The 72,089-nt window shown below is 35.9% G+C and overlaps 1 protein-coding gene across 1 annotated transcript; it reads right to left on the reverse strand.

Moving 5' to 3' along the window:
* Nucleotides 1–17,294: 17,294 nt before the first annotated feature.
* On the reverse strand, nt 17,295–50,295 carry LOC132301567 (B3 domain-containing protein At4g34400-like). The gene is made up of 9 exons (XM_059798809.1): nt 50,227–50,295; nt 49,137–49,335; nt 48,653–48,816; nt 46,562–46,702; nt 41,666–41,716; nt 41,484–41,550; nt 41,213–41,376; nt 39,797–40,096; nt 17,295–17,396 (listed from the first exon to the last, which is right to left on the reverse strand). The coding sequence occupies exons 1-9, from the start codon at nt 50,293–50,295 to the stop codon at nt 17,295–17,297; spliced, it is 1,257 nt and encodes a 418-aa protein (XP_059654792.1).
* Between the last annotated feature and the right edge of the window lie 21,794 nt (nt 50,296–72,089).

The following is a 72,089-nucleotide window of genomic DNA, read 5'->3' on the forward strand; positions in this document are numbered from 1 at the left end:
TGGCATAGCGGAGATTCGCAATCTGGGAAAAACGGTTAAACATCTCCAAACCCCCATCCTTACAGGTTTGAATAAGAGAGTTTGCCTTCCCAAGCTGTTGGTTAAGCTCAGCCACTTTGTGCTCAAGTTCCTTAACTCTTTTATCAATGTACTCAATTAACTTAAGCTGCTGAGCCTTCTCTCTCTTTTCCTCGGCGAGGGAAGCCTCCAAAACACTTACCCTCTTCTGAAGGGCAATAGACTGGTTCGCCTGAAGGGAGTCAGCTGATAGCTTCTTCATAAGAGCGAACATCAAGAAAGAGCTCTGTGCGAAGACAACAGAGAATTGTTAAAAAAAAAAATTAAAAGGGAAGTAGAGGAATGAGGAAAAGTTACCTCCATTATGGACTTGGGAACAAGAGACAACAAATCGTCAACACTCATTTGCTGTTGTAAAATTTCATCTCTGGGAGGCCACATCCCTCTGGCTAAACCCATCAACGTCTCTGGGTCTTCAACTCCAGAGTCACTAATGGTGATAGGGGACCCATCAGACTTTATCATTTCGGGGAACCACTTCTTGATAGACCCCACAAAATTACCCCAAGTAACATCAACAGCGCTAGGAATTAAGGCACTTTTTCCTTTAAAGGCCCCAGCCATAAGCTTGAGGCGCTTTGAAAGAGAATCATCCTTCGTTAAGGGATGCTTAGTCCCTGACTGGACCCCTTTTTGCTTTTGAGAAGAAGAAAGCTTACTCACCTCAACAAGGAGGTTATTCCTTTCTTGCAACAACTTAGCAGCTGCCTCTCTCTCCTTTTTCGTCGTACGAGGTTTTGGAGGAGGAAGTTCCATCGCTGATTGAGAAAGGAAAAGAGGGGCAAACGATAAAATGATAGCCTCAGAATCGAACATGTCAAGATCAATGGGCTCCTCAGGATTTTGAGCAATTACCGGAGAATCCTTCGAGATCACCTCAAGAAGAGAAGAAGTCAGAAGGACCTTGGCAGAAGGAATGTCGCTCCAAACTCTTTCTTCTAAATAAGCAAGACGACTATCTGTAAATTTCGAAGAGAAAAAGTCAGTTTTGTGGCCCGGGGAAGTCATATATATAACAAAAATACTTTACGACACAGACGAAGCAAGAAGACTCGCCCGAATCATCGAATGTGGGAACGGATGGGGTATGAAAGCTCGATCAAACGAATAAATCCTGAGAAGACGAAGATCGCCACGCCCTCTGACCTTAACATTTTTGTCTTTCCACTATTTGTCAGAGGTATTGAGGTGAGAGAAAAGAGTTCTACCTGGTCTAGAATGAAGGTGGAATCTACCCTCTCCTCCTTTCAATTTATCAAGTGAATCGTAAAACAGAAGATCGGCAAGATTCATGGTCAAACCTCGAACCCTGTTCAAAGCAAGAAGATAGGAGAGAGTACAAAAGAAATTAGGGTTAACTTGAAGAAGAGCCAGATTCAACACTGACAAAACCCGAAGGTAAAAAGGATTTTGGGGGAATCGAAAGGTGGGAAAATGCAAAGCTGAGAAAAGCATCTTACACTTTTCCAAACCCTCACCTGTACCAAAATTCAAATCATGATCGTACTCCTTAAGGGTAACGTCAGAAGGAATGTGATTCTTCTTCTCAACTGAGAAATTGAAAAAGACTTCCTTCCTACAACATTTGTAGGGAGGATTATAGGACCCTCGGCATAATCGTTCAAACTCGCCGCTATAGATCCCGACTCGAAATTAGTCATACGAACACTATGAGTTTCTTCACTACTTTCTTGACTCATAATGTAAGAAAGATGGAATGAAAATAAGACTAACCTTAGCAGATGGAAGGAGATGTCAAAGCAGCAATTGGACAATCGCCAAAACTCGGAACAAATCCACAGATACAGATGTTTAAAACACAAAAACCCAATATAAAAGCCAAAGGGGGCAGATAATGGAAGGGCAAACACGAGGCCCTAAAATCAGCAGCACGAATTGTAATGATCAGCAGTAACAGCCGCGGAAACTTCTCCACTTCTCGAAAGCAGTTACAATTTTTTATATGAATCAAATTCATAAAAGGAATCGGGGGCAAAGTGTGGAGGGAAAAAACCCCACCAGTTACAACACACCACGTGGCAACGAAAAGCAGCCAACAACTAAATTAAAAGAACTAGAAGCCTACAATCGTTGGAGGCCCAACAGAAGAAGCCTTACGCATGTACCAGTTCAGCCTAATTAAAGTGAAGGAAGTTTTACTTAATATAAAGGCTAAATGGGTGGCCCAATCTTAACAAGGCCCGAATTCCATAACATTTGCCATAATGATGAATGCACGATCAGTAGGTGTAATTACCCACGTTTGGGAATAAAAGCCAAGAAACGGCTCCATGTAAATCTCTAAGGAAAAACTTATAAATAGAGCCTGAATGGGAATGAAGAGGCATTGGATTCCCAATATTGCTACTCTCTCAAAGATTTATTTGTTCTCTTCTTTTGTTCTGTGTGTTTTCCATAATTTATCTCTTCAGGTGTTCAGGTGTGAGAAATTGCACCTACACCATCACTGTATAAATCGGAAGAAACAAACTCTCAGCTGTCATCAATCGCCTCGCAATATCGTTCTTAAAACCTCCAGCAGATAATGTAATACCCCTAATTTTAAAAGGATAGTTCTGAAATTTATTTAAATGTTTAATTGTGGTTTTAGTTTATGTAGTTGGTTATTGGTAGTTGTTGTGTTTGTTTGTTTATTTAAATTGTTATTTAGTTAAATTTTTGTTTTGCTTTAATTGCTTAAATTGATTATTTGTTTTATTTTAAATTGTTTTATTTTAAATTGGTTGTTTATGTTAGTTAGTATTTATTTGAATTAAGTTAAATGTTTTATTTATTAAATTAGGGTTTTATCAGTTTAGGGAAGCCACGTATTTAGCCGACTTAATTTTTTTCTGTCTAGTAATAGGATTAGGGTTTAATTGCACCTAGGTTTAGTTGGCCTATATATATATCTGTATAAGACTGCCAAGGGTTTAGAACCCTAACCACACGTATTGGAGGCAGAAGTATCAGGGGAGTTAGGAGAAGGTAGTTCGCCGAAAAACTTAGAAGAAAGACGTTGAGATTTTTGAACCGAATCTCACAGGCAAGTTTTATTACTAACTCTATCTCTTTGGCTTGTGTTCTTTGCATCTCTAATTCAGTTCCAGGAAGAAATAAAGCTAAATTAATTTGGTTGTAATTATTTGTTTTAAACAGTATGGGTTCTTGTATGTATTTTTCCGTTCGTGATGAAACTGTTTGTGCTTGTTCTTGTTTTAATTGAATTTGATTAACAAGTAATGAACTTAAATAACTTTGGAGCACTTTGGGACTTAGTTTTGATCCGTAGGAAACTTGGGTTGGAGGAACAAAGTTACCGGAATTGGAGAAGAAGTTGAACAGCATGTTTCCTTGTAGGTGCATGTAAACCGTTTTTAAAGTATTTTGTTTAATTCTTGTTCCCACTGAATGTGATTATTAGTCAAGGAAGTTAATTAACTTTTGAACACCCAAGGACTTAATTTTAATCAGCAAGAAATTTGGTTTGCAGGATCAACACAACCGGACACCGCCGGAATTGGAAAAACGACGCACAGGGGAAGGAGCCTGCTCTATTTCAAGTAGAGTAGGCTCAATTAAAAAGTGGAGCAGGCTCTACTTTGTAGTAGAGCCGGCTCTACTTGGTAGTGGAGGCGGCTCCACTTTGTGTGGAGCCGGCTCCTTCAACAGGTTTCAGTTTTTCGCCTTTTCAGTGATGGTTTTGGCTACGGGTTTCAGAATTTGGGCATTTTCAGATGCTATTAGGAGCTATGCAGGGATGTTTCAGTAGCATCTAAGTCCTATTAGAAATTTTGAAGGTGTGATGATACATAATAAATTACAAAGAAATCGGTAGATTTAAACCGTTATAGTTTCGGGTGAACTTGTGGACTGTTCTTGGAGGCAGAGGATTTTAAGTGCATAACCTTATGAGTTGCAATTTATCTGAGAATGGTAATATTGTTAAATCATCTTTCTGTAATTTAAGTTAAGTTTATTAGATTACAGAATGATTATATATATTCATAAGTGACAGTAAGACACTTTTAAGGAAGTTTACATGGTTGAAATTTTGTAAATGATTCAAGTTGATTAATTTTAAATTAGCAACTAAATTAGGAGTTCGATATGTAAATCATATATCAGTGGTATGGGGATTCAGCCTATTAACTAATATAAAGTCAGTTGATACTTAATAAGGAACCAGTTGATGTTACCAAGAATTTATTTATGTTAACTTGTGGAATGTTGTGGAATAGTTACAAGTAAGCATGTATATACTATTGTTATTATTATAATGCTTATTGTGAGTTACAGGATGGTTATATTTCTTCTCTGTATTTAAAAATTTGTCAAAGAATCAGGTACTAGATGTATGGAACAAGAATGCTAATTAACCATTCTTGTTATGCTTACGATTGGATATGTATATATTGATATGTTATGCTATCATATATATATTATCAATACTGGATGGATGGTTTGTATGCACCGATATGGGACGGTGTCATACTAGGGGGATTAGCTCAAAAAATGCTAAGTCCTACCTACTCTGGATTAAGGGATGGATTAACTACAAAAGTTAAGTCCTACCCGTCTTCTGTGTCAGATCAATAAATAATTGAGTGACACTTTGGTTTGGAATGGAATTTAAATATATTTTTATGATGCCATGATATGAGCCTGAGACTCAGAGTTGTTGGTTAGGGAGCGTATATGCATTGGGATGCATAGCTGGCTATGATGGTTGGATGTGTACCCTGCTAGGGCTAGGTAGTCATGCCCACCTTTGGGTGCATTTTCACATGGTGCCTACTAGTCAGGTTGAGACAGGCCTGTAGTCCAATGAGAGTCCTGTAGAGTGATTATATATATATATTTATTTACGGACTATTAGCTATTGTTGGATTGGTTAGGATGTACATGCGTATCGGGTCTCTACTTGGGTAGTAGTAGTATAGAACTTGCATGTGGGCCTGACCCACTCATCATTTTTCAGGTATCGGACATTTCCAGTCTAGAGCTTGTTCGTGCTGAGCAGAGACGATCTTCCATTCTACCGACGACGTAGGACTTCTTTTCAAATATTAGATTTGGATTTTATTTTCAGTTTTTACTCTCATTTAGTTTGGGATTTTTTATTAGGGGTCCACTAGAGTTGGATTCCCGAGTTGTTAAACTGATGGAGTTTTGGATTATCAGATTCTACGTATTTAATTATAAAGGATTTTACTTTTAGTTTCTTCCTGCTTAAACTTTATTTATTAAATTCATTTTGTCATCTGTGTTCGATTAAATATTAATTGTTTGATATCCTTCGGATCTGTGCTTGGACTTGATCACCCGTGGCTCTAGAATCGAGGGGTATCACAGTTGGTATCAGAGCACTACAGGTTCAAGTGTCTCTAGGATGTTTCGTATTAAGTCTTCTGCGTAGCGTTTCCTCTTGATTAGAGCTTAAGTTTAGGATTCGTCGTATTCCTTCACGGTTCGTTTAAAAGTTACTGATGTCAAGTTTATTCTGTAATTGCAGAATGTTTGGCACTAGGAGGACGATGAGGGCCGCGATGAAAGCAAAGAAGGGCCCAAGGCTGAGGAAAGTTACTCCGGTAATTCCCCTACGAAAGCCAACCAAGAAGGCGGAATTGGTGACCAGGGAGTTGATGTCAATAGGCGTTGCATCGGAGTATAAGTCAAGGATAGTTTCTTGCATGCGGGACTAGCCACCATACTGTGGACCTAACACAACTTCGGTGGTGCTCGAAGCTGAGCCAAGCAGAGAAGAAGACCCCGAAGAAGATCAGGTTGGAGGAGATACCGTTGCATCCAAAATGGAGGGCAACGGAGTTCAAGGATGACTACTCTTTTAAGAGTACTTTTAATTACTAGTAAAAGAGGAGGTATTAGTAAAAGTGTAGTACGGATATAATCACGTACATTAGGATTATGTTAAAATGCCTTACGGTTTTTGGTTTGACAGTTTTGGTTTGGAAAAGTTCTTAATAAAGTGAAATCACGGTTTTTGGTTATTTGTTTTTATGATGGCATGCGTGTGATGTGTACATAAATGGTTTTATTAAACTATACTGGAATGTGTACATTGCGATCAGGAAGGAAAGTCACAGTAGAAGTGATTTGTATCTGAGTAAACACACAAAGCTTTGCTTATAGGTTTATGGTGTTAAAACGGAATGATTACCAAGGAGTTTATAAAAGAACTTGTAAATCTATATAGTAGGATTCGTTTAGAAGGAGGAATTCCCAGGATAGAATAAAAATCTAAAAGGGAAGATTGCAGAGTATTTTTGTCTTCTTAGTGTCTTCTGCTATACGGAGTATTTTGGTTACTTTAAGTGTTTTGCATTACGGAGTATTCAGAACAGGGATTTAGGATGGTGACACATGTATGTAATAAACCTCTTTTTCTATATTTTTGGCAATACAGCCATTTTACATGGGAATAATAGGCCTGTGACACTAGATATTGGCAGACTTAGATTTCTAGCCAGTCTTTTGGTCTTGGACATGCACACTTATGATGTGATACATGGGATATATTGGTTATTTTATTACCATGCCCAAGTTAACTGTTAGGGTAGGTCTATTGTATTCACCATGCCTGGTTAGGATATGTATGTCGTCGCTATACCGCATTCTAGCGGGGTCAATAACACTTATTTGTTCCATGTGGAGGAGGAAACGGAAGGGGGAAACTACTGTATCATTGGATAACATACCAATTGTACAGGATTTCCTGGATGTATTTCAGGGGATTCCAGGGTTGTCGAGTAGTCGCGAGATCGACTTTGTGATAGACTTAGCTCCAGGCACTGCGCCTTTTTGCTAGGGCACCCTATAGGATGGCACCGGTGGAGATGAGAGAGCTGAGGGATCAGATTCAGTAGTTACTCAGCCATGGTTTTATTCGTAGGAGTACTTCACCCTGGGGAGCACTGGTTTTGTTTGTGAAGAAGAAAGATGGTTCGCTTCGTCTGTGTATAAGATTATAGGGAGTTGAACAAGGTTACGATTCGTAACAAGTATCCTTTGCCCAAGATTGATGACTTGTTTGATCAGTTAAGGGGAGCCACATACTTCTCCAAGATTGATCTGCGTTCTGGGTATCATCAACTGAGGGTTAGGGAGCAGGATGTTCCTAAGACAGCATTTCTCACGAGATATGGTTCTTATGAGTTTCGTGTTATGCCATTTGGGACGACTAATGCGCCAGCGGTTTTTATGGATTCAATAAATCGAGTTTTCAGGGCATACTTGGATCAATTTGTCATTGTCTTCATTGATGACATATTGATTTACTCGAGGTCAGAGGACGATCATGCTAGACATCTTCGGATAGTCTTACAGACGCTTCGTGAGCACCAGTTATATGCAAAGTTCGAGTAGTGTGAATTTTGGCAGCGGGAGGTGAAATTTCTGGGTCACGTGGTGTCAGAAAAGGGGATAGCGGTGGATCCGACCAAGGTTTCAGCGGTGGTTGAGTGGGGACAACTTACATCGCCTACTGAGATTCGGAGTTTTCTCGGTCTGGCAGGATATTACAGGAGATTCATCTAGGGGTTTTCCAAGATAGCAGGACCACTCCCTCATCTGACCAAGAAGGGTGTACAGTTTGTGTGGGATGAACACTGTCAGCGAGTTTTTGATGAGCTGGAAATGAAGTTGACTTCTGCACCGGTTCTGGCTACTCCGCAGAGCGGGATAGAGTATCTTGTTTACACGGATGCTTCGTTGCAGGGTCTTGGATGTGTAATGAGGCAGGAGGAGTGACCAATTTCTTATGGATCTTAGAAACTTAAGCCTCATGAGCTTAATTATCCAACACATGATTTGGAATTGGCAGTAGTGGTCTTTGCCTTACGTATTTGGAGGCATTATCTGTTGGGTGAGTCCTTTAGATTGTTTAGTGACCACAAGAGTCTGCAGTATTTGTTCACTCAGCGGGAGCTGAATATAAGACAGCGCAGGTGGTTGGAGTTTGTAAAAGACTATCATTTTTCTATACAATACCATCCAGGGAAAGCGAATGTGGTGGCGGATGCGCTCAGTCACCGACCTGTTGGTAGTCTTTCTGCCTTATTCACCACTGAGTGGAATGCTTTAAAGAATAAAGATGAGTTGTCGGATGCTTTTATGGCGTGCATGGTGGTCACACCTTCCATCATTCGCAAGGTTTATAAGCACAACTCACTGATCAGTAGTGTATCGACAATGTTGCAGAGATAGCTTCTGGGGAGGTTCCATTTTATCATGTTGAGGCTGATGGAGGTTTAAGGTACAAGGGACGGTTAGTGGTACCTTCTGCTGATAATTTGAGGAAGGATGTGATGACTGAGACTCATCACTCTGAGTTCTCTGTTCATCCAGGAGGCGATAAGATGTATCAAGATATGAAGTGGCAGTTTTGGTGGGCAGGTATGAAGAGGGACATTGCTCTTTTTGTTTCTCAGTGTAGTACTTGTCAGATGGTTAAGATTGATCATCAGAGGCCGCCAGGAGCTCTACAGCCACTACTAATTCCCGAGTGGAAATGGGAGAGCATTTCTACGAATTTTATGGAAGGGTTGCCAAATTCTTTCAAGGGGTATAATTCCATATGGGTCATTGTGGATAGGTTGACCAAGTCAGCTCATTTCTTGCCTATTTGCACTGACTACACTTCGGAGCAGTTGGCGAGGCTTTACATTTCAGAGATTGTGAAGCTGCATGGCATTCCATTGTCTATTATTTCGGACAGGGATTCGAGTTTTGTATCTGGATTTTGGAAGAGTTTTCAGCAGACTTTAGGTACGGAGTTACACCTTAGTACTGCTTATCATCCTCAGACTGACGGACAGACTGAGAGGGTTAATCAGATTATGGAAGATATGCTTCGGTCGTGTGTTCCGAATTTCAAGGGCCACTGGGAGGAATATTTTCCACTTGTGGAGTTTGCTTATAACAATAGTTTCCAGAAGACTATTGGGATGGCATTTTTTTTTTTTTGAGGCGTTATACGGTCGACCGTGTCGATCACCTGTTTATTGGATAGAGGTTGGAGAGAATTGATTCTTAGGTCCTGAGTTCATCAAGGATAACTCTGAAAAGATTGCTCTTATTTGAGATCGCATGCGTACTGCCCAAAGTAGGCAAAAGAGCTATGCTGATCGTCGCACTCGTGCTTTGGAGTTTCGGGTTGGGGATCAGGTTTTTCTCAAAGTATCTCCTATGAAGGGTGTTATGCGCTTTGGGAAGAAAGGGAGTTGTCTCCACGATTTGTCGGTCTATTCATGATTACGGCTCGACTTGGCACTGTATTTTATAGGTTGGCATTGCCGGATAATTTGGATCGCATAAACAATGTGTTCCATGTTTTCATGTTGCGGAACTTTCTGCAAGATGAGAATCGGTATCAGCATATCGATGTTGGGGAGATTGAGTTGCAGCCGGATGCAACTTATTTGGAGCCACTGTGTCGTATTGTAGCTCGTCGGGATCAAATCCTTCGTAACAAGGTTATCCCTTTAGTGTGTGTCCAGTGGAGTCATCACAATGAGGCTGAGTCCACTTGGGAACAGGAAGAAGTCATTCGCTCGCAGTTTCCTAGATTATGGGAAGAAGGTAAGAGTGAATTCCGAGGACGGAATTCCTTTTGTTAGGGGGGAAGAATGTAATACCCCTAATTTTAAAAGGATAGTTCTGAAATTTATTTAAATGTTTAATTGTGTTTTTAGTTTATTTAGTTAGTTATTGGTAGTTGTTGTGTTTGTTTGTTTATTTAAATTGTTATTTAGTTAAATTTTTGTTTTGCTTTAATTGCTTAAATTGATTATTTGTTTTATTTTAAATTGTTTTATTTTAAATTGGTTGTTTATGTTAGTTAGTATTTATTTGAATTAAGTTAAATGTTTTATTTATTAAATTAGGGTTTTATCAGTTTAGAGAAGCCACGTATTTAGCCGACTTATTTTTTTTCTGTCTAGTAATAGGATTAGGGTTTAATTGCACCTAGGTTTAGTTGGCCTATATATATATCTGTATAAGACTGCCAAGGGTTTAGAACCCTAACCACACGTATTGGAGGCAGAAGTATCAGGGGAGTTAGGAGAAGGTAGTTCGCCGGAAAACTTAGCAGAAAGACGTTGAGATTTTTGAACCGAATCTCACAGGCAAGTTTTATTACTAACTCTATCTCTTTGGCCTGTGTTCTTTGCATCTCTAATTCAGTTCCAGGAAGAAATAAAGCTAAATTAATTTGGTTGTAATTATTTGTTTTAAACAGTATGGGTTCTTGTATGTATTTTTCCGTTCGTGATGAAACTGTTTGTGCTTGTTCTTGTTTTAATTGAATTTGATTAACAAGTAATGAACTTAAATAACTTTGGAGCACTTTGGGACTTAGTTTTAATTCGTAGGAAACTTGGGGTTGGAGGAACAAAGTTGCCGGAGTTGGAGAAGAAGTTGAACAGCATGTTTCCTTGTAGGTGCATGTAAACCGTTTTTAAATTATTTTGTTTAATTCTTGTTCCCACTAAATGTGATTATTAATCAAGGAAGTTAATTAACTTTTGAACACCCAAGGACTTAATTTTAATCAGCATGAAATTTGGTTTGGAGGATCAACACAGCCGGACACCGCCGGAATTGGAAAAACGACGCACAGGGGAAGGAGCCTGCTCTATTTCAAGTAGAGTAGGCTCAATTAAAAAGTGGAGCAGGCTCTACTTGGTAGTGGAGGTGGCTCCACTTTGTGTGGAGCCGGCTCCTTCAACAGGTTTCAGTTTTCCGCCTTTTCAGTGATGGTTTTGGCTACGGGTTTCAGAATTTGGTGTTTTCAGATGCTATTAAGAGCTATGCAGGGATGTTTCAGTAGCATCTAAGTCCTATTAGAAATTCTGAAGGTGTGATGATACATAATAAATTACAAAGAAATCGGTAGATTTAAACCGTTATAGTTTCAGGTGAACTTGTGGACTGTTCTTGGAGGCAGAGGATTTTAAGTGCATAACCCTATGAGTTGCAATTTATCTGGGAATGGTAATATTGTTAAATCATCTTTCTGTAATATAAGTTAAGTTTATTAGATTACAGAATGATTATATATATTCATAAGTGACAGTAAAACACTTTTAAGGAAGTTTACATAGTTGAAATTTTGTAGATGATTCAAGTTGATTAATTTTAAATTAGCAACTGAATTAGGAGTTTGATATATAAATCATATATCAGTGGTATGGGGATTAAGCCTATTAACTAATATAAAGTCAGTTAATACTTAATAAGGAACCAGTTGATGTTACCAAGAATTTATTTATGTCAACTTGTGGAATGTTGTGGAATAATTACAAGTAAGCATGTATATACTATTGTTATTATTATTATGCTTATTGTGAGTTACAGGATGGTTATATTTTTTCTCTGTATTTAAAAATTTGTCAGAGAATCAGGTACTAGATGTATGGAACAAGCATGCTAATTAACCATTCTTGTTATGTTTATGATTGGATATGTTGATATTGATATGTTATGCTATCATATATATATTATCAATACTGGATGGATGGTGTGTATGCACCGGTATGGGACGGTGTCATACTAGGGGGATTAGCTCAAAAAATGCTAAGTCCTACCTACTTTGGATTAAGGGATGGATTAACTACAAAAGTTAAGTCCTACCTGTCTTCTGTGTCAGATCAATAAATAATTGAGTGACACTTTGGTTTGGAATGGAATTTAAATATATTTTTATGATGCCACGATATGAGCCTGAGACTCAGAGTCGTTGGTTAGGGAGCGTATATGCATTGGGATGCATAGCTGGCTATGATGGTTGGATGTGTACCCTGCTAGGGCTAGGTAGTCATGCCCACCTTTGGGTGCGTTTTCGCATGGTGCCTACTAGTCAGGTTGAGACAGGCCTGTAGTCCAATGAGAGTCCTGTAGTGTGATTATATATATATATATATTTATCTACGGACTATTAGCTTTTGTTGGATTGGTTATGTGGGCCTGACCCACTCATCATTTTTCAGGTATCGGACATTTCCAGTCTAGAGCTTACTCGTGCTGAGCAGAGACGATCTTCCATTCTACCGATGAGGTAGGACTTCTTTCCAAATATTAGATTTGGATTTTATTTTTAGTTTTTACTCTCATTTAGTTTGGGATTTTTTATTAGGGGTCCACTAGAGATGGATTCCCGAGTTGTTAAACTGATGGAGTTTTGGATTATCAGATTCTAAGTATTTAATTATAAAGGATTTTACTTTTAGTTTCTTCCAGGTTAAACTTTATTTATTAAATTCATTTTGTCATCTATGTTCGATTAAATATTAATTGTTTGATATCCTTCGGATCTGTGGTCGGACTTGATCACCCGTGGCTCTAGAATCGAGGGGTATCACAGATAACGCAACTGTAATATCTCCACTAAACTTTTCTCTCGAGCTCGATACATCCTCTGCCTCAGACTCCATCACATTTTCAACAATGGGAGGACTATCATCACTTAATTCTACCACCTCTTCTGACGACTCCTTTGATTCCTCATCCTTCGATATGCTTATCACCAAGGCCTTCCGCTTTCGTTGCCTCAAATTGGCAATAGGCTTCTCACTTCATCTGACTCTTGTACACTTCTCCCCTTGGGCTCAGGTGGAGCCTCCCTTGCTACCCCTCTATCAACTCCCAAATAGAATGATGTTGCAGGCACAAAGGCCTCCGGCACTGCGTCATATGTCACGTCGCCCATCTTCGAAGCTAGAAGCTCCATGATGGACCTCTGACCTCGCACTCTTGGCCTAGGCATGCAAAGCGAGACATCATCCTGATACACAGCCACTGGAGTGTATAGATGAAGGATCTGAAAATAGAACATCCTAAACGCTCCCAAGCAGTTTGCCCAATATCGCCTGTAACCTCCCGTGATATCGCCCCTGTGATTTCGTGAAGGTATCACGATGCTACCAACATTTTCCCCGGCCAGGTCATACAATACACTGAATCGAAAGAGAGCCTCATCCAACTCCTCATACTTCTCCCCCAACTCACAATATCTTAGGACACCCTGATCATACCCAAATTGTATAGGCACACATATGGGATTGTAAACTTTCAACACATCACCAAGCTCAAATCACCCAGGCAAATAGCCTAGTAGTACTATCAACGCAAACGTCTGCTCATCTGCGTCCCATGACTTTCTCTCTAGAATAAACACCCTTACCTCTTCCCAATAAATTCTAATATCGGCCACTCCCGCCACGTCCTCCTTATACGGCCTAAACACAAATTCTTGCTCAGAGTCGATGATCTCCACCAGCGATGCCCTGTACATGCGCCTGACCCAGCGCCAATGGAAATGGTTCATACGCTGGTAATCATTCATATAAAAACATTTGTAGGAAGCCAGTCTCCATGTAGGATACCATGGGGTATCGACCAACTGAGCGCGCGCTATCTTCTGCAATCATATCCAATCGCTAGTATAAAGTGCCCAAAAACAAAGGGCCCAAGGGGATCGCAATTCCACTTGCTATCTTTACTACAATCTGGCACCATCGACTTAATTGAGCATCATCTGGAGTACCCAGAAACACATACTTGGATAACCAACACAACACATAAGTTGTGAGCTCTGCAGGGTGCCCAATCTTGTCCCCATCGACAGATAGACGATCTTCCTTGTCTCCTTTGAACCCAGGTTACAGATCCTTGAACCAATACTGAATCCTGACCCCTGTTGTGCTCTTCCTTGCCCCCTCCATCCTTTCACTGCGCATGGCTCCCTTCACCCCAAAGAAGGACCCATAATTTTTGGTTTTTTCAAGCCCTTCATCCAATGCGCTTAGTATGGTCTTCTCTACAACATCCATCTTTAGGGCAAAGTAAAACCTCTACCCATGACATGTAGGCCAAGAAATTGGGATGTATCTTCCAGTGTAGGTATGAACTCTCCTCACTTCGCGATAAAAGTGTTTGTTGCACTTCACCATCTTGACAGTAACAGCTCTAGTCCCGGACTATCCTGGGGCACTCTCAATTTGCGAGAAAGACGCATGGCTCGCGTAACTCGTGCTTGACGCAGTCACTGCACATATATCTTATGACCAAATATATGCTCCGACCATTCCTCTCACCCCGCACAAGGGCCCACTGGTGCCTTAAACTCCATAAAGCAATAAGGGTACATCCCTTGTTCAAAGGTAAGCCGGTGCACACAGTCCGCCGGAGGTCGAGCACCTTCTTCCACGTCAACTTCCTCCTCCATCAATTGGGCCATATCACTGTCAATGTCATCCTTGGTGATATCCCCAGTGATCCAGAACCTATCCACCGGTCTAAAGAATGGAGCTCTCTTCTATTCTTCCTTCGGCGGCATCTCCGGTACTGGTTCGCCGGCTTTGCTCAACTCCTTCCTCTTGGTCATATCATCGAGCACCTTCACTGCTGTTGATGGTTGCTCCCGGTATCACCTTCGCTCTCACCCAGCACTGCTTTCTCAGAATCTCTGTTGCTTGTTTCTCCATTTGTCCACCATTTTCAAATCCTTATATAGGCACGGTTTGGGGCATTAGAGAAGACAAAGACACTGAAGGGTCACATCCAAACCATCACTAATTAATTATGAAACTACCGGAATGCGAAAAAGGCATCGGTTTCCAATGGCATCAATCAACACTCCTTTATGCACATGCCGTTTTTGTACCTTTTCAAAATTCAAAACCGCCATGTGCAGGGGGACTAAATGTGGATGTGGTTCAGCCACGTCACCTAGGGTCAAGTCAAGATGACCCCACCTTAGTACTACCCTCGAGAAAGACGACAAATGAGCAACACTTGGACAAAATCCACCTCAGCAAAGGAAGTAATAAACCAATAGGTCTTGAAACCTGACCTGCCTTAGCAATCGATCGATGGGCTTTGAACCTCAATTCGACTTAATGACAAACTGTCGATCGACGGGCCTTGAACCTCGATCCGACCTAGCCACAAACTGTCGATCGACGGGCCTTGAACCTCGATCCTACCCAGCCACAAACTGTCGATCGACGGGCCTTGAAGCTCGACCTGACCCGGCTATAAACTGTCGATTGACGGGCCTTAAACCTCGATCCGACCTAGCTACAAACTATCAATCGACGGGCTTTGAACTTCGATCCGACCCAGCCACAAACTATCGATCGACGGGCCTTGAACCTCGATCCGATATCGCCACACTGTCGATCAACGGGCCTTGATCCTCGATCCGACCCAGCCACAAACTGTCGATCGACGGGCCTTGAACCTCGATCCGACCTAGCCACAAATTGTCGATTGATGGGCTTTGAACCTTGATCTGACCTAGCCCCAAATTGTTAACCTGATGATCGATAGACTTTGGACCTTGATCTGATCTAACCTTGTGCCAAAGTAAGGAAGAGTTATTGTAGGACTCTTCAAGGTCGATAGGATGCAGAAGGGATTTTGGAATGGAGGATGGAAAATTAGTAATGTCTTGCTCACTAAGGCAAAGACCCAATTTGAGGATAAGAGCAAGAGACAGCTAGAATAGTACAACTGCCTTTACAGCTTGCCACTTTTAGATTATTTAATAGGAAGGGTACACTTGGTAACAGCCCCAGAAATGTAGGGATTAGGGTAACATGATCTGAGAAAGGCATAGCCCTGACCCGTTTTCAAGTTAAAGGCCCAACAATGTACCACCTGAAGTGACCTAGAGCTATAAAAGGAAATAGTGACACAAAAGCAAGGACAAGAGAATTGACGGCAGCTTCTTCCTTACCATTGCTCAAATTCTCTCACTGGATTGATTTTCTCTCCCTTCTTCCACCCTTTTACATTCTTCATATTGTTTAGTGGTATATTCCCAGACCTCTTTGACTATTTCAGGACTGACGGGAAACAGATATCTACAATAGCTCAGCCATAACTCGTAGCAATAGCATTAGTTCTAGCCTTAGCCATAACTTAGTTATTCTTAGCCTTATCAACTTAATCCTATTAAAATGTTGTATTCAACTTAAATCTTATTGTACAGATTCCCCAAATTTGTAATGTAGAATATATATATATATATATATATATATATATATATATATATATATATATATATATATTTCACGTCTTTCGAAAGCTCGAGCATACCTCCACAATATTACCTGTTGGGATTTATATTCCCTGGCATAGCGAATTCCTATTGGGATTAAAGTGACATATGTTCCTGACGCATCTGAAATATTTATGCTTTATATAATTGGTGAATTCAATGTATTATGTTTCGATTCATTATAGAATTGATAGTGTCCACTTGACTACAAGAGATATTTATATATGTTTGTGATGACGATCAATACATGAATATAAATAGTATTCAATTTATTAATTGAATGTTACATCATATTTTTATTTTTGCATAAAACTTGTCTCTATGTGATGAATCAAGATCTATGTATGAAAATCTCTCAAAAAGTTTTTAAAACTTGCACGTTTCCTAACATTATCTCTATTCAAACACTCAACCTTCCCTTTGCAGATATACCATTTGGGCTAATGCCCATTGGTGAGATGGTTGTTAATGATATGAGTTTCGTGTTATTCTCATTTCAATTTGCTGTTGTTACCCATTTCATTATCAAACTTGTTTGTTTTCAAAGTCGTCGTTCTAGAGGCCTAGAAAATATTAGGGGAAGGGTCATTCCTTATTTCCCAGCATTTTTTTGCTAACCAGACTGATTGTGTCTATTTAGACCAATCACGTTAATATAAGGATAGTTTGGTTCTTCTGAGAATGTGACTCTAGCACGCCCATGTAAAAATGAATGGAACAATTTTGGAACACGTTAGGCCACTATGTCTATTGAAGATTTAATGGAGGAAAAATCTCAGGAAACAACAACAGTTACCGGTTAATAAAATCTTTCAATAGTGTCAAATACTTCAATCTCATGTCAATCACCAGATCAAGATCCCAAAATCTACCATAATAAGACCCCCGGCGTGAAGGTGAGTCTAGCAATCATAAGCCAATTTGACCTGGCACTAAAAATGGATTTACAGAGTCCAACGAAAGATACAACGCATAAGAGGCTCATGGTGCCTTTGAGCCTCACCATAAGTCTGCCATACACTTAAACAACTCCCCCAACTTTGTCATCGAGGTTCGAACAACATCAGAATAGACCAGTTAGCTGTTTAGGCTGAACCAACACCTATTATGCAGCAACCTGTGGCATCACCTAATTGGTCGCCAATAGTTTACACTTGGACTCGAGAGCCAGCATAGATGCAGCCGCAACAACAAATGTAGGCTCAGCATCAGCCTCAGGTAGTTCCTCAGCCTGCTCAGGTGCTGAATGATAAGAACTTCAATTAATCAACCACTACTAAATAAACAACATATTGGAATGGGTATGAGCAATTTCATTGGAGACCCCAAATCCCATCTTTCAGCCTCACCTACTGTTGGAAACGGGGGCATTAAAAACATAAATTTTGAATGAGATTTGGAATAGATTCCGCTAAGAATTTTTTGCGGATCTCTAGACGAGCGTGTTTCTCTCCGCAAGAAGATGAACGTGGTATATTTACTTTCTTAAATCCGTTTCCGGGTGAATGAGAAATTAGCTCCAAAGTATGGTGTTTTGATAAGCCTAAACGGGTATGCAAAATGTGGGAAGTGTTTGTCCCACATGGAAAAAATGTTGAAACAAATTGAAATTTAAATAAGCTGAGTTTAGGATTTGGGCTTGGGCTTGGGCTTGGGCCTAATTGTAAAGTCCAGATTATTCTTTTTTAGAATTTTGGATTGGGCCTAATTTTGGGCTGGGCTTATTTAAATGGGTTTCACAAATGGGTGGGTTTTTTGGGTGGTTGGTTTTTTTAATTAAAAAATTACTTTTTAGTTTTTGTAAAAGGTTACACCTTTTAAATTAAAAAACCATATTTTAGTTTTTATAAAAGGTTACACCTTTTAAATTAAAAAACCATATTTTAGTTTTTCTAAAGGGTTATACCTTTTAAATTAAAAAATCACTTTCTAGTTTTTTTTTCGAAGGGTTACACCTTTTTTTTTTAACCATCATAACCCATGGTTGCACCCACTCGAAAAGGCACAATGCAACCTATTGGAATAGATGTGTCTATTGGTGAACAGACACCATGTGAACCATTGCAACCTATTTGAATAGATGTGTCTAGTGGTGAACAGGCACTATGTGAACCATTGCAACCTATTGCAATGGTTGTGTCTAATAATAAAGAGATACACCCAATCCGGAAAGACATTTCTGTTTCTATAAATACCCCCTTTGGATCATTTGCAAGTGATTCATTTTCATTTTCTTCTATCTCTCTCTCTAGACTTGAACCCAACCTAAGTGAGTTCAAACCATAGGTTAAGTGGTCTGAACCACTTAGAACTTAATTCAATTTCATCGAGCCATATTAAGATTGGTCCGAGCCATTTGGTTTGGATTACACACAATTCAGCATTTATATAGTATAGATGCATTTTTGAGTCAGAGAGAGTATTACACGGAGGAGGTTCGCCGTATCCACGAGTTTGTAGTGCTGCTACTGGTGGATGTAGACCGTTGTACTCTGGGAGATAGACGTCACTGAGTCCGTAAGCACCATAGCGGGGTGAATCTGTTTTAAGGACATAGTATCCAATACTAGCCTCGATCCAGGTTCTTTATTTATTATTATTTTTTTTCATGCTTTATATACACACATATGATCCAAATAAGAGAGAAAAAAAAATGGTTAATTTTGTCTAATATGTTAAGTTTTCGATACTTCACAAAATTAGCAGAAACTACAACTAATGATCTAAGTTTATTTATTTTTTTAATTAATGAACTTCGTAGTCCGTACAATTTTACATATCTGTGGCGGTAAAAACCCCTCCAGTCAGGATATATAATCATTGATCAGGCCCTCAGGGTCCTCCAAGATATGAGTCCACGTCCTTACAGATCAAAAAACAAAACATTTCTGCCCTTGGATAATCGAAACTACACAAACCCACCACAAAAGACAAACAAAACTGGACTGTCCGCAAATAATGAATTATATGCCCTCGCATAGCAAATTCCTGTTTGGATTAAAGTGACATATGTTCCTGAAGTTTCTGAAATATTTATGTTTTATACAATTGGGAATTCAATGTATTATATTTCGATTCATTATAGAATTGATAGTGTCCATTTGATTACAAGAGATATTTATATATATGTATGTGATGGCAATCAATACATGATATATAAATAGTAATCATAAATGGTTCATAGTCGGTAATTATGGATAGACTCATAATTAATTAAGATTTGAACTGGATCGCGTTAGGTTGAGATATATTGCGAGAGCCGTCGTATGCAATTACTCCCTATCACCGTCATGGCATTTGACTCTTAAGCATGAGAAAATTATAGACTCTTTTATTAATTAATAATTACTTTGATTTGTTCGGAGGATTCTTCGGGATCCTTAGACCGACACTTTGGGTAGTTATGTAATTAATAATTAGAGAGTTATATTTTCAATATTTGCATCATTGCTACCTGTATTTATTTTGTATTGATTATGGTTGATCACAAAGTAAATTCGAAGGCATTCGTGTGTTTTTAGACAAAATGATTTATTATATATTTATTTATTTAAATTATTATTTTTGTCAAACAAATGTTTTATTGTGATCGAGTCAGAAATAATCAAAGGTACCAAAATAAATATATTAATTAAGTAGTCGGATTGATAGCTTTATTTATCCGATAACTAATTATGCATAGAGGGGTCAAAGTGCAATATTGACTTAGAGGTTATTTATTATTTAATTGGAGTTCAATTAATTTCTTTTAGTGGAGTAGAAATTAATTTATGAATTAATTGAATTGGGTCAACGAACCGGGTCAATTATTAATTCATTGTAGCCAATAAAATAATAGGCCCAATGGATTCTCACTCATAGCCCAACTTGATATTGGAATCATATTAGATTTGAGACATGTGAATTAGAGATTGAGCAGGATTAGTTCTTTCCTTTTCTTTACCTTTATGTTGCCTATAAATATACATGGTCTATGTAGATTTTAGGGGTTATTTTTAGGAGAAGGAAAAAGGAATTTATTTTCTCTCTCTAGAAAATTAGGATTTATGTTCTCATCTAATGGAGGCTCCCACAAGCCTAGTTTTTCAAGGTCATTCATGGAGGCTTATGAGCGATTCCTAAAGGCAAAACAATTACCAAGAAGATGGAGATCCAAGGAGAAGGTGTAATACCCCTAATTTTAAAAAGGATATTCCTGATATTTAATGGTATTTAATTTATTATTTAAGTGCATTTTATTTGATTATGTGTCATTATTTTTTTTTATTAGGTGCTTAATTGTTTTCTTTTGTGATGATTTAATTTATTTAAATGATATTTATTTTTAGTTATTTGATTGGAATTACTTGTTAGTGTTTTAATTATTTAATTGGCATTAATGGTTTAAGTGTAATTGGTTTAGTTATTTGATTGGAATTACTTGTTAGTGTTTTAATTATTTAATTGGCATTAATGGTTTAAGTGTAATTGGTTTAATTATTCTATGTGTGTTTTATTTTATGTGTGTCTTATTTGGTTTAATTGGGTTTACTAATTATTATTTTGTTCAATTAGATTATTTGTTAAGTATTTAATGGTGAATAGGGTAATTAGGTAAATACATCTAACTAGGGTTTTAATTACAGTTTAAATTAGGGTTTTATATTATAGCCGTCGTAGGTTTCTACGTTAATTGGATGGGCCGGTTAGGATTGTGAGTTGGACTTAAATGAACCTAGGGTTTAGGAAAACTCTATAAGTATAAGGTAGATGTCTGTGTAGGGTTTTTTTAAAACAAAGCACACGTTTTGTGGAAGTGGAGAAGGAAAAACGCAATTTTTCACATTCTGCCAAGGTTTGATCAAAGTTCGATCCCACTTCGTCCGTGGTCCGATCGAGCTGAATTTTCGAGGAGAGGTTCATGACTCAATGACGCACAATCTGAACGGTGGAGATCAGAGTTTGACCTCGGGAACAGTGATTTGTACTCGTGAACAGTAACCGGGTCGCACAGGTTTTTTCCATTCTGCCCAGATTTCATCAAACATCCGATCCCACTTCGTCCGCGGTCCGATCGAGCTGAATTTTGGAAGAGAGGTTCATGACTCAGTTACGCACAATCTGAATGGTGGAGATCAGAGTTTGACCTTTGGAACAGTGATTCGTACTCGTAAACAGTAACCGGGTCGCACAGGTTTTTTCCATTCTGCCCAGATTTCATCAAACATCCGATCCCGCTTCGTCCATAGTCCGATCGAGGTGAAATTTAGAGGATAGGTTCATGACTCAATGCCGCACAATCTGAATGGTGGAGATCAGATTTTGAGTTCGAGAATAGTGTTTCGTACCCGTGAACAGTAACCGAGTTTTGGAACTCGCCGGGATTTTTTTTAAGAAGACGACGTTGAAACTTTGAACAAAAGTTTCTGAGGCAAGATTCTATCCTTACTCTTTCCCTTAGGCTTCATACTCTTTGCACTCTTAAATGATTCCAGGATTAATGAAGATTAAACCAAACAAAAATGATATCTGTTTTGTTATGAAACTGGTAGTTACAGTAGTGTTGTATTCCTTATGGTTCGTATAGAAAGGGTACTGACGTCTGTCTTTTCGTGTTAACAGATGGTTAACGCTAGAAATGGACAGAACATGCAAGGAACTAGGAAGGAAAGGAAAACGGCACGTAGGCAACAATATCTCCTACGGCGTCAGCAAATGGAGGAAGAGCAGCAAAGGCTTGGGTTTCAAGATGACATGGATCAGTTTCAGGAGGAACAGGAGAATGTTCAACAGACTCTGGACCAGGTCAGAGATCCAGAGATTCCTCCTCACCTCAATGACCTCGTTGCTCGGGCTATAGAGGCTGGGGTAATAGCTGCACTTCGGAATCAGCCTCTGGTACAGCCGGCACCTGTACCAGCACCAGTGGTTCAGACGGATTCTTGGGGAAAAGCTAGGAGCTCTTTCACAAAGGGGAGTCCACCTGTGTTCTCAGGATCAACCGATGCAAGAGCAGCTCACCAGTGGAAATAGGACATTGAGCGTCATCTTCGTTTGGTTCAGTGCACGGAGGTTCAGAAGCAGATGTTTGCTACTTTCAAGCTAGTTGGGGATGTACTACAGTGGTGGGAGTCAGTTACTACCTCAGAGGAGAGGATGACATTGTCTTATGATGAGTTCAGTGCTCGCTTTGATGAGAAATATTTTCCCTATACAGTCAGGGCAGCTATGAAGACTGAGTTTCTAAGTCTGCAACAGGGAAACATGACAGTGGCGGAGTATGAGCAGCAGTTCACACGCTTGTCTCTCTTTGCACCGGAGGAAGTGGATACAGAGGAGAAGAAGCGCAACAGTTTTGTCAAGGGACTGATGTGGTCTATCAAGAAAGCTATTACAGGTAGTCTAGCCTATACTACCTATGCTCAGGTGGTAGACGTCGTTCTACAACAGTATCAGTTGACTGTGGACATCAGACAGGCTCATTGTGAGAAGCGGGGAGATAAAGACTCTACTAATCAGTCAGCTGAAAAGGGGAATGGCAATGGTCACCGACAGAATGACAAAGGCAAGTTCCAAGGACAACAGCCTTGGAAGAAGCACAAAGGTGGTTCAGATGCTCACCGGAATGGGGCACCTATTCAGAGGCAACAGAATGGGGGACCACAGATAGGACAGGGTCAGCCACAGGCTAACCGACAGAGGAGGCCATTTGGTACTTTCCAGGGTAGTTGTTACACTTGTAGAGAGTATGGTCATACCACCAGGCAGTGTCCTAAAGCAGGACAAGGACAGGGACAGAGACAGTATGTGCAGCAGGGACAGAGGGCGCCAGTGCCTCTACCAGCTCCACAGGTTCCACGGATTCAGGGACAGACACATTTGGCTTTATCGGCACCGCCGCAGACTCAGGGACAGGCACCACAGCAGTTGCACTATGGCAGGGTGTATAACCCCATGCCACAGGATGTTCAGGCACCTCAGACTATTGAGGGTAAGTTTCTTATTCATGGTTTGCATGGACGTGTTTTATTTGATACGGGTGCTACACACTCATTTGTAGCTAGGACTTTTGTTGCTTTGTCTGGGATGAGGACGAGGGTATGCACTAGACCTCAGGGTATTTCTACACCATTGGGTGATACAGCTATTATACATGAGAGTGATGGGTCTGTGACACTAGATATTGGCAGACTCAGATTTTTAGCCAATCTATTGGTCCTGGACATGCACACTTATGATGTGATATTTGGGATGGATTGGTTGTTTCACTACCATGCCCAAGTTATTTGTTTTGATAGATCTATTATTTTTACCATACCTGGTCAGGATATGTGTGTAGTAGCTATGCCACGTTCTAAAGGGGGCGATAGCACCTATTTGTTCCATGTGGAGGAGGAAAATAAGGAGGGGATTACTGTGTCATTGGATAACATACCGATTGTACAGGATTTTTCGGATGTATTTCAGGAGATTTCAGGGTTGCCACCTAGTCGCGAGATCGATTTTGTGATAGACTTAGCTCCAGGCACTGCGCCTATTGCTAGGGCACCCTATAGAATGGCACCGGTAGAGATGAGAGAGCTGAGGGATCAGATTCAGCAGTTACTCAGCCAGGGTTTTATTCGTAGGAGTACATCACCTTGGGGAGCACCGGTTCTGTTTGTGAAGAAGAATGATGGTTCGCTTCGTCTGTGTATAGATTACAGGGAGTTGAACAAGGTTACGATTCGTAACAAGTATCCTTTGCCCAGGATTGATGACTTGTTTGATCAGTTAAGGGGAGCTACATATTTCTCCAAGATTGATCTGCGTTCTGGGTATCATCAGCTGAGGGTCAGGGAGCAGGATGTTCCTAAGACAGCATTTCTCACGCGATATGGTTCTTATGAGTTTTGAGTTATGCCATTTGGGACGACTAATGCCCTTGCAGTATTCATGGACTTAATGAATAGAGTCTTCCGAGCTTATTTGGATCAGTTTGTTATTGTCTTTATTGATGACATCTTGATCTATTCTCTATCGGAGGACGATCATGCTAGACATCTTCGCATAATCTTGCAGACGCTTCGTGAGCACCAGTTATATGCCAAGTTCGAGAAGTGTGAATTTTGGCAGCGGGAGGTGAAATTTCTTGGTCACGTGGTGTCAGAAAAGGGGATAGCAGTGGATCCGGCCAAGGTTTCAGCGGTGGTTGAGTGGGGACAGCCTACATCACCTTCTGAGATTCGGAGTTTTCTCGGTCTGGCAGGATATTACAGGAGATTCATCCAGGGGTTCTCCAAGATAGCAGGACCACTCACTCATCTGACCAAGAAGGGTGTACAGTTCGTGTGGGATGAACACTGTCAGCGAGCTTTTGATGAGCTGAAAAGGAAGCTGACTTCTGCACCGGTTCTAGCTACTCCGCAGAGCGGGATAGAGTATATTGTTTACACGGATGCTTCGTTGCAGGGTCTTGGATGTGTATTGATGCAGGAGGAGCGACCAATTTCTTATGGATCTCGGAAACTTAAGCCTCATGAGCTTAATTATCCAACACATGATTTGGAGTTAGCAGCAGTGGTCTTTGCCTTGCATATTTGGAGGCATTATCTGTTGGGTGAGTCCTTCAGATTATTCAGTGATCACAAGAGTTTGCAATACTTGTTCACTCAGCGGGAGCTAAATATGAGACAGCGCAGGTGGTTGGAGTTTGTAAAAGACTATCATTTTTCTATACAGTACCATCCAGGGAAAGCGAATGTAGTGGCGGATACACTCAGCCGCCGACCTGTTGGTAGTCTTTCTGCTCTATTCACTACTGAGTGGAATGCTTTAAAGAGTGTGGATGAGTTATCGGATGCTTTTATGGCTTGCATGGTGGTTACACCTTCCATCATTCGCAAGGTTTTACAAGCACAACTCACCGATCAGCAGTGTGTCGTCAAGGTCGCAGAGATAGCTTCCAGAGAAGTTCCATTCTACTATGTTGGGGCTGAAGGAGGTTTAAGGTACAAGGGACGGTTAGTGGTACACCTTAGTACTGCTTATCATCCTCAGACTGACGGACAGACTGAGAGAGTGAATCAGATTATGGAAGATATGCTTCGGTCGTGTGTTCTGGATTTCAAGGGCCACTGGGAGGAATATTTGCCACTTGTGGAGTTTGCTTATAACAATAGTTTTCAGAAGACTATTGGTATGGCACCATTTGAGGCATTATACAGTCGACCGTGTCGGTCACCTGTTTGTTGGATGGAGGTTGGAGAGAATCGATTCTTGAGTCCTGAGTTCATCAAGGATACCTCTAAAAAGATTGCTCTTATTCGAGATCGCATGCGTACTGCCCAAAGTAGGCAGAAGAGCTATGCTGATCATCGTACTCGGGCTTTGGAGTTTCAGGTTGGGGATCAGGTTCTACTCAAAGTGTCTCCTATGAAGGGTGTTATGCGCTTTGGGAAGAAAGGAAAATTGTCACCGCGATTTGTTGGACCATTCATGATTACGGATCGCATTGGAGCTGTTGCTTATCGGTTGGCACTTCCGGATACTTTGGATCGCGTCCACAACGTGTTTCATGTTTCCATGTTGCGGAAATTTCTTCGAGATAAGGATCGGTATCAGCATATCGATGTTGGGGAGATTGCGTTGCAGCCGGATGCAACTTATTTAGAGCCACCGTGTCGTATTGTCGACCGACGAGATTAGATTCTTCGTAATAAGGTTATTCCTTTGGTTCATATTCAGTGGAGTCATCACAATGAGTCTGAGTCCACTTGGGAACGAGAGGATGTCATTCGCTCACGGTTTCCTGAAATATTGGAAGAAGGTAAGAGTGAATTCCGAGGACGGAATTCCTTTTGTTAGGTGGGAAAAATGTAATACCCCTAATTTTAAAAAGGATATTCCTGATATTTAATGGTATTTAATTTATTATTTAAGTGCATTTTATTTGATTATGTGTCATTCTTTTTTTTATTAGGTGCTTAATTGTTTTCTTTTGTGGTGATTTAATTTATTTAAATGATATTTATTTTTAGTTATTTGATTGAAATTACTTGTTAGTGTTTTAATTATTTAATTGGCATTAATGGTTTAAGTGTAATTGGTTTAGTTATTTGATTGGAATTACTTGTTAGTGTTTTAATTATTTAATTGGCATTAATGGTTTAAGTGTAATTGGTTTAATTATTCTATGTGTGTCTTATTTTATGTGTGTCTTATTTGGTTTAATTGGGTTTACTAATTATTATTTTGTTCAATTAGATTATTTGTTAAGTATTTAATGGTGAATAGGGTAATTAGGTAAATACATCTAACTAGGGTTTTAATTACAGTTTAAATTAGGGTTTTATATTATAGCCGTCGTAGGTTTCTACGTTAATTGGATGGGCCGGTTAGGATTGTGAGTTGGACTTAAATAAACCTAAGGTTTAGGAAAACTCTATAAGTATAAGGTAGATGTCTGTGTAGGGTTTTTTTAAAACAAAGCACACGTTTTGTGGAAGTGGAGAAGGAAAAACGCAATTTTTCATATTCTGCCAAGGTTTGATCAAAGCTCCGATCCCGCTTCGTCTGTGGTCCGATCGAGCTGAAGTTTGGAGGAGAGGTTCACGACTCAGTGACGCACAATCTGAACGGTGAAGATCAGAGTTTGACCTCGGGAACAGTGATTCATACTCGTGAACAGTAACCGGGTCGCACAGGTTTTTTCCATTCTGCCCAGATTTCATCAAACATCCGATCCCACTTCGTCCGTGGTCCGATCGAGCTGAATTTGGAAGAGAGGTTCATGACTCAGTTAAGCATAATCTGAATGGTGGAGATCAGAGTTTGACCTCTGGAACAGTGATTCGTACTCGTAAACAGTAACCGGGTTGCACAGGTTTTTTCCATTCTGCCCAGATTTCATCAAACATCCGATCCCGCTTCGTCCATGGTCCGATCGAGCTGAAATTTGGAGGATAGGTTCATGACTCAGTGTCGCACAATTTGAACGGTGGAGATCAGATTTTGAGTTCGGGAATAGTGTTTCGTACCCATGAACAGTAACCGGGTTTTGGAACTCGCCGGGATTTTTTTTAAGAAGACGACGTTGAAACTTTGAACAAAAGTTTCTGAGGCAAGATTTTATCCTTACTCTTTCCCTTAGGCTTCATAATCTTTGCACTCTTAAATGATTCCAGGATTAATGAAGATTAAACCAAACAAAAATGATATCTGTTTTGCTATGAAACTGGTAGTTACAGTAGTGTTGTATGCTTGGTCAACCTAGACTAAGCATGTTTGTGGATGCATTGTGGTTCTGTGGTTCACGTTTTTCCTTACCACTGCTAGTATAAATTATTGGAAGGATGAGTCTAGATGATAGCTATCTTAACTTCTATAATAGCAACTGTTGGAACTTAAATACTAGGAGGATTTGAGTTTAACACTAGATCGGTTTTGTGGAACACTATAATTTGAGCATGTCTACATACATATTGTGAATATTGTTTTGATGCTTACATTATTACAGTTAGTATCAACTGTGGAGGTTAGGATTTTGTGATACATACCCTACATATCTGTATGTCATTTGTAAGGTGTTAAATGGAAGTTTTAATTAATTCTGTCTTTATATCAGACTAAAGGGAACAACGTAAACTGGGCATGTATATGTTGTTGTTGGGACCCTGTTTATCAATGCTTATTTTATCACTGCTAACATTGAATGTTGCATGTTGGAATTTAGTTGATATATACTTGATTTATTGGTATTATTGACTACTGGAGGATTGGAAAGTAGGCACCGGTATGGGACGGTGGCATACTAAGGATGGGTTTGGTTTTTAAAACAATACCATTACCCACCTACTTGGAATAAGGATGGGATTAACTAAAAGTTAAGTCCCGTGGATTTGTATTGTCGTGGCAACTACTTGTTGAGCGGCAATACCAAGGATTTTGGATGGATTTTATATATATACTGTTATGGTGCCTCGGTATGAGCTTGAGCCTCAGGACCGATAACTAGGGAGCGTATATGCGTCGGGATATGTAGCTGGCTACGATAGTTGGAGGTGTATCCTGTTTAGGTATATATACATATGCCCACTTCGTGTGCGTTTAGCATGTTACCTCTATTCAGGTTGAGACCGGCCTGTAGTCCAGTGAGAGTCCTTTAGTGTGACTATATATATATTTACGGACTATTAGCTATTATTGAATTGTTTAGGATGTACATGCGTATCGGGCCTCTGTTTGGATTGTAGTAGTATAGAACTTGCGCGTGGGCCTGACCCACTTCTATTTTTCAGGTACACGACAGTTCCAGGCTTAGACGTGTTCGTGCTGAGCAGAGGTCTCTATTCACTCTTCCGACGATGTAGGGCTCTCTCTATAGTTTTATTTCTGGACGTTTATTACAGTTGTTCTATCTTCCGTATGGATGTTTAATAGGGGTCTACTAGAGATGGATTCCCAAGTTGTAAACTGATGGAATTTTGGAGTTTGGATTTGATAGATTTTAATAATTATAATATTTTGCGGATTCTATTTTTAGTTTCTTCCAGCTTTAATTTCATTTCTTAATTTATTTTGTATTCCGTGTTCATTATAAAATATTAATTGTTTGATATTCCCTCGGGTTTGGACCTGGGCCTGATCAACACGTATCTCGGATCCGAGGGGTATCTCAGAAGGCATCTTGCTAAGGGATCTACAATAAGTGAAAACATTCACTTTAAAGGAAATATTTAAAGGTTTACTCAGACCTTTGATGTAAGTATTCAAACCATTAATTGAATGATACATCATATTTTTATTTTTACATAAAACTTATCTCTATGTGATGAATCAAGATTTATGAATCAAAATCCCTCGAAAAGTTTTTAAAACTTGCACGTTTCCCAACAGTGGTATCAGAGCATGGTTTGATTCATTACTAGAGATCATGTTTTTATCAAGATTCATCATTCATGGATTCAATTTTGATATGCATATATTTATTTATTAATGTATGAATTAATATGTTGATATATAATGATGTATGTATAATTGTGAATGGATGATGATGTGTGTTTGGGCTATGGATGAAGCTTATAGGTTTATTGAATGTAATTTGATCTTTGGATGAATGTAATTAAGGCTTTGATTTAGCCGTTTGAAAGTTCAATGATGTAATTTAATTTTTTCCATTGTATTTCAAATTGTAAATTTATTTAAAGTCATGTAATATTCATCAAAGGATGTTATGAAGCTTTAAAAAGGTCCATGAGGGTTAAATTAGACTTCAGGAATTTTCTGGGATTTTTTAGAAAATTTCCAGAATTTTTCTGGATTTTTTAGGGCCTAAATTTAATTTTTCTGGATTTTTATTATTATTTTCGGCGGTTTTCCGGCGAAATTCCGGTGACCGGAGCGCCGCCGGCAGTGACAGGAACATCGGAATGTAGGATGGTAATCCCATGCTTCGCGGTGCACCATCATTTGGTGCAACCGCAGCAAGGGACCGTTGGATGCAGATCATGCGGCTGAAGATGATATAGTGAGGTGCAGCAACATGATACGCAATGCACCACAAATGGAAACACGCGTGAAGCTCACGCGCTTACAAAGCCAGGCAGATCTGGCGCGTGCCAGCGCGTGAAATGCGCTGGCAACCTTCCACGCGCCCGTGCCAGCGCGTGGCACACGCAGCATTAACACTCCAGCGCGTGTAAGCGCGTGACACGCGCTGGGATATTTCAGGGGTGTGTGCTAGCTCGTGTAAGTCCTTCCAGGTGCGTTCCAAGCGCCGTTTTGCTTCTCCAGGCATGTTCTTGTCTCCTACAGGTGTTTGCAAGCTATGATAGACCCTCGCGCATTACTTAGAGCATATAAATGTTAAAAGCTGAATCCATTGGCCATTTAAATTGCTTCTGTCTGTTATTTATTTATTTAACTGATGCATGGAATAATTAATTGTTTATTATTATTATTCATGCATTGGATTCATGATATTTAATTAAATGACTTGATTTATATTAATTAAATTATGAAAATTAATTGGATTTGATTACTAATTAATTTGAAAGCACTTATTGGGAAACGAAAAATTATTTTTGTAAATTATTTTTAAAGTGTGTCTCAAATTAAATATTAGTGAATCGTTTAAAGTCCAAATATTTTCTAAATTTAATTGGATTAAAATCAAGACGTTTTGCATGCATTATATCATGTAAATAGATAAATTCAAAACCCTAATTATGAATGATTAAAAATTGAGTGGGAGCGGGGATTTTTATACATTACCCCATGGCCTTCGTTATTAAAATCATTGTAATTAGATCTTTAAAAATAAGGCCCCACGCATAATTTGAAGAGTCTTAATATTACAAGAATGGTTGTCTCATGAAAATAATAATATTAAATATTCATTGCAATTAGATCTTTAAAAATAAGGCCCTACGCATGATTTAAAGAGTCTAGATTATAATGACAAGATATTTAATGTTTTATTTTTCATTAGATCATTAATAACGTTATACACTCAATCTAAAATCAATAGTGTTAGCTCCCCAACGGAGTGGTCTACACTAGGTGATTTTAGAAAGGCTAAACATAATCGGGAATCATTTCATATAGATAGACAAGGCATTGTCTTAAGAGATATGGAGATGATGGGATATGTCCGCCAATAGCAATAATGAACTTTGCCAACCGAATAAGTTATTGGCATATTGGTTATCCGATTTTTCATGCAGTGGTTAAGGGACCCACATACTATTTTAATGGAAGTGCTCACCTAATAGTAAATGAATCTCAACAATAGTAATAATGAACTTCTCCAACAGGATAAGTTATTGACATATTGATTGGTTGATTTATTATGCTACAGAGTTGAGGGACCCGCATTAATTAAAAGGGATTGTTCACCAATAAAGATAATGATCTCTTGTTCGATTGAGATTTATTATATTATGTGGTTAACAAACTCATTTTGATTTTAAATATGCATGACAGTATTAATAATTCACCTTGCATATTGTATGAATGCATTTATATTCAGATTAATTATGTATAATCCAATTAATTTGCTTGCTTACATATTCAATGTAACTGGACCTCATTTATAATGACTGGAAAAGGAACTTAGATATTTTATTCACAACGTAAGGGTACAAAATGTATTGAATACTCCTATACCTAATTCATTTACTTTAAGATACTTAATGAGATGTTTTGGTGATATTAGATAGAGCATATGTCTAAGTACTGTGTCAAATTTAAATATCATCAAGATAGCCTGAGGAACTCCAGTTTTGATATCAGATTTTGAAAAATGATTATTTATTATTTAAAAATTGAACTGGAAGTCAATAGGGCTGACTTGAATGGTAAGTTTCAAATTGACATGATTATTGCCTTGTTACCAAACTGGTTCAGTTTTTAGAGTGAACTAAATAAGGAATCAGTTTGAGTTCACACTCGCTGATATTCTTATAGAATTGGTAACAGATGAAGGCATAATCAAGAGTATGGGCGTTCCTATCAATCTAACATAGTCTATACCATCTTCTTTTAAGCCCAAGTGGAAGGGCAAAGCAAAGAAGAAGGATGATACTAGGACTAGGCTAGCACAAAACATGGGAATCCAAAAGGTTAAAGGGAATAAGGCAGTGTATGTTGAGGGCAAAGAAAACTATTTCTTTTGCCGCTAACTAAGACACTAAAGGACAAACTGTCTAAGCAATGACGTGGCATAGGAAAATATATATTTAATTATTGAGCCATGTTATGTGGTTGTATCTATTAATTCCTGATGAATAGATTCTGAAGCCACTAAACATGTTTGCAATTCATTGCAAGGATTTCAGGAATCCAGAAGCCTCGATGATATGGAATATATTTGTACTTGACCTGATGTCAAGGTTGTAGCTAAATCAGTGGGAGTATTACATCTGAAATTAGAGAGTATGAGAATATTAGTATTAGAGAACTATCTTTATGCACAGATGTTAGACGCAATCTCATTCTTATTTCACTTTTAGTTTATAAAAACTGTGTTGTTATTTTGTAAAACTGGTTTTATAAAATTGAATAGATATACGATTGCTTCTGGTGCATTGAAAGATGGTTAATATACTATAATCACAAACTCTCAAGATTTGCAAGATGTAGAAACTAATGTTGCATATTCTAGATTGAATGTTAAGAGAAAAATTGTTATTCCTGACTCATTATATTTTTAGTGTTTATTTTTGGGTAATCAGTCAAAATGAGATTCAAAGATTGGTCAAAGAAGGTTAATTACCTAGTGAGGCAGAGGAGCCTAAACCAAACTTGTGAACCCTGTTTTGAAGGATAGATAACTCTAAGGGCTTAATCAGCCAGATGAAATAGACATAAAGGACAATTGGAGTCGGTACACACTGACACGTGTGGTCTTATAAACATCCAAGCAAGATTACTCATGTTTTGGATAAGTTTATCTGATGCAACACAAGTCTTAAACTCTTGGTATATTCTGAGAAGGTCAAAACTGATGTAGAGCACAGATTAGGTAAACTTATCAAAACACTTCGATCTGATCGAGGATATGAGTATTTCTTGGGATAGTGCAAAGACTATATGGTCAATGAGGGTGTTGTGTACCAGTTTTTCGCAATTGACGCTCAATGGATTGAGGTGTCAAATAGGAATAACAGAATTTCCGTTTAACATGGTTAGATCTATGAACAGTTATGCTACATTATCTCTTTCATTTAAGAGTTGAGCGTTAATGATATTGATGCACATTATGAACTGCATTCCATCTTAGTCTGTCTCAAGGATACTGTTTAAGCTGTGTTTTTTACTAAATCTTAGTTTGAATCATATGCACATATGGGGTAGTCTTGCACATGTGCACTTGATATGGACAAGTAAGTTGGAAGCAGATCATAAGCATGCTTGATTTGATAGCTACTCTAAAAGTCACTAGGACGGATTATTTTATGATCTCAATGATAAAAGTTGATTGTTTACACTCACTGTTTATCTATAGGAGAATCATATTATGAATCACATACCTAGTAGTATAGTGTTAGAGAATATGGTATGAGTACCAGATGTACCACATATGAACACACTTATTATAGAGATTGAAAATAATCTATGAATTCCCTATTGATGCGTCAGCATCATCTAGTATACAGATTCTTGCATCGGTACATTGATGCAGTGGGAGGATTATCATCCAATCCGACAAGAATCATGTTTTTAGGTGAGACCATTATGGACATCCCTGTTAAACATGAGTTGGACCCAGTAAGCTACACGGAAGCGTGAACCGATATGGATACAGATCATTTTGGCGAGTTACTATGAAATCAGAGTTGAAATCTATGTATTCTAATAAATTCTGGGATCTTGTAGAACTTTCTAGTAGGGTGATTCCTATGGAAGGCAAGTTAATCTACAAAAAGATACCAGAAGATTTCTTAGTGAATAAATCATGAGTATATAAGGGAATATCATTATTTTTTCTTAATTCTATATATTGATGACATCCTACTCATTTATAATGACGTGGAAATTTTTGATCGGTTGATCAACTATACATTAACCTTCGCAATAGCACGAATCATTGTAAAATAGGGCTATTGGTCGGGTAAGTCGAACCACTGGGACTGCGCTAGTCTATGGCAACCTAAGCGTCTAGAGTCATTCTTAGGATGATGAAGGGGTATAGAATGTTTGTTTGGTTTGTCACTAAAGCTAGGAATGTAAAGATGCATAAAACAAGAATGCAAGAAATGTAAAGGAAGGAGATCTAGGTAGAGAGGGCTAGGGAAGTGAATCCACTACCTATCCATAAGCATGTTAATACATGATTTACTTGGGGAATAATATAAACACATAACCATAAAATGCAACAACATAAAATTGCTACATTACCTTCAAGAATTTTTATGAAATCAATAGGCAAGAATAACTTATCAAAGTATTGCATATTTTGGTTACCTAAACTAGGTTGCAACCTTAGACATACTTACTAAGCATAGAGTTATCAAGCCCTTAATCACATAGTAGAAGCACATGACATTAGGAATCAAGAATAATCTATCAAAAGAGAACCCTAAGCTATAGACTATCAAATTTCCCAAGCATCATGCCAATAAAAACATTACCATAAACTCATCTTCATTGTCACTATGAAAATGGAAGCAAAATAATCATAAGAGGAAACAATCTTAAGACAAGATCTTAAACTCAAAATGATCATTAATAGACATTGAAGCTCTTCACATCAAATAAAGCTCTAGTTCATGGAAAGGTCATATATATACATTACGTCCCCAAATGTAAATAAAAAACAAGACATGCTTACAAGAAGGAGTTTCATCACCTCCTTAGAAGAGGGTTTAGTTACCCATGGTAGCTCTAGATGAAAGAGGAAGCAAGGCATCCAACTCCATTTTCGTGCTCCCTTGTGTTGGCTTGAAGAACTCCTCTTTCTTCCTCTCTTCTCTCTCCTCTATCTTGTAAAAATGTAGGATAATCCATTTGTGTAGCCTCCCTTCTCTTCTCTTTTATAGAAAATTTCTCTCTCTCTCCCCCAAAAGACATCCTCAACCACCTCATCAATAGGGAAATCCAAAGTTGGTAAATGTAGAGTGCAAGTGGCTGAAATGGGCTATTCCCGAACAACAATCTGCCCAAAATTCGAGCACTCAAAGCAAGGCCTCGAGCACTCGAATTTAGTGTAAAAAGCTCCATGCTTCACTTGCTCCGCCCAGACCTACTATGGTTAAACAGCCATAACTTTGCGCTCCGAACTCCGAATGATAAACCGTTTGAAGATTTGGAAAACTAATTCCTAGCTTTAAATACTTCATGTTTTGGTGAAGATCCAATTCTCAAGGATGGTTGGTCAAAAATGAAGATCAAGGCAGAATTTCATTGCTGCCAAGAAGTTCTGCGCACCTCTGGTAACAAGGCCATAACTCTCTGCTCTGAGCTCCGAATGACAAACCGTTTGAAGATTTGGAAAGCTAATTGAGAGTTCTAAAAAATTTATATTTTGGTGGAGGTCCAATTCTCAATTTTGGTTGGTCGAAATTGAAGAGAAAGGCAGAAATTCATTGCTGCCAGGCAGTTCTGAGCACCTATGATAAGAAGATCATAACTCTCTGCTCCGAACTCCGAATGACGAACCACTTGAAGATTTAGAAATATAATTCAGAGCTCTAAATCTTTAATGTTATGATGGAAGTCCAGTTCTTGAGTTTTCTAGGTCAAAAATGGCGACAAAAGTCAGGTTCCACTGCTGCCAAGCTTCAGCATTGTGCCTTTGCATTCAAAATTTCAACAAAACATCATTCTTGCTTCTTTTAAGCCAATGAACCTGAAAATAAACAAAAATGCACAAATGAAGATAATCTACATAATAAAATCAAATAATGGACTTAAATAATTCAATTAAGGGCGCTTGAATATGCAATATTCAGCGCTTATCAGTTTTGTCATCAATAAAAAGGTAGTTGTTCAATTACTTTTAAATGAAGGATTTTTCAAGATGTAAGCTATATTCCTAGGATCAAGCTTTTGCAAGATCGGATTAAAAGGAAAATAGGCTTATCTTAATAATCCTACATTGATAAAGTTTTGACCATGTTTGGTATATATAACTCAAAGAATGAGTTCTTGCTTTATTAATATGGATTGCTCTCTCTAGTAAGTAGTTTTCCAAGACTAGCAGAGGAGATTGAGCAAATGAGACTGGAACTATATGCTTTGGCATATGGGAGTCTCATATATGCCATGGTCTATACCAAACAGGACATCCGCTACATAGTAGGGATAGTCAGTAGATATCAGTCCAATTCTGGACTTAATAAGTGGTCTGCTGTGAAAAATATCATTAAGTACCTAAGGAGAACCAATAATATCATACTCATTTATGGATGTGATGATATGGTCCTAGTCAGGTATGCTAATTCTGATTTTTAATCAGAAGTAGATACTATGAGGTTCATGACTTAGTGTATGTTCACTTAATGGAAGGGAAATCAGTTGGTAGATTGTTAAACAGATTTCAACTGCTGACTCAAACCTGCAGGTGGAATACATTGCAGCCTTAAAGGCGGCAAAGGAAGCCTATTGGTTTGATCTCACTGATTTGGAGGTTGTGAAGTATACTAGCCTGCCTATTGAGCTATGTTGTGACAATAGTGCAAAAGTAGTCCAAACCAATGACCCAAGGTTCTATAGAGAAACAAGATACACTGAGAGGAAGTATCACGTTCTACATGATATTGTCCGGCAAGAAAATGTACTTGTAGCTAGAACATTGCATTGGAACACAACTTTGTTGATCCATTATCAAATGTGTCATTGATCAATAATTTTGATCATCATCTGGATAACATTGGAGTTAGGTGCAATTTGAATTGGCTATGAGGGCAAGTGGGAGCTGTTGGGATTTATATGCCCTGGCATAGCAAATTCCTGTTTGGATTAAAGTGACATATGTTCATGACGTTTCTGAAATATTTATGTTTTATACAATTGGTGAATTCAATGTATTTTATTTCGATTCATTATAGAATTGATAGTGTCCATTTGATTACAAGAGATATTTATATATATGTATGTGATGGCAATCAATACATGATATATAAATAGTAATCATAAATGGTTCATAGTTGGTAATTGTAGATGGACTCATAATTAATTAAGATTTGAACTGGATCCGCGTTAGGTTGAGATATATTGCGAGAGCCGTCGTATGCAATTGCTCCCTATCACCGTCATGGCATTTGACTCTTAAGCATGAGAAAATTATAGACTCTTTTATTAATTAATAATTACTTTGATTTGTTCGGCAGATTCTTCGGGATTCTTAGACCGACACTTTGGGTAATTATGTAATTAATAATTAGAGAGTTATAGTTTCAATATTTTCATCATTGCTACCTGTATTTATTTTGTATTGATTATGGTTGATCACAAAGTAAATTCGAAGGCCTTCGTGTGTTTTTAGACAAAATGATTTATTATATATTTATTTATTTAAATTATTATTTTTGTCAAACAAATGTTTTATTGTGATCGAGTCAGAAATAATCAAAGGTACCAAAATAAATATATTAATTAAGTAGTCGGATTGATGGCTTTATTTATCCGATAACTAATTAAGCATAGAGGGGTCAAAGTGCAATATTGACTTAGAGGTTATTTATTATTTAATTGGAGTTCAATTAATTTCTTTTAGTGGAGTAGAAATTAATTTATGAATTAATTGAATTGGGTCAATGGACCGGGCCAATTATTAATTAATTGTAGCCAATAAAATAATAGGCCCAATGGATTCTCATTCATAGCCCAACTTGATATTGGAATCATATTAGATTTGAGACATGTGAATTAGAGATTGAGAAGGATTAGTTGTTTCCTTTTCTTTACCTTTATGTTGCCTATAAATATACATGGTCTATGTAGATTTTAGGGGTGATTTTTAGGAGAAGGAAAAAGGAATTTATTTTCTCTCTCTAGAAAATTAGGGTTTATGTTCTCATCTAATGGAGGCTCCCACAAGCCTAATTTTCCAAGGTCATTCATGGAGGCTTATGAGTGATTCCTAAAGGCAAAACAATTACCAAGAAAATGGAGATCCAAGGAGAAGGCATCTTGCTAAGGGATCTACAATAAGTGAGAACATTCACTTTAGAGGAAAGATTTAAAGGTTTACTCAGACCTTTGATGTAAGTATTCAAACCATTAATTGAATGATACATCATATTTTTATTTTTACATAAAACTTGTCTCTATATGATGAATCAAGATCTATGAATCAAAATCTCTCGAAAAGTTTTTAAAACTTGCACGTTTCCCAACAAAGGGCAATGGGCAAACCCAGTGCACGAGACTCCTGTCATTACGGGGTCTAAAAAGGGCAACCTTACCTCCTCAATGCGGAGAGGATATTTCTTTATTTCGAATTCGTGACCTCCATATCACAATGCAACAATCTTACCATCATGGCTCTCCCTCAATTCAATCACAATGCTATAATCACAATTAATTTTAGATTACAAGCCCAGACTAATGAATGGTCTTCAGTTTTCTAGAGTTGATAACTCAATAGAAACAAAGTTCTAGAACTGTATAATAGTAAACAGTGCTGATTGAGAAAGAACTCAATATCGCTAATAGTCCCCAAGTGCCACCTAGTTTTCTCATTTTGGCAGCCACGATCCTGCCGGGACGACTTGAATCTGTAAGAAAGCTCCGTCTCTTCCGAGCAAGAATTCACAAAGGCACCTAGTTTTCTCATTTTGGCAGCCACGATCCTGCCGGGACGACTTATTATTTTTCCCTTGAAATCTTTGTGTAAAATGCACTGCCAATTGTTTGACCTCATACACCCTTTGTAAACTCCACCCACACATATCTGAAAACTGCATCCATACTTGCCAAGTATAATCACAACTACAAAAAATATGATCCAAAGATTCCACGTTTCTGTAGCACAAATAGCATCTAGACACTATAGTAATCCCTCTGTGTTGCAACAAAGAATGATGTACTATAGCATTCTGTAGAACAAGCACCGAATGTATAGACCACCTAGGACGGCCTCCACTCCAACAAATACATGCCCAATTAACTTCTGGTTTACTACTTCTGCAAACCTCCCAAGCTTGTTTAAAGTTTATTGAAAAACTAACATCTTAATATTAAAAATGTATTAGGAAGTATTCGAAAAGCATATCAAAATATTTAAGAAGTATCGAATATGTGTTAGAAATTAAAAATATATATCTTAAAAGTATGGATACATTTTAGTAGTATCCGACGTAACTGTGGATTTCGATAATAATAATAATAAGAAATTTCTTTCTTAGACACTATTTCTGGAAGTCCATGGGCTAGGAATGGGCCATCTGATGTGTATTCCATTAATTGGGCTTGGGTTTTGTAAATCTAGTCCAACCTAACCTGGACTAGCCCAGCTGCTAGAAGTTGCCATACATCTTTGATGAATTTGAAGCAAAGAATGAACCCATTCTCTCCCATTCTTTTCTTTTCTGTGTTTTTTTTTTTATTTTTAAACTTTTTTTTATACTAGAGTGGACTTGAATAGTGATATAAATGTCCTTCAAAATCACCAAAAAAAAAATTATAATTGTTTAAAACATCACCGTTCACATTGATAGTAATTCCATTTTCTTTTATAGAAAAAAAATTAAAAAATTATGAAAGTAATTTTATGTAGGGTGAAGTGAGGATCTATATCCCTAACTAATATCACTTAAGAACAACTATGTTTAGTTTTGGTCATTAAAATCTAATTTTTACTCAATGCGGGGAGAGGGTATTTCCTTGTTTCGAACTCATAACCTCCATTTCGTAAAGCAACAATCTTACCATCAAGGCTAGCTCTCCCTCAATTCAATCACATGCTATAATCACAATTAATTTTGGATTACAAGCCCAGACTAATGAATGCTCTTCAGTTTTCTAGAGTTGGAAGAGCTGTATAATAGTAAGCAGTGCTGATTGAGAAAGAACTCAATATTGGTAATATTCCCAAGAGCCGCCTAGTTTTCTCATTTCGGCAGCCACGATCGGGACGACTTGAATCTGTAAGAAAGCTCCGTCTCTTCCTAGCAAGGATTCACAAAGGCACCTGTCGTTCTCCCTTAAATTGTGCCATTTGCATACTGCCTTCCACCCGCGGATCCATGTCCGCCCGTCACTCCACACTACTACTTTTGAGGTCCATGTCTTGCTGTCTTGGTCACGGAGGACAATCTCTGATGGTAATTTCAGATTATTGTCTTTGATCACATCTGCAGGAACTAACTGCAATAGTAGAGAAGGAATACTTTGATAAGCATACAAGGAGACTAAAAATTCATGCCACTGATCAGTGTAATACAAACTGAAGACATTGGTCAATGCAGGTAAAACAATAATGAATATTGTAGCATGCCTATCAGCATTATGCTCAATCGGTGGACGCTGTACTTTTAGAAATCCCAAACATGAATAGAAAAAGACAATTTTATATACATATATAAGAAAAACAAAGCCTGATGATGAATTTAATAAATGAATGATAGTAAATGTAATTTTATTGCTCTGCAAAATCAATGAAGAATTTGAACAACTCTCTCCTCCTCTCTACAGACCTTAAACCATGCAGTTAATGTATTTGAACTACCCTTCAAGATATTTATTATCAGTATTTAGCTGATGGATGTTCTTCAAGAGATTTAGTATCAGTGCAACATCAGGGGAAGACATTAAGGCTCACTTGTCAATATTTCAAACCTAACTTCAATACAATCTTCCAGATTAACCCGAACTCTAGCCTTTAACACACAGTCTATGCTCTGTACATCCTTGCTAAACACCCCTTTGATCCCTTAGATTTCACTCCATCCCTAGATTTTTAGTTCTTACCATCTCTTAATTAAAGAAGTTCCGAAGCCTTCCCTGTCTCTCCTCTCTGCAGTTCTGGTGCCATCAGTTTCTTTCCGGTTTCTCATTTCTAGCCCCAAGGATGCCAAAGAAGCATAGATTTTTCCTATATGACGGAGAGACAAACGTTGCAATGACTTCATTTGCATCATAGCAGACACTTTCAAATCATAAAAGAGCACACGGATATCTTTCAAATGGGAGAGGATTAAAGCCAACAAAACCAACCAAAACAGTCACTAACTTTCATTTAGCATTCGTCAAATTTCCAAACATAACAGATTTCTAGCTTTTAACTCCCTCTTTGGCAGACAAGTGTAGAATAATGTGAGCCTATCGTCATGGACTATAAAAGCTTGATTCCAAGAGAAGTTCGTTGGAATTAAGTTCTCGAACTATAGATCAAAAAGAAAAAATTTATGGAAGGATATAATGCAAAATCTATAAAAATGAGCATAATGCAGCTAGGTAATTAAAGCCTTGGTGTCCGCTGGCTTTCAAAGAAAATGTTAGATAAACAAAAAATCACACATGAATTTGTTTCCACCAATATATTAATAGATTAAACGGCTGAAATTTATGAAAGGATGTAACGAAAAATCCATTAAAATGCTTAAAGGTAAGTGCAATTCAGCTAGGCAATTCAAGCCTTACCAAGTCATTCTTCCTAGTAGTTCGTTTCATTTTTGCCACAAAACAAGGGTTCTTGGGTTGGACGTAGTGCCCTGTTTCAAAAATATAATCATCTTCCCCCTCAACTACGGCCGTTCCTCTCTGCTCATCTCCAACTTTGACAGCAGCATTTCCGTTATGTCCAGCTAGATCAAGTAAACACGGTTGGTTAAATATTAGCACGATAAATAGGAAATAAACAAAAACATACAAAGACGAGCTACCATTGAGGAAAGAAAAGAAATTAACTCACGACTAGTGCCTCCGGAAATTATTCTCTCTTCTTCTTCGTATATTTCTTCTTCTTCTTCGTCCAAGTTCTACAGAATTATCTTCGACAAATTTCACCCAACCATCTTCAAAGAACAGGTGATCATTTCCAACTTTTTTCACCTCTACCGGCCAAAATTTCCCGTCACAATTTCTCAGTAATACCTGATTTGGAATCAGTTCTTTCAGGTTGGCTGTAAAATCCAATGGCATGAGCTACAAACAAAATATATATATACTGTCAATTTTAAATTCAAATGAAGAGAAATTTTAACATAAACATCTAGACTTTATATTTTTTTCATTTACATTGGCCTGTATATGGATATTCAATATGTCATCCTAACAATATGTCCAAAAAAGATCACCTCACACAAAATGTAGATGTGTATATATGTATGGTACCCGAGTAACGACAATTTAGTACCACATTTAATGATGTGTGATTTTTTCGGGTTAACAAAACAAGTGATGAGTGTTTATTGGAACGAGAATATTACATTGTTGGTATTATGCAGTACCCAGTAATTTTTCAATATAGACACTAGTTTATCTCATTTACAATGCAAAACTAAATTGTCAAAAGTAATAATTCCACACAAAACTCAAGCAAGAAAATGAAATATTCTGGCATTCATATATATATATACATATATATATCAGATATTAAATGGTCTATTTTTCTTTTTGAAAAAAAAAAAAAGAAAAGAAAGAAACACCCACATTTAAGATCTTCCTACCTGAATTGAGACTACCCCTGCTAAAAAAAATTAAAAAATAAAAAATAAAATTGAGTATACCCTCATTAGCTAGCTTTATAACTTGCACATAAAATATATGATCCTCTCATTGATGCCTCATCAAAGTGTCAAATATGCTGATCGTAAGCTAAAAATAATACTCTTTTTGTGAAATTCTAAAAACCCAAATATTTTTCACAACTCGGACCTATTTAGCTCATAAATCAACCAACTCATACACATATCCTTAAAGAAAGCAACAAATTAAGTAGAACATAATTTAATTAAGCAAATTAATTAACGCCAACCCAAAACATATAAAAGATAATTAATCTGAGATATATAGAGTTGTGATATATATATATATGTATGTATGTACCAATCTATGTGAGCTGTTGGCTGGCAGGAAGACCTTGAAGAATTCAGGGCAACTCTCTATTGGCTCCATCTTTAATCGTGCAAGCTTCTCTCACCACTTTCTTTCTTTACAGCTACTCAAAAAAGCCCTAAGAGGAAACTGACATTTAAGAGTGCACCAAATTAACTCCCCTCCTGACAAAGTTACAGTGCATGACAACACAAACACGCAACACTCTTGCATTCAGCGTAAGGAATATATATATATATATATATATATATATATGTGTGTGTGTAATTGTATATATTAATGTCTTGTCATGTTATGTTATCCATTTTCGTTACATGGAAGTACGAAAAGAAAGAAAGGAACTAGACTTTTTTTCAAATGCGGAACAACATTTTTTTTAAATGCATTCTAGTGACATTCAGACTCTTTTTTTTTTTTGTAACTTTTTTAGTATTTGTGGCACATAATTTAAAAGTTCAATTCATTTAATCATGTCCGCTCAATATAATTTAAAATTTTAGGCGAAAATTATTAAAATAGCCATATAATAATGAATACTAATTAATTATGTTTATTTAGAAATAATCTTTCTTGCTTATTGAGATGCAAAGTTATGAATTAGATTCCTCTATTCAATTTTTGTAATGTTTTTTATTTTTATTTTTTTAATATATAATATAACCAGTTCAATAAATGTATATTCAATAATTAATACACAAGTATTGAGGTGAAAAAAAATAAATAAATAAAAATAAATAAATAAATTAGAACCACCATCTACACCATTAATGTTTTTCACCTCCACCACTATTGTCATTGCCGTCCACCACCTCTATCATTTTATTGGAAAAAATATTATAAAAGAATGTTATTTTGTTAATTTAATTTATTTGTCAAGGAGGTATTTTGGATAATTCAATTTGAAATTCATTCCATTCTAATGGTCCAATCAAACATTAAAATGATTATTATTATTATATTCTTACACATTTCATATTTACCACCAAATAATAAAATGAGAGTTTTCATTCCATTTCATTCCCGTCCTCATTCCATTCTTACATATTAAACTCAACATTAGTGTTTTGGTAGTAAATGAATTACAGAATTTATCTACAGTTTTGTGATGTTTTGCTTTTTATAAATTCATTCTAAGCGAGTTAAATTGGTAATGTTACCCAAAAAATAATAATAATAATAATAATAATACATTATCTTTTCAATTGGGATAACTAAAAAATGGAAGGTGATCATTTTTTTTTTTTTTGGGTGGGTAGGGAGGGAGTATGTTCGCTTTGCTTAGGTTTAAGAGGAAAATATAGAAGTAGACCCGCCTCGTAGGAATGGGCCCAACGCCCCAACTTATAGAGTTACCCATTATATGGATGCGGTGATATATAATGTTGCAAAGTTCCATCTTAAAGAATGAGTCTTGTCTTCATATTTAAATAATAATAATAATAGTAAAGAAAATGATTCTTAGATGGAATAAGTAAAGTAAATTACTAGACTTATTTTTTTAATTAGTTAATTATGTAATAAATAAGGAAGTAGAGCCTTCCACTTAGTTGTATTTAGTATAAATAACCAATTAAAAATTATTTAGTTAGTTATATTTAGTATAAATAGTTAATTAAAAATTATTCAATTAAACAATTTAATGTAAATATTCGGTGTAAGTATCACTACATTATTCAGTTAGGCAAATTCACTACAAGTACGAATACCATTACTCAATCTGTAATGCTATAAAAATGGACCAGTCAACTTGTAATAGCAATTCTATATATATATATATATTTTACCTATTGTTAAAATTTATGATTCTCTCTCTCTCTTATTTTTGTTATTTGTAAATTAGTAAGTTTTTACATATCTATGTAATATTTATTTTTATAATTTTTTTACATTAAAAAAACTTAATAGGTAAATCAATCAAAGGTCTTGTGATTTAGTGATATTTTCCGATTCCAAAATGAATGGTAAGAATTTGAATTTTTAAAAAAACAAAGTTAACATATAAGTGAAGTGAATCAATTCGATTCGATCCGATCCAATCCAATCCAGTCTTATTTTATTTGGATGCAATTGATTTGGTTTAATCCTCACCTCAGATTGTCTTGGTTTCATTTATGAAACTGTTGAGATCAAATTAGTTTGATTCTAAAAACAGAAATAACAATCAAAGACTTGTAAACACTCCATCTCGAATCTTACACTTCGACCAACTAATTATCAAAATTGGGCTTTCAGCGCATCGTCATTTTCTTCGTCCACTGGGCTTTAAAGCTTATCCTTCAATCTGTGAGATACAAGCTAATACCAACCGACATGAAGGCCACTCCAGTTATCATCCATTGGGATCTCCCCAGGTTAATGCATATCTCCGATACTGTGTACATTCTTGTATATATAAAATTACTTTACCTTTCAAATAAAAATAATAATAATAATAAAAAAAAGAAGTTAAAATAAAATAAAGAAATAATAAATTTGAACCAAATGCCCAAGTAAAAAAAAATAATAAATAAATAAATATATATATATATATTATTAATAATAACACATACATAATTATATATAATACATTATAACGGTCCAGTCCTTTGATTATAAATCAAGACCAGACTGAAAATTCACAGTTTCATTATTTTGGAACCCGTGACCAAACCAAACCACTATGAAATTGGACCAAATCGTCCAGTCTGGTTCGTTTGGTTTTTCGGGTTGAAATAATAATAATAAATATATTTTTTAATCAATTTCTTATCATATTATGAATCTAAATTCATTCATTAATATAACAAAATAATTCGTTTCACAACACATAAAACAAGCATTTTTAGTCATAACTTAATAAATTTTGAACTATCTTAACAATCACACTGTTATTATTGTTAAAAAACTAACATCTTAATGTTAAAAATGTGTTATAAAGTATTCAAAAAATATATCGAAGTATTTAAGAAGTAACAAATATGTGTTAGAAATTAAAAAAATATATATCTTAAAAGTATGGATACATTTTAGTAGTATTATGGATACATTTTAGTAGTATCCGACATATCTGTGGATATCGATGATCATAATAACAATAATAATAATAAGAAGAAGAAGAAGAAATTTCGTTCTTAAATACTATATTTGGAAGTCCATGGCCGGAATGGGTCATCTGATGTGTATTCCATTAATTGGGCGTGGGTTTTATAAATCTAGTCCAACCTAACCTGGACTAGCCCAGCTATTAGAAGTTGTCATACATCTTTGATGAATTTGAAGCAAAGAATGAAACCATTCTCTCCCTTTCTTTTCTTTTCTGTTTTTTTTAATTTTTAAACTTTTTTTTATACAAGAGTGGACTTGAATAGTGATATAAATGTCCTTCAAAATCACCAAAAAAAAATCATAATTGTTTAAAACATTACCGTTCACATTGATAGTAATTCTATTTTCTTTTATAGAAGAAAAATTAAAAAATTATGAAAATAATTTTACGTAGGGTGAAGTAAGGATCTATATCCCTAACTAATATCACTTAAGAACAATTATGTTTAGTTTTGATCATTAAAATCTAATTTTTTTCTCAATGCGGGGAGAGGGTATTTCCTTATTTCGAACCCGTGACCTCCATATCGTAAAGCAACAATCTTACCATCAAGGCTAGCTCTCCCTCAATTCAATCACATGCTATAATCACAATTAATTTTAGATTACAAGCCCAGACTAATGAATGCTCTTCAGTTTTCTAGAGTTGGAAGAGCTGTATAATAGTAAACAGTGCTGATTGAGAAAGAACTCAACATTGCTAATATTCCCAAGAGCCGCCTAGTTTTCTCATTTTGGCAGCCACGATCCCGCCGGGACGACTTGAATCTGTAAGAAAGCTCCCTCTCTTCCTAGCAAGAATTCACAAAGGCACCTGTCGTTCTCCCTTAGATTGTGCCATTTGCATACTGCCTTCCACCCGCGAATCCATGTCCGCCCATCTCTCCACACAACTACTTTTGAGATCCATGTCTTGCTGTCTTGGTCACGGATGACAATCTCTGATGGTAATTTCAGATTATGGTCTTCGATCACATCTGCAGGAACTAACTGCAATGGTAGAGCAGGAATACTTTGATAAGCATACTAGGAGGCTAAAAATTCATGCCATTGATCAATGCAATACAAACTGAAGACATTCTGTACCTTCTAAACCTTGAAGCAGAACAAAGTATTGGCGAGACGAACAAAGTAATGTTGGCAAATTTTTTAATTAAAAACAAATAGAAAATCACACAAAAACCCAAGAATGGAGTGAAGGAACTGTATAATTGAAATGGCAATTAGCTTATGGAGCTGGGCAATCCCAGAATTCGATGCTTTTCTTGGGCTTCTTATTTCTCTATTTATACAGTGAATTTCTCTATTTATTGTTTTACTAATTAAAAACAAATAGTAAAACAATAATGAAATGCGGTAATAAAACAGGCAATATTGTAGCATGCCTATCAGCATCATGCTCAATCGGTGGACGCTGTACTTTTAGAAATCCCAAACATGAAGGGTAAAAAAAAAAAAAAAAATGTTTATACATATAACAGAAAAACCAAGTCTGATGATGAATTTAATATATGAATGATAGTAAATGTACTTTTATTGCTTTGCAAAATCAACTAAAAATTTGAACAACTCTCTCCTCTATCTCAACAGATCCTAATCCATGCAGTAAATGTACCACAAACAGAAAGAAACTAGCTGGTAGATATTCCAAGAACTTGTCGGAACATTGAATTGATAAAAAGAAGTGCATGGTACTTGAACTGCACTTCTTGAGGCCTCTAAAAAAATGTCAGATTCACCTATCAAAGTAAAAAATGGATTGAGAAGGTTGAAGTAGTAGGAACAGGTTCAACACCAACAAGACTTGTATCAAGTGTGTGGAGGCAGCATGAAGATAAAAAATGCAAATTCCAATTGTGTCACTATTAAGTGTAGAACTTAGAGAATTTTTACCCATTCAAACAAAATATTTTTTTACAAGATACAAATTCCAGTTATGTCTCTATTGATTGTAACTCCGCGTTGGACATTCTGTTCTGAAAACTAATGGTACAGGAATCGCGCTATTGAAATATCGTGGAAGAAATGTGGTGTAATGCAAAAAGATTCCAAATTAAGACCATGTACCCGTTTCAGCTGTTTAACCTATTAATATATTGGTGGAAATAAATTCCTGTGTGATTCTTTATTTATGGAACATTTTCTTTGAAAGTCAGCGGAATGAACTACTAAGGCTTTAATTGCCTAGCTGCAGTATGCTCATTTTTATAGATTTTGCATTATATCCTTTCATAAATTTCTTCTGCTTGATCTATTATAGTTCGAGAACTTAATTCCAATGAACTTCTATTGGAATCAAGCTTTTATAGTCCATGACGATAGGCTCACATTATTCTACACTTGTCTGCAAAAGAGGGAGTTAAAAGCTAGAAATCTGTTATGTTTGGAAATTTGACGAATGCTAAATGAAAGTTAGTGACTGTTTTGGTTGGTTTTGTTGGCTTTAATCCTCTGCTATTTGACAGATATCCGTATGCTCTTTTGTGATTCGAAAGTGTCTGCTAAGACGCAAATGAAGTCATTGCAACAATGGTCTCTCCGGCATATAGGAAAAACTATGCTTCTTTGGCATCCTTGGGGCTAGGAATGAGATACCGGAAAGAAACTGGTAGCACCAGAACTGTGGAGAGGAGAGACAGAAGGCTTCGGAACTTCTTTAAGAAATGGTCAGAACTAAAAATCTAGGGATGGAGTGAAATCTGGGGGATCAAAGGGGTGTTTAGCAAGGATGTAGCATACTGCAGCTAGGTAATTAAAGCCTTAGTAGTTCATTCCGCTGACTTTCAAAGAAAATGTTGGATGAATAAAGAATCACACATGAATTTATTTCCGCCAATATATTAATAGATTAAACAGCTGAAATTTACGAAAGGATGTAACGAAAAATCCATTAAAATGCTTAAAGATAAGTGCAATTCAGCTAGGTAATTCAAGCCTTACCAAGTCATTCTTCCTAGTAGTTTGTTTCATTTTTGCCACAAAATAAGGGTTCTTGGGTCGGACGTAGTGCCCTGTTTCAAAAATATAATCGTCTTCCCCTTCAACTACAGCCGCTCCTCTGTGCTCATCTCCAACTTTGACAGCAGCATCTCCGTTATCCCCAGCTAGACCAAGTAAACACGGTTGGTTAAATATTAACACAATAAAAAGGAAATAAACGAAAACATACAAAGACGAGCTACCATTGAGGAAAGAAAAGAAATTAACAACTCACAACTAGTGCCTCCGGAAATTATTCTCTCTTCTTCTTCTTCATCATCGTCTTCTTCTTCTTCGTTTATTTCTTCTTCTTCTTCCTGCTCCTCCTCATCCTCTTCTTCTTTATGCTCCATCTCTTCCTCTTTTACTCGAGAGTGGGAAGCCCTTGTCACTTTTTTCTCACACGAATTTCTCCCATATAGACTAAAATCGAAAACACAATTACCATTGTAGTGAAAAACTAAAAAGTCTCCAAGTTCTATAGAATTATCTTCGACAAATTTCACCCAACCATCTTCAAAGAATAGGTGATCATTTCCAATTTTTTTCACCTCTACCGGCCAAAATTTCCCATCACAATTTCTCAGTAATACCTTGTTTGGAATCATTTCTTTCAGATTGGCTGTGAAACCCAATGGAATGAGCTACAAACAAAATACACATATACTGTCAATTTTTAAATTCAAATGAAGACAAATTTTAACATATACATCTAGACATTATATTTTTTTTTCATTTGCATTGGTCTGTGTATGGATATTCAATATTTCATCCTAACAATATGTCCAAAAAAGATCACCTCACTTGGCACAAAATGTATGTGTGTGTGTGTGTATATGTGGTACCCGAGTAACGACAATTTAGTACCACATTCAATTATGTGTGATTTTTTCGAGTTAACAGGACAAGTGATGATTGTTTATTAGACCGGGGATATTACATTATTGGTATTATGCAATACTTAGTAATTTTTTAATATAGACACTATTTTATCTCAATTACAATGCAAAACTAAATTGTCAAAAGCAATAATTCCACACAAAACTCAAGCAAGAAATTGAAATATTCTGGCATATATATATATCATAAATTAAATAGTCTATTTTTCTTTTGGGCTAAAAAATACACCCACATTTAAAATCTTCCTACCTGAATTGAGACTACCTCTGCTAAAAAAAAAAAAATTTTAAAAATTGAGTATACCCTGATTAGCTAGCTTTATAACTTCCACATAAAATGTATGATCCTCTCATTGATGCCTCATCAAAGTGTCAAATATGCTGATCGTAAGCTAAAAATAATACCCTTTTTGTGAAATTCTAAAAACCCAAATCTTTTTCACAACTCGGACCTATTTAGCACATAATCAACCAACTCATGCACATATCTTTAAAGAAAGCAACAAATAGTAGAACATAATTTAATTAAGCAAATTAATTAACGCTAACCCAAAACATAGAAAAGATAATTAATCTGAGATATATAGAGTTGTGATATATATATATATATATATATATATATATATATATATGTACCAATCTCTGTGAACTGTTGGCTGGCAGGAAGACCTTGAAGAATTCATGGCAACTCTTTGTTGGCTCCATCTTTGATCGTGCAAGCTTCTCTTACCACTTCCTCTACAGCTACTCAAAAAAGCCCTCAGAGAAAACTGAAATTTAAGAGCGCACCAAATTAATTCCCTCTGACAAAGTTACAGTGCATGACAATACAAACACGCAACATTGTTGCATGGAAAAGTGTAAAGAATATATATATATATATATATATATATATATATATTAATGTCTTGTCATGTTATGTTATCCATTTTCCTTGCATGGACGACCAAAAGAAAGAGGAACTAGACTTTTTTTTAAATGCGGAACAACATTTCTTTAAATGCATTCAAGAGACATTCAGACTCTTTTTTCTGTAATTTTTCTAATATTTGTGAAATATAATTTAAAAGTCCAATTCATTTAATCATGTCTGCTCTATATAATTTGAAATTTTAGGCAAAAATTATAAAAATAGCCATATATTAATGAATAATAATTAATTATGTTTATTTAAAAATAATCTTTCTTGTTTATTGAGATGCAAAGTTATGAATTAGATTCTTATGTTCAATTTTTGTAATGTTTTTTATTTTTATTTTTTTAATATATAATATAACCAGTTCAATAAATATATATTAATTAATACACAAGGATTGAGGTAAAAAAAAATAAAAATAAAAAATTAGAATGATGGGGTGGAGTGAAAAAAAAAAAAAGTTAGATGAGAATAGAAAATAGAAGTTAATTATTTAATCCCACTGTTAAATATTTAATATTGGTTTGGAGGTAATGAATATTAACCCTTTTTCCTTTTTTGACTGACAATCTTATCCTTTGTATTACTTCTATTTTTATTATTTATTTTTATTTAATATATTAATATAGATATCTATAAAAAGATTTCTGAATGATAAGGAAATAAAAATTAATAGTGGTAATAATGTAAGGAAAAAAAAAAATTGGGGCCTTATGCTATTTGTTGGAGAATATTAATATAAGAAAAAAAAAAAAAAAATTGGGCTTCTCCTATTGGTTGAGGTCTAACAAAATAAGAAAATAAAAATGCCGAAAATGTATAAAGAAATAAAAAAATTCTAAAACTTTCTGTTGGTTGGTCCCTTAGAGCATCTCCGATGGGCTCTCCGAATTTAGGCTCTCCGAATTTGCCACATCAGCATTTTTCAATACCCACGTCAGTATTTCCCAAAGCCACGTCAGTGTTTTAGAGTCTCTAAATTTTAGCTATAGGATGTACTCCAATTGTGCATTTTCGCTCTCCAAAAATATTAATATTTTAATATATTTTAAATTTTTAATAAATTTTATTTTTTAAAATTTTTCCTAACGGATATATTTTTAAAACAGCTATATCATACAAAAAATTTAAACAATACTATATTTATTATTAAAAACAATATGATACGACATAAATTTAAATAATACAAATTTAAACAATACAATAAAAATAAAAAACAATACAATACGACATGAATTAAAAACATAACAACTAGGAAAAACAGAATAATCATATGGAATGCTTGAAATAATCCTATGGAAAGCTTGAGTTACCGTGTACGCGTATAGATGCTAATATTTCATTTTGGCGTTCAATTAGCCATACTTTCCCGGCTTGTGTTGGCATCAATTCTGGATCTTTTTGCATGATTTACATCAATTCAGCTCTTTGTTTGTTTTCAATCTGTTTTAGTTTGCTTTGAAGCTCTAGTTGTCTGGTCTTTTCTTTATCTACTTTGCGTGCCTCTCGTGCTATTTTAGCGGCTTCAAGAGTTTCAAATTGTTTTGATAAAGTGATGTTGCATGATCGAATTTGCTAATGAAATCATTATGACTTTCAGATTGTCTTTTATCCTTATTTCGCCCCTACTTCGCTGTTTTTCATCCTTTTGGTCGCTGACATTCTTCAACATCCGTCGGATCATATTTGCCTAGATGTGCCGATCCTTCAACCGAACTTGGTGTCGTTATTGCATTACTTGACGGAGTAGATGGGTTTGAGCGACCAATAGGCTCACTATCATCAATGTGGATTCCACTGCTCTTCTTCGGTTGTTGTTTTTTTTTTTTGATGTCAATTCTTTTTTACAATGTAAATGCCATTTATTGTTACTCTTCAAAATGTTCCAACACCTATCAAACTTAAATTTGGAGTTATTTTGACAAACGAACGATCCTTTGGCTGCTATCATCTAAAAAAATAAAAATTAATAATTATAAGAAGACAAATCTTTAAAATATCTACCAATTAAATTTAATATAATAAATAACTCATCTTGTACTCATTGTCTTGCCCACTGGGGTAATTCCTTTCGATCTGGGCCATGTATGAAGAAAATTTGGTAATCATTTCTTACATAAAAGACCAACGATTCAAGCAGGCGATATAATTTCCTTTAGGTGTACCAGCACCACTAACGTGTTGCTCAAAACTTTCTTGAATTCGGATCCACAACGCTGCCTTTTGTTGGTCTGAACCGATGACTGCATCAGTGCTAATGGTCATCCACACATAACATAAAGCCTCATCTTCAACTGTGGACCAATTTGGAGGCTAAATAGCCCTTTCTTTCTGTGAGGTTAGGAGTTACTGGATTGTGACGCTTCAGTAGGAATGTTGGAAACTTAAAAAGATTGATGAGACAGAAATTGAGATTCTTCTCCAACAAATTGAGATACTTCTCCAACAAATAAGAAGGGATCAAAATTATCATTTGATTGGTTGAATTGGGAGTTGTAGTTGTAATATGGTGGTGGAGGATCCATGAAATTGAACTTGAGTAAAAAATATAACTAAAATATTGAGAAAATGACTTAATTGTTGTAATTGTAATTGTAGATTGAAGATTAGATAAGATGGGTTGGATATAAGGTGAATAATAATAGGGGTTGATATATTTATAGAGAAAAAATGAAAGGTTTTTCTTAAATAAATAAAGGTACATATATATAATTATTTTTAAAAAAACAAATTCAAAAAATAGGTTTTTGTGCCAATATAGCCGTTGAGGCACTGTTTGGGTTAGCCAAACAGTGCCTAAAATGGCTACATGTCAGAAGGAATATTTTAAAAAGTAAATTTTTCAAAAAAAAAAACACTTTTCTCTATTTTTTTTGAAACTTTTTTTTGTTCAAAAAAACCTTTAAGGAACTGTTTGTATTAGCCAAAGAATGCCTTAACGGCTCTTTGATTCAATTATTTTGAAAAAAAAAAAAAAAGAAGGCCAGAAGTCTATTTTTTTTTCCTTTTTTTCAAGCAAACAGAGCCTTAGGAACAGTGTTCTGAGCTAAAATACTATTCTGGCCAAAATAAAAAAAATTAAAACAAAATTGATGCAGGTCTGTATAGTAGGCCCGCAGCTCGCCCAGAGGGTTGCACTTTTTTGCAATCCATTGGGTGAGGCCCAATTTTTGGAGAAGCCGTTGGAGGAGTTCAATAGCAAAACTGGCCCACAATCGCCTTAAAAGACCCGCGTTGGAGCTGCCCTTAGACCTAAGTCGCCAAAGCTCATCATCCCTCCATTTAATTGTAATAATTTTTCGAGTAGAATATGACATTGAAAAATATTACAATAGCATAATCCTCAATTACCTAAAAAATAAGTCAAATATTCTGTATTAACTAGTCGTCCTTTTTCTCTTCTTTGAACACAGTATCTGTTACTTCCTTTTTCAGATTACACTGCCATGAATGAACAACACAAAGTATGAAGAAGAGTTGACCAAAGTGTCTCGATTCGGGCAATATGCACCAAGTTACTAAGAATTGACATTGAATCCCGCAGCTTTTTGTACTTCCATCAAATGCATCAGTGCTAGGGTGGAGGCCACTGTCCATTTAGAGTAGCTCTTTCATTGGTCTTCAAATTTATAATTAATGTATTTATTAGTGGTATATTTTTTATTTTTATAAAATATTTAATATATATATATATATATATATATATATATATTTATTGATAAATTTGTCCTTTTATGGCCATCTAAGCAATTTTTTCAAAATTTTGTTCTCTAAATTAGTCACATCAGCTTTTTTAAAAATTACGTAAGCAGTTTCTACTGTCCATATTTTGGCACTGCAGCAGCCTCTCTAAATTATCGTTTTCTAAATTTTTTTTTTTTTTTTCCAACGGCTATATATATATATTAACCTTTTTTTCCAAAAAATATAACCGTTAGCACCATTTTTATTAGTCAAACAGTGCCTTAACGACTACTTTGATAGGTTTAATTAAGGGGAAAAAAGAAAGTTAAAAAACTTATTTTTTAGGCTTTTGTAAAAAAAAAAAAAAAACAAAAAAACAAAAAAACAAAGAGATCAAAAAATATGAAAATTAAGTTTTGGCAGGCCCTTAAGGGCATCCGCTATATTGCTATACGGGCTAGCAATGTCTATGTAGATTGCTAGTATTGTGCTGACGTGGCCAGCTATAGTATTTTGCTAGTCGATGGTTACTGTATATTTAAAAACTATTTATTATTTTATTAATTTTTTTTATATATATTTAATATTTTGAGATGAAAATTTTTAAAACATATTTATTTTTGTTTGTTTGCATATTTGAAAACATTTTTATATTTGAATGGGATATTTTTATTTTTGTTTCTCATATATTTGTTGACAAGTTTTAAAGAAATAAAAATCATACATATTATTTTAAAAAAATAAAAATCAAAAATAAAAGAATCCAAATCAAAAATATATTTTTTTACAATAAAATATATATATAAAAAAAAAAAAAAAAAAAAAACAGTGATGGAAAAAACCAAAAAAAGAAAAAAGAAAATGACAGCATAGTTACAATTTTTTTGAACAATTTTTTTTTTTTAAACCAAATAGCCCAAATTTTTTTTAATTTATTTTTTCCTGTTAGGCCCATGGGATTTATTTGTTCAAAACTGAAATAGTGGGCCCAATTTGAATAGCAAGAACACAGTTGTCTATAGCTAACGCCCTTGCCAGCAGACACAGGGGGCCCGCTAATTGCCAGGCCCATACCATGCATTTCGCTGGCTTATTTGCCTTGCCAGCTAGTAGTATGGATTGACCTGTTTCGGGATCTGGACCGGATCAGAGTCAATCCGATCCAAATCAGATAAACATATTAAGCGATTTAATAATCTGACAGATTTTTGCATAGTCAATTCATATCCGGTATTCACTCTATTAGATGTCCAATCCGACAAGTCCGAACCAATTATCAGTTATACCCCTTTGCAATTTAGACACGGAGATTAAGCAAATTGATCCAATATTAGGGTAAGAAGAGAGAAGATAATTCAGTTTCTGTAACAAAGAACTACAAAATGAGTAAATAAGACCTTACTAAATATAATGCATAATCTGAGCTTCTTGGCCTCACGATTCCTTGTTGGATCTGAGTGGGGGAATTGCTTTGAAAGATGAAAAATTAGGGTTTGCAATAGAAAAAAGAATAAATTACTCCGCAAGGCTGGACAATCAATCGCTGGCTCTCCCTTTTTGCTTCTTGCCATCGATCTATCAGACTATCACTCTACTTTCACTCATTGTTTTTCTCAAGTTTTCAAGCCCAAATATGAATTTTCTTTCTCGTGCCTGGTATCAATTGAATAAGTGATAGATGCTATAAGATTTATTACTCTATGGGTGAGAACACCCTAATGTTGTACCTGAAGCATTGTGATTCCTTTTTTGTCATTACATCTAATACAAATCTGGTGTTAATATATATATATATATATATATATATATATATATATATATATATTATTGTAATCAGATTGGATTATTAACGGATCGGATCAGCCTAATCCATATCCGATTTGTTAAGTTAACGGGTTATTGAATTCGGATCGTTATCGGATATTTTATTCAATCTATATTTGGATAATCGAATCGGATTTGAATTAGAATCCGATCCATTGACAGGTTTAAATATGGGCTCTACATCGGATGTTCTAAGGCTCCAAAATGACGTCGTTTTGAAGCTGGGTTGTTAAAAAAAATTAAGCGATCACAGGCCAGCTCACCAAGGTCAGCGAGCAAGCCTGCGAGCGCCTGTGGACCCATTCGCATTAAGAGAGCGAGATGCAGCTCAAAATTTGCCCATTCTTGCTAGAATGGGCCTCTAGCGTAGATGCTCTAACCCCTTTTTTCAGTTGATGGCATATACATATATACTATGTACCGTTAATTATTTATATATATATTGTTGGTTCAGAGTCTAAACCAAGAAGAACAATTTGGGGACTGATTTTTCTTAGACCGACTTAATGCATATTGCTTTCTTATATACTCTTTTCGGTTTTAATAGATTGTGGACTCAGTAGTTTTGTGCATCTATGTAGAAATTTTGATCCTTATTGTGGATGTTTGTAAGCATAGTTCTATGTAATGATTTCTTTGTTTACCAAGAAAATAAAAAGAGCTTTGAGCCATGACTATCTGATTGTTTTGTTGGGAGAATGAACCAGTGGCTTCCCATCTATTGTGATTTTCTTAAATTTTATATTTTCAATCAATTATGATTTTTCCGATCAATTGTGATCATGATCAATCGTGTTTTGTGGGGCAAAGCTCTTTAACGACGAGGAACCATGATTTTTTTTTATTTTCTTTGATTTTATTTTCTTCAATAAAGTTGTACCATTTTGTCTGTTCATTCCAATTATATTTAATGGTAAAAAAAGATTTAAGAGTTTCCTAAATTATTACAAATAAAGGACATTCGTTGGATTAAATCCAACGGCTATAATTAAAAGTGAGCATACTACTTTGGTTGATTAACCGTGAATGGAAGAATATTATTTTTATCGAAATCATATATTAAAACTTCTTTTCTTTCTTTCTTTCTTTCTTTCTTTCTTTCTTTTTTGTTTTTTTTTTTTTTTTTTGAAAGATAAGAAGTTAGGGAAGAATATATCAAGAAAATTTTTATTTATTTATTTATTATTTTTTTTCTAATCTTATTTTTCCCTATCATTAAATATGTCTTCATATTCTGCCCAAAAAAAAAAAAAAAAGAACTTGTTATATACTCTTCCTTAACTTGTTATCTTTAAAAAAAATAAAAAATAAAAATTCATGTGGTGTTAATTAGGTAGTAAATTCTTGAAGACGTGTTTAATTGATAAAGAAAAATAAGATTAGCTAAAAAAAAAAAAAAGCTTGTTGTACTCTTCCTTAATTTTTATCTTTAAAAAAATATATATCATATATGATTTCGATGGAAAAGATATGTTCATGAATAATCAACCAAATCTTAAAAGACCATGTCAAACAAAACTAGTTTTTTCCTTTTTTCTTTTTATGAAACTATTTATTATAGTAATTTTACTTCAATTGTAATTAATTACTAATTCAAATAATATCACTTCCCTAAAATAGTGCAAGGATTATATTAGCCGTAGGGTTAGATCCTACTACTATAATTAAAAGTGAGCATACTTTTTCCTACTCACCAAGGAGCTATTGGACAACGGTCTTCCAAGGCACAATACACCTCTAAGACACTCTGATGACCTTCCATGAGATCGTGGAACTCAATGAGAACTGATGCGGAAACAAAAGATCAGAAAAATAACAATTAAGCCCCCAGGGGCAAAATAGTCATTTTACATGGAAATGACGTCTCTAGAATGTACATCATTCCCGAAACACATTCGTGACTTCCCATAAAGTCACGGAACTCAAAAGAAAGTAGCGGAAGCGGAAAGTAAGAAAAATTGGACAAAAATAGCCCCAAGGGCAAAATAGTCATTTTTAAAACTATGGATTCGAATGCCACTGAGCACACCACTGGAAAGACAACGAAAAACTAATCAAGATGGACTCAAGAATAGCATGATTTAGAGTCCGGACGAAGGAGAAACGGCATGACGAAGAAAAATGAGCACTTAAGGCAAAAAAAAGTAAACTGGTAATTATCTAGGAAGATCCGGGTGCAACCGAGTACACCATCGGAAAGACAGTGAAAAATTAGTCAAGTTCAAAAAAAAATTCACTCGATTTGGAGTCCGGACGAGGGTTTGAAGTTGAGACGTCGCGGCGACCCGACGAAGGCCATGATAGCCCCATGCGCGCCCACTGGCACCCCATGCGGCGCCCAAGGCATGGCTGGTGGCAGCCCTTGGCTGCTATAACATTTTTTTCTTTTTTGTCCAGAACTTAGGCTTGAAACGAGATCCGAAACGAATTTTTCTAGAAAAATACGAAGAAGAAACCCCCCCTAAAATCGAGTTTTCTACTTGACATTATGCAAGGAAACGAAAAATACACACTGCGAAATCCCCAAAATGCCCCTAAATTAGAATAGGTCAAGAAAGCAAAAAGCTGCTACAGTAATTGTCCAAATCTAAAAGCAAAAAGGGGTTATAAAACGAATTTTTCTGGAAAAATACGAAAAAGAAACCCCTCCCGAAATCAAATTTCTACGCAGTTGCGCGGGAGAAAATAAATAAAACCCAGTGCCAAAATACCCCTAGATCAGAAAAGGCTTAAAAACTCAAAAAATGCAACTTTGCACCAAGTATGCATTTAACCCTAAATGCATTTCTAGGTTGAAACGATTATGCACGCAAGTGTAATAAATGATTCTAAGTGCGCAAGAATGGTCCGCGGCTCTCGAGAAGCCCCGACTCAAAATCCGACCCCTCGATAGCCAAAAATGAGAAAAATGGACTTTGAAATGGAAAATTTGAAATTCAAAAATATAAAATGAAGTCAAATTACCGTTTGACCCTTGGCCACACTTCATACATGATTAATGAGACCCCATGGAAGAATAAAAATGGAATTCCCATATCCGATGCAACCATAGTGAAACAATGACTTGTGATTTTTCAATATTTTCATAATATTTCATGAAGTCAAAAGTTACCTAGAATACAAGATACATGTCATTGGCCTCCGGTCTCATCTCATATATGTCAAATACATTACAAAATGTGTACTTTTGTACACATTACATATATGAAATCAATGATACAAGTTTTAACATATAAGGCTACAAATTGGCATTTCATGCTAACATTTGCATGAAATGGAAACATAAAAGCTCCAAGTCATCCAATGATGAAATTGAACAAGGTTTGGAATAATCCATACAACACGACAAGAAGGGTACTTGAATACAAAAATCACATTATCAATGCAATTAACATGATTAGAACATTCCAATTAACACAACAAGAATAATACATGAAATTAAGGAAAATGCATAATATCTATACAATTAAACAAGATTGGAACATTCCAATTAACACAACAAGTTTTAAATCTTCAAGGAAGACCAATTTGAAATTTAAAGAGTGAAATCAACCAATGTAGATACTCGAATATCGCCCGGATTAAAACCGTATTTTTAGGATCACTTTAGGGCTACTAACTCATTGGTACCTTCACCTGGTGCGCACTATAGTATAGGGAGCTCTCTATCTCCCATACTAGAACCAAGTCCTAGCCATGTCAATTCTTGATTGATATCCCAACTTGCAAAATCAACAAGTTGTGCAAATCAATATAGTATCAAGATACAAGTAATGTATTAATCACGTTTCATGCACAACCAAGATTTTGGAAACACACAAGTCATGCCCTAAATTCTCAACTATGATAGCATGTGAAATGTCAAGAGATCATGGTATGCATCTACATAGACTACAAACTAGGATTTAAAACACAAGGAATCCATTGATGTAAATATACCACAAGTATAAGATTAATTATTTTATTATTTAATAAGCAATACATGGATAATTAAATCATTCTAAGACAATTGTGCTAGTTCATTAAATACATTAATGAAGTCAAGTTACAAGAAGTCTAGATACATGATAAAAAGCTAAAAGCCCCATGAAATACAAGTTATAACCATGTGAATTAAGTTCCATATAAAGAAATAATTAAATATAAATTTCAAAAGTTATCCGATTATTCTCAATTTGATACACGTGAATAAACTTGTTAAGGTAATCATGAATACAAAGTTAGAAATTTAATCAAGCTCATGGAACTATTGAATTGGTTTTAATTAATTCTTTTAATTAAAATCTCTAGATTTTAAAACTCATCCAAATACTCTCAAATTAAAGTATATTATAAAACATGCCAAGACTTGATTTAATAGCCTAATACAAGTGATTTCCATGCAATCTACAACCATGATAATTAAACCTTCATACAAGAAAAATAATAAATAAAAGGTTTCAAAACCTAATCATATATTCCTGATTTAATATATGTGAAAGTATATGGCATGCACATCAATAATATCAAGTCAGAAATCCAATGGAGTAAATAGTACACTTGGAATAAATTAATTAATTATCTCTAGATTTTAAAATATCTTCAAATACTCTCAAATTCACATATGTTGAAGAGTATGTTAGGGCCTAATATATTATAATATCAAATATTGATTTCAAGCTAGATAAAGCCACATGAATTAAATTTTCATTCAAGAAAAATATTAAATAAAAGTTTCAATACTTGTCCAAATACTCTCAATTTAATATATGTCAATGAACATATCAAGGTGTAATATAATAGCATGCCACAAGTTTAAACTAAGTTATAACCAACCGAGATAATTAAATCTCATACAAGAAAAATAAATAAATAAAATTCCTAGATTTAATACTAAGGCATGTGATTAAGTTGTATAAGCATGAAATGCACTCAATATAACCAAGATATAAACCTAAGACATCCCCTACCTCAATTTGAGATGAAAATCTTAATTCCCCATCGAAAGAAAAATGTTCTGAATTCGACGATACTGCGGGGTTATGTCGGGGACAACAAGAGGAACAACATTAACCTTTGAGGTACCATAAAAATCCAAACCCGAACTCCAAAGTGGTCGGAAATGGATTCTAATAAGGGGGAAAGATAGAGCACGACAAGGTCTACGATAAACGTTAAGGCGAAAAACTTTTTACAAAGGAAATCAAGTGGAGAAGAAGAAGAAAAGGTGGCAGCCTAAGGAGCTTCCATAGCTGCGGGCCAAAGAGGGAGGAGGATGATGGAAAAAGTGATTTTTCACTTTAAGATATTCTATTTATAGTAAAACCCTAAAAGTGCCCTGAAAGGGCCCCGTCGGGTCCGGAAAAGTGAAATTTGAGCAGACACGCTCAAATGGCAAAACTCCGTGAATGAAAAAGAACAGCAATGAGAAAATATGAACAACGAAAATAATGGCGTCGAAAACCTAGTCCTGAGTAGAGCGATATACCCCGTACAAGTTCGGCAGCAACCGGGATCAGAAATCCCCAAAACTGGGGAAAATGTCCTGGAGGAAATTTTAAGAGTACACGACTCGACGAAATGTGAAAATGAATCCCGTACGAGAATCCAGGCTCAAAATGAGGTATTTTGCAATAACTTTTGTTAATTGCACAATGGCCCCTACAAAAAGGGTTAACTGCAAAACTGGCCCAAAATGAAAATATCTTCCAAAAAAACCCCTGAAATAAAATATCTTCAAAAGATATTTATGAAAAACACCCCAAGAAAAGAAAAAGATTCTAAAGAACTGTGCATTCATGCCTTATGGACACCGGAAACAATCAGAGTACTTTTCTACAAAAGTAAAGATACGTACTTCATGGAAACCACATAGAATGAAGATACGTGAAGTCAAAAACCAACTCCGAGCATGAAAAGTGAGGTTGTGTCAAAAAAGTGACCAACAGGGAAAAGGACAAAAAGTGAATAGTGTCCAAAAAGTGAAAATGTGGAAATGACTCCGTCCTTAAAGGAAGTTGTCAATTCAAATGAAAGAGTCTCAGAAACCATTTGCAAGCACTCGAGACGACACCCATTGACGAGAAATAGAACTCGGAAAAGAAAATTAAACGAAAAAAATTAATCCGTAAAATTTGAGAAAAATGAAAAGAAGGAAAATGACTAGGTCATTACAAAACCATTGCTTCCAAAGAGGTTTTCAACCATCAGCGATCTTCTCAGGGTTGTCTCTAACCCTTTTTGATGATTTACATTATTCCCTTCACCTTTTGACTTTCAATGTCAAAAAGGGGTAGAAATAGACCTAAACCAAGGATATGTATATCTTTTAGTATGTTTTCTGTTACTTATATGATGGTGCATTGCTTCTATTCTGATTGTTCTTTGGATATCCAAACTATTTTTGGTTTTTGACATTCAAATGCAAAAGGTGGAGTTTATCAGTCCCATTTTTAATCTAAGGTTTACCCTTGAGAATGTCAAATATATGTTTACATGCCCATTACAGTAATATTCCATGGATTATAATGATGTACAGGGGTAGTATAGTCATTTTAAATATGAGATAGCTCATTTAAAATTGACTAAGCAAGGTACATTGTATTCCAGACCATGGTTACAGACCAAACACATCCTTCCTGCTAGTATACTGTGCTTTCTAGGGTTTTTATCACTACTAGGGGCACTACAATCTTTTCACACTTTTGTGTGACCATTATATATCTACCTTAGATGCTATATTGTTTATTACAACATAGAAAATCAAGTTTGATCGTGTATATACAACTGCATCCCTGTATTCTATTTACATTGACATATGTCCTCTTAAAAGGCATTATGGCTAATTCAGTGGATTAATATGGTATTGAGACGTACACTGAGGTCCTATAGTAAGAGAATGAAGGTGGTTATACATTTCTTAGGCACAAAGTCTGTGGCGATACAGATATATATACATATATATGTGTGTTGTCAAATAGCTGGTGCACTAAAGGACAAAACTACAAAGGTGTCAGGGGCATTGTGGTCCTTTCACACAGAAAATGTCAGAATATTCCCTTACCAATGATTAGTTGACAGTGCCATATGTATTTCCTCTTTAGAGTTGGATTTCAGCTCAATGTACCCTATATATATACTTTTATAGAAATAAGTTGTGCAAACCTTTTGACAACACTGTGAGTGCCCTTGTGAGCTACATTGTGTGTTCATATCTCAAGTGAACAAATGAACCAAGTTTTTTGAGTTTTAATTCAATGTTTGAGCTTCAATTCATCCCAGAATCCTAATGTGTAGAGGAGGCCTTGTGTAGCTGTTTGTTTGCGCTGAATCAAGGTTTGAGAGGTCCAAATCTATTTAAGGTATTTTGGTGCACTGTGAAGGTTGAGACAAGCTTATTTTACCATTTGACATCTACAGAAACAATGTTTATTACTATTTTCTTGCTGGAGTAGCTTTTGTTATCTCATCATACCTTGTTTATACTTGATTTTTGTTGGTTTAAGTTTCTGATCTAAGTTCATATTGTTGATATCTTGCTAAGAACCTATTGTTTATCATCTAAACATGACTATATTATTGATTTGAGGCTATACAAGTTGAGATTTGCGCAGAGAAATGACCATGATAGATTCTAGTGTACCAAACCTGGACAATTAGGGTTTTCTGCAAGAATCTAGCCTGGTTGTGTTATGTATTTATTATATCTTGATACTCTCGATGTGTTTGACATATGAGCAAGTGTTTAATGTTGATATAAGGCTGTGGGAACCTATTTCTGGTATGTGTAGATGCTGAATTCCATTTTTACCCCTCAGACCACTGTTACTGCATAAATCAGGTGAAAACTGTTATTGTGGATACTTTGAGTTATACTATCATTCTTATCTTGTGTTATAGCTTGAGTATTACTGTTTTAAATCTTTTTACAATATTTTGTAAGTTATGAGAACTTATAGGGTCCAAGTAAGGTTACTTCGGATAGGGGGAATGTTGTGAGCATAGGTAAGTGAGCTAGGGTGTGTGCAGAAAGTAAGATGGCTGAGTGTGTTTCTTCTTGCATTACAACTAGTGGATTAACATTGGCAGAGACCTGTAACCAAGGTTTTTGATCCCTATTGAGAGGGGTTTTCCTTGTAAACATCTTGTGTCAATGTGGTTGTGATTGTGACTTAAATTCACTATAACAGACAATTTTCAAAGCACTTGTAAAACAAAAAATTGACTAAGTGTTGAAAGAAAATTATTAAAAGAACTAATTCACCCCCCTTGGTTCATTAGATTCTGTTTTGATTGGAGTTTCAAACCCTCCTCTTAGGGGATCGATCCCTTATGCTAGAAAACTCATCCTTGGTCTATTTGAGGTATAACTTGATCTCGAGCAAGCCGGTACTCTTCTTAATTTTTGGAAACATCATCAAAGGCCAGAAATAGGTAGAACTGACCAGTTTGGAAGGTAAACACCTGAAAATAACCGAAAGCAAGAAATTGGTATAAGTACTACTGCATAAGCATTACTTAAGAACTATTATATGCAACTTAAAGGGCTCGAATGTGCAACATTCAATACTTATCAGGTTGGAAAAGGAATTTAAAGAAAAAGAATGTTACTAAAATTAAAGTTTTAAAATGCAAATTGTCAATGGAATTAAATTATGCAACAAAAGAAAGTTGCTGGAAATTATATGACTTAAATAGAAGTTGCCATTAGAATTAAAATACTGGAAAATAAAGTTGATATGAAAATTTTGGGGCTACTCCTAATGGTTGGGTCCAAATTATATAAGGAAATACAAATATTATGAAAGTAACAATATATAAGGGAAAATTTCTTTTGACACTTTTTATTGGTTGGGGCTTAGGTCTAAGTTGTCTAAAACATGACTCTGATATACATGCACTAACGCATGCAATGCACGGACGGATCGGATGCTCCTAATACTCAATACTTACTCGGCTCGAGAAAATATTGTGTACACCTGGCGCACATTACACTGGGTGTATCCCAATCGTCCATGATATACACGCACCGATGTGTGTAGAGCATGGATGGCTCGGATGTACTTGACATACCCAATACTTACTCGGCTCGAGAAAATATTAGGTGCACCCGGTGCATTGTGCACCGGGCACATCCCAACCATTCATAATGTAAACGTGCTGATGCATGCAATGCACGAACGACTTAGATTTGCATGGTGCGTCGAGTGTATCCAATATTTACTCAACTTGAAAAAATATTGGGCGCACCCGCGATATATCCCAACCATCCGTGATTTATACGTATTAGCACGTGTAATACACCGACGGCTCGGATAGGCCTAGTACACGGTACATCAGACACACATAATACTTACTCAGTGTGATACCCCTCGATTCTAGAGTCACGGGTGATCAAGTCCGAGCACAGATCCGAGGGATACCAAACAATTAAGTATGTAAATGAACACAGAATACAAAAGAATTTAATGAATAAATAATAAAGGCTGAAAGAATTCTAAATAATAAATCCTCAAATTTAAATAATTAAAATCCAATAATCCCAAAACCTTCCGATAATTAAACAACTCGGGAATCCATCTAGTGGACCCCTAAAAACCTAATCCGAAAAGTAAACAACTGAAATAAAATCTCAAACTAAACTATGAATAGAAATCCTACGTCGGAAGAATAAGTGATTGTCTCTGCTCAGCACGAACAAACTCTAAAACTGGAATCGTCCGATACCTGAAAAATAATAGTGGGTTAGGCCCACGAATAAGTTCTACTCTAACAACAATCCAAACAGAGACCCGATACGCAAAAACATCATAAATAACTCAACAATAACTATCTAGTCCATATATATATATATATATCCACACTAAGGGACTCTCGCTAGACTATATAGAGAGTCTCAACCTGAATAGAAAGAAACATGCAAAACGCACTTGAAGTGGGCATGAGTTCCTAAGCCTAACAGGGTATACCTCAATCTATCATAGCCAACTACGCATCCTTCTGCATATACGCGCTCTAACTATTGACTTTGAAACTCAAGCTCATATCGTAGTATCATAATTATATATACAAATTCCATCCAAAACCAATGTAGTGCCGGTCAAATGTTCGTTGCCAAGACACGACATATAATTAGGATTTAAATATTTTAATTAAATCCATTTCATTAATCCAAAATAGGCAGGAGTTAGCATTTTGATCTAATCCGTACCTAATATGCCACCGTCCCATACCAATGCATATAATCCACAAAACAATTCAATAATTGATAAAACAGAATAAACAGTTCATCAATTAAAATTCAGAATATGTAGAAATTAGCGTTTTGACCTGATCCATACCTAATGTGCCACCGTCCCATATCGGTGCATATAATCCACAAAACAATACAATAATTAATAAAACAGAATAAACAGTTCATCAATTAAAATCCAGAATAAAAATAAATAAAGTCTGATAAGAATATGACCCTATTATGCATCTAATATAGATTTAAAAATCATGCCACAATCCGTTAAATTGCTAAAATAAAATTAAGTAATTATATCATTTATATCCGTTAATAGCATGCACAATTGTTTAAACTTTTATACTGTTAAATCCATTAGCATATAGATATTAATTATGCAATACATGATTTAATATTACATGAAATAATATTTAGAATCCTTAATAATAACCTAGAACAGTCCAGAAACCCTAAAAATATCAAAATAGTAATTAAAACCACGTTTAGTACACATTTAGGCATGAGAGCAAGCTCTCAAAAGTTGAGAGCCATCTCTCAACCAATGGGAGCCGGGTCCCCCACCCTGGGAACCGACTCTGTGACTTAGGGAGCCGGCTCCCTCAATCTATGAAGCCGGCTCTCTCTCTCACAGAGAGCCATGGCCAAAAAACTTAGGGAGCCGGCTCTGTCCTTACTTCCTGTCATCGTCTTCGTCTCCGACGATGTTAAAAACCCTCTGTAATGTCTTAGTTTAAGTTCCTAGAGGTCCAACTATGTTCCAAATCATCCATAAAAATTATAAAACCCAGTACGCATCGTTACAAGAAATTTGAAACAAAATTGAAACAAGTTATACAGAAAATCAATTTCGATCATTCAACACATATATTATATTTTAAAACCTGAATTAACATGCATACTTAATCAATATTAATATCCATTTAGTTCCTGGAGACTACTTAGGCAAGCACAGAACACAGGTCAAATGAAAAGAGTAAGAAATAAAACTTGCTTCTGATTTCAGTTTTGAAACCTTAACGTCATCTTCTTAATTATTCCGGCAATCCGAGACCGTCCTCAACTCCTTTATTGCTCCTGGTTCAACCCACAAACAAGCTTCCAATACCCCTCCTCGGTTCAGCCCTTGTCTTAGCCAAACCCCAACTTTCCTCTCTCTGTTTCTCTTAACCCTCACTATTCGTGAATATAATTTGTGTTTTACACCCTAGGCAGACCTAATACGATATATATATATAGGCAACTCTGATAGCCTAATTTTTAATTAGACTTAGAGAAGGAAAACAAAAATAAAATAAAATAACTAAGTCGGCTTACCCATGAAAAGTATAAAAACCCTAGAATTATATTAGTCATTAAATAATAACTAATCCTAATTTAATTATTAATAATTAAACTAACCCAAAAATACATATATACCCATCGATATATTTATAATCATCCATTAAATTCATACCATCCAATCACATCCTTAAATAAAAATATAAAATAAAATAAATCTTTAGAACTACCAACTAAACTACACATCATCACACAACAGATAATTCAATTAAACCACAAATTTCATAAACACAAAAATAATCATCAATTAAACAATTAAATAATTAAACAAATACTAAATAATCAAATAAGTGAAAATAAAAATGCACTAAAAACATAAATGTATTACACTTAGCTTGAGAAAATATTGGATGTGCCCGGCGCACTGTACACTGGGCGCATCCCAATCGTCAGTGATGTACACACATATGAGCGTGCAGTGCATGGACGGCTCGGATGCGCCTGGTGCACGGTGCATCGAGCGCATTCCAACCGTCCATAATGTACACGCTCTGGCACGTGCAGTGCACGGGCGGCTCAGGTGCGCCATGTGTATACTTACTCCTAAGGCTCCACCGGCCCTACATTCAATTATAATTATGTAAGTCCTTGAAGAATTTTGGGCATCACTTTGTTGGCTCTATCTTTGATCATGCAAGCTTCTCTCACCACTTCCTTTTTACACAAAGAGCAACTCTAAAAAGCCCTTAAAAAACGCTGAGATTGAAGAGCACCAAATTAACTCCCCTCTGGCAGAATTACAGTGCATGACAACACAAATAAGCAACATGTTACTCATGGATTGAAAAGGGTGGAATATATATATATACACACATAATTGTATATGTTAATTTGAAACATTAATAGTTTGTCATGTTATCAATAGTATTTTTGTTATCTTAAAGTACATTGTCAACAAAGTGAGAGTATCAAAAGGAAGAACAAAACAAGACTTCTCTTTGAATGCACTGGATTTCACCTGAGTGCATCGAAAGAAATACTTTATTGGGCTCCTCCTCTCTACACTTTTACTAATAATTATGATGCATTATTTAAAAGTCGAATACATCCAATCAGGTTCCTCGATATAATTTGATGCCTTAGTAAAAAAAAAAATACAAAAGTAGTCTTTTAATATATAATATATCAATTAATAATTGTTAATTATATTTATTTAAAAATCATGTTTTCTGAGATACTAAGTTATGAATTAGATTATTGTATTCAATTATTGAGTATATAACTAGTTCAATAGATATATACTCAATAATTAATACACAATGATAGAGGAGGGGAAAAAAGAAAGTAGAACTATTATATGCAACTTAAAGGGCTTGAATATGTAACATTCAATACTTATCAGGCTCGAAAAGGAATTTAAAGAAAAAGAACGTTACTGAAATTAAATTGCGCAACAAAAGGAAGTTGCTGGAAATTAAATGATTTAAATAGAAGTTGCCATTAGAATTAAATACTGGAAAATAAAGTTGACATGAAAATTTTGGGGCTACTCCTAGTGGTTGGGTCTAAATTATATAAGGAAATACAAATATTATGAAAGTAACAATATATAAGGGAAAATTTCTTTTGACACTTTTAATTGGTTGGGGCTTAGGTCTAAGTTATCTAAAACTCGACTCTGATATACACGCACTAACGCGTGCAATGCACGGACGGATCGGATGCTCCTGATACTCAATACTTACTCGGCTCGAGAAAATATTGTGTACGCCTGGCGCACATTACACCGGGTGTATCCCAATCATCCGTGATGTACACACACCAGTGTGTGTAGAGCATGGACGGCTCAGATGTACCTGACATACCCAATACTTATTCAGCTCGAGAAAATATTAGGTGCACCTGGTACATTGTGCACCGAGCACATCCCAACCATTAATAATGTACACGCGCTGACGCGTGCAATACACGAACGACTTAGATGTGCATGGTGCGTCGAGTGCATCCAATATTTACTCAACTCGAAAAAATATTAGGTGCACCCGCGGTATATCCCAATCGTCCACAATTTACACGAATCAACACGTGCAATGCACCGACTGCTCGGATGGGCCCAGTACACGGTACACCGGCCACATACAATACTTACTTGGCTCGAGAAAATATTGGATGTGCCCGGCGCACTGTACACTAGGCGCATCCCAGTCGTCCGTGATGTACGCACCCAGGCGCGTGCAGTGCATAGGCGGCTCAGATGTGCCTGGTGCACGGCGCGTCGAGTGCATTCTAACCTCCAATAATGTATATGCTCCGGCACGTGCAGTGCACGGACGGCTCAGGTACGCCATGTGTATACTTACTCCTAAGTCTCCACCGACCTACATTCAATTATAATTATGTAAGTCCTTGAAGAATTCTGGGCATCACTTTGTTAGCTCCATCTTTGACCATACAAGCCTCTCTCACCATTTCCTTTCTGCGCAAAGAGCAACTCTAAAAAGCCCTAAGAAAAAGCTGAGATTAAAGAGTACCAAATTAACTCCCCTCTGGCAGAGTTACAGTGCATGACAACACAAACAAGCAACACGTTGCTCATAGACTGAAAAAGGTGGAATATATATATATATATATACATAATTGTGTATATTAATTTGAAACATTAATAGTTTGTCATGTTATCAATAGTATTTTTGTTATCTGAAGTACATTGCCAACAAACTGAGAGTATCAAAAGGAAGAACAAAACAAGACTTCTCTTTGAATGCATTGGATTTCACCTGAGTGCATCGAAAGAAAAACTTTATTGGACTCCTCATCTCTGCACTTTTACTAATAATTATGATGCATTATTTAAAAGTCGAATACATCCAATCAGGTTCCTCGATATAATTTGATGCCTTAGTAAAAAAAATATACAAAAGTAGTCTTTTAATATATAATATATCAATTAATAATTGTTAATTATATTTATTTAAAAATCATGTTTTCTGAGATACTAAGTTATGAATTAAATTATTGTATTCAATTTTTGCAAAGGTTTTTTTTTTTTTTTTTTTTTTTTTTTTTTTTTCTAATATATAATATAACTAGTCCAATAGATATATACTTAATAATTAATACACAACGATAGAGGAGGGGAAAAAAGAAAATAGAATGAGGGGAAGGAATAAAAGAAAAATTATATAAAACTAAAAATAAGAGTTAATTCTTTAGGCTCACTATTAAATCTTTGCTATTGGTTGGATAATGAAAGGTAACCCCCTTTTCCTTTTATAACCGGCAATCATATCCTTTGTATTACTTATATTTTTATGCATTATTTTCATTTCATATAAATAATATATTTACATAGATTTCTATAAATAAATTTTTATATAGAATGAGGATTAGAATGAATAATGATCCATGAACATGATAAGGAAACAAAACTTTAAGGTTGTAATAATGCACTTACAAAATTGGGAATGGATCTACTATCCCACTGTTTCTTGATCCCTAGTGTAAGGGGTTCTTATCTCAGAAGTTCAATCATAGATTTTTTAGAACATTGTGGCATGTCAATAATATATCTCTGAAATATTTTATCAAATAACAATTTATGGGATGTGTCCAAATTCCCTGCTGAATTACAAGTAATGTATCAATTTTTTTGCAAATTCTCAGTCACTGGTGGTCAAGACAGGATTTTGTGGCAGAATAAAGTCTTTTCCGTCAAAGCTGCGTGGGAGGTTTATAGGGTCTCCAGGCCTGAAGTCAGTTGGTCTAAGTTATGTTGGAATAGGGGCAGACCTAGATGGTCTACACAGGCAGTGCTACTACTGTGCTAGTTCTACTAGATTGTATCTTAACAAAGTGTAATTTACAGAAAAGAGGGATCCTTCTGGCTTCTAGATGTGCTTCTTGTCATCTAAGTGTGAAAAATTCAGACCATGTTTTCTGTCAATGTGTGTATGTTAAGCAGGTATAGAGTGGTTTGGGGAAGCTTCTTAGTTGGGATTCAGGAGGTTTCCATTCTCTAGAGGTGTGCTTTACAAATCTGGTGCAGCAGCTGACTGCTAAATCTTTTAGGAACAAGCTTTTAAGGGTAGTGTTCACAGCTACTCTTTATTATCGCTAGAATGAGAGGAATTGTAGGCTTCATTCTGTTAGTGCTTGAGAGCCCATTGTGATGGTCAAATACATCATATGGGATGTTCTGAATGTCTTGGGGGTATACCTCCAGGATATACTATAGTTTTGAATCTTTCTTTTTCTGGGCCTCCTAGGTGTCTCCTTCCTTTCTAAGGATGGAATGGTGTGAGGTGAATCCTCTTGTGTAATTGTACATTTCTTTGCTATATTTATAAAATTTTCCATCATTTAGGAAAAAAATTATCTAAGAAAAAAATTTGGGGCCTTCTACCTATGGTTGGGGTAAAAAAAATAATAATAATAAAAAAAAAAAAATTAGACCTTCTTCTTTTGTTTGAGGCCTAATAATATATATATATATATATATATATATATATATATATATATATTACGGAGATAACAATATATAAAGAAGTAAAAAAAAAAAAATTTGAGACG

This window comes from Cornus florida, unplaced genomic scaffold (assembly GCF_030987335.1).
Source record: "Cornus florida cultivar Cherokee Brave unplaced genomic scaffold, ASM3098733v1 CherokeeBrave_3.0.0_Hap2_Chr03, whole genome shotgun sequence".
NCBI classification, from domain to species: Eukaryota; Viridiplantae; Streptophyta; class Magnoliopsida; order Cornales; family Cornaceae; genus Cornus; species Cornus florida.

Bases quoted from the DNA above. Each gene is read 5' to 3' on its own strand.
- LOC132301567 (XM_059798809.1), bottom strand. From the start codon at position 50,295: ATGGAGCCAACAAAGAGTTGCCATGAATTCTTCAAGGTCTTCCTGCCA. The intron at 49,336-50,226 runs GTACATATATAT...TTTTGTTTGTAG, and splicing joins CCAACAGTTCACAGAGATTG to CTCATTCCATTGGGTTTCAC. The intron at 41,377-41,483 runs GTGAGTTAATTT...TACTTGATCTAG, and splicing joins AATTTCCGGAGGCACTAGTC to CTGGACATAACGGAAATGCT.